This window comes from Toxorhynchites rutilus, chromosome 2 (genome assembly GCF_029784135.1).
Source record: "Toxorhynchites rutilus septentrionalis strain SRP chromosome 2, ASM2978413v1, whole genome shotgun sequence".
Taxonomy (NCBI): Eukaryota; Metazoa; Arthropoda; class Insecta; order Diptera; family Culicidae; genus Toxorhynchites; species Toxorhynchites rutilus.
In genome coordinates this window covers 70,495,334-70,567,422 of record NC_073745.1, presented here as the reverse complement: position 1 = coordinate 70,567,422, position 72,089 = coordinate 70,495,334, and the positions used below count along the sequence as shown (strand labels likewise).

The 72,089-nt window shown below is 38.5% G+C and overlaps 1 non-coding gene across 1 annotated transcript; it reads right to left on the bottom strand.

The window, feature by feature from the left end:
* Nucleotides 1-37,224: 37,224 nt before the first annotated feature.
* Nucleotides 37,225-37,296, bottom strand: Trnae-uuc (transfer RNA glutamic acid (anticodon UUC)). Its single transcript has one exon. It is a non-coding gene; the product is annotated as a tRNA-Glu (tRNA).
* Nucleotides 37,297-72,089: the final 34,793 nt, after the last annotated feature.

The window sequence follows — 72,089 nt, the reverse complement described above, 5'->3', positions numbered from 1 at the left end:
CCTACGTCACCCTTGCGGTTATACCATAGATATAACCCACTTCCTGTTTTTTCATTTGAATTTGAACTGAATTTTTTTTGGGCTATACTAACTGAACTTTGTATGAGGTAAAACGTTTGTTACTTTAATGTTTTTTTAAAATCAATGTTTGTATGGCAAAATAAGCTTTGCAGTATAATTTTTTTAATCTATTGGGAAAAACGAGGGATACTGGGAGGGAAATATAAGTTTTGTTTCAAATTTTGTTAGTTCCAAGATTTTTGAACAGATGGCGCCAATTAAAATGAACAAGATTTATTTCAAGAGGTTCATCTGTTAATAGCTTATGTGTGAATTATGATATTTCGAATGGCGAAGATTGCAGTTCGTTGTGTTTTGTGTCTAAGAAAAATAACGTTTTTGTGTGTGAAATCCTGTTCGAATTTGTGATCCGTTGTAACCAGTTGAAGGCGCAATTGATATTGCAAGAGATAAGTATAAGTTGCTACCTCAACTGATATTTATTTTTAGCGTTATCCACAAAAACAGCAGCAAGTGGCATCACCGCAAACTGCTGTTAATAGAATTCCGGTTTTGGTATCACAGATCTGCTATTGTGTTAATATTTCGCTACACATAAAGTGCTTAGGCGAATGGATGAATGTGGTGTGTGTGAGGAAGGTATTGTGATCAGCGATGATCCGGTTGCGTGTGTTGGAAGTTGCGGCGCTCGTATACACAGGCGCTGCACAAATGTAACCAAAGCAGCTTCTAAGCTGATCAATGATAATGCGAACATACTATTTAAGTGTAATGAGTGTTTGTCTGCAAGCAAACGTGAATCACCGAATGATTTGGTAGTTGACATATCATTGTTGAAAGAGGAGATGAAAAAGCTCACTTTCATATCTGAGACAATAACCAATATTCGTGATACGGTTGCTTCGCAGATAAACAGTGCATTGGAAACAGCTAAACAAGTTTTGGAAACGAGCCTTAATACTGCTCTTCAAGAACATATGGTAAAGCTTGAGAGTAGTGTGGCTAGAATTATGGAAACAAATATGTTGAACAACAAGAATGAATGTGAAAATCAAAATATATTTGCAATGAACAGAAAAAGAAATGTTGAAAGGGATACTCGATCGGAATCCGATTTTAATCCAAGGCGGAAAATGAAAGTGATGTCAAACAGTAATGATAAACCAATTCTGATTGAAAGCAAAAACGACGAGGTTTTTCATGCTACTGAAACATTATCTTTTGCGAACGTTGTTGCGAGAAATCCCAAGATATTCGAAAAACGTAAGGCTGGTCCAGTTATTGTTGTAAAACCTGTAGATTCGATTAAATGTAATGACAGTACCCGAAAAGAAATTAAGAATAAACTCGATCCAAAAATGCATAATGTCCGCAACTTTCGAAACGGGAAAGAAGGCTCGATTATCATAGAGTGTGCAACTGTAGAAAATTGTAATTCAATAAAAAATTACATTGAATGCAAATTAGGTGAAAAATACAAAGCTATCCAAAAGTGAAAATTTTGGAAATGTCTGATCAGTATTCCTCTGATGTTTTTATTGACTTGTTGAAAAGTCAAAATGAAAGCATCGGGATAGGTGAAGTTAATGTGGTTACAACTTATAAGAATCCACGCTTCAAGTACAACAAATATAATGTAGTACTTGAAGTTGACAGTAAGTCTTTCAAAAATTTAATGAGCGCTAAAAAGTAAAAAAAGTAAATATTGGATGGGATCGGTGTCCCGTAGTAGAAACATTTAACGTTCTTAGGTGCTTCAAATGTGGAGAGTTCGGTCACAAAAGTAAATAGTGTCCAAAATGAAGAAACATGTTCTAAATGTAGTAAACAACATTCTACATCTGAATGCTCATCGATATCGGCTGGATGCATTAATTGTCAAAAAATGAATAGAGAACGTAAGCTAAATTTGGACGTCGGTCATCCAGCATACAGTACAGACTGCCCAGTTTATAGAAATATTATTGAAAAAAGAAAATCTATCATTCGGTACGAAGAATAGCAAACAACGACAAGTGCTCGAAATAAAAACTAAAATATTTTGTATTTTAATATTGCTGGGTTGCCTACACACTTCAGTGAATTGAAGCTAATTGTAGGTAACGAACGTCCATTGTTAATATTTATAACAGAAACTCATATAGTAGAGGCTGATGCTTTCGACCAGTGCTATATTTTGGGTTATAGAGTCGCTTTTTGCTTGTCGCACTCCAAACATACTGGAGGGGTTGCCATGTATATCCAGGAATCAATATGTTTCAACATTCGGTTCAACGAAGCGATAGATAACAATTGGTTTTTGGGTATTACTATCGAAAAAGGCATTCAGATTGGAGATTACGGACTAAATATTATACCAGTCTCCCAGTTGTAGTGACCAGCGTTTTGTTGTACTTTTAGATAACCGGTTAGAGCATTTTCTAAATTTCAGTGCAATTAATATCATAGCTAGTGATTTCAATATTAATTTGTTTGATGAACAAAATTCTTCCCAATTGAAGTGCCTAATGGATTATTTTGGTATTTTGGATTAAAGCAAACTGTTTGTGAAGCTACTCGAATAACCCAGTACAGCAGAACATTGATTGACCATGTGTATACAAATTTTGACACGATTAAATCATCTATCGTTGATAAACTGAAAATAACAGATCACGAAACTATATTTATTAGTTTCAATAACAATGAGTGTGAATTAAATGATAGAGTCTTGATAAAGTGCTGGAGAAATCATTCGAAGAATGCATTGTGTGAGCTTGTTACTAGTAGCTTGAATTCTTATCCGGTATCGGGTGATTTAGAAACAAGAGCATCTTTTCTTACGGATTCTCTGCGAACATGTACCAAAAAATTAGTTGAACAAAATTTGTTGAGCCAAAAAACAAGAACTTTTGGTATTCTCTTGACCTGGTGCGAATGAAACGTACTAGGGATAGATGTTTTAAAAAGTTCCGTAACACTAATAGTGCGGTCGACTGGTGTTCTTACACAGTTGCTCGCAATGGTTATTCGAGATCGTTGAAAAAAGCCAGAACGGATCATATCCAGAATAAGATTGATCAGAACAAAAATAATAGCAAACAGTTGTGGAAAATTTTAAAAAGATTGATGAAAGCTAAAAACAGTTGTCCGCGATCCATAACTTTCGGAAATTCAGTCATAACATCAGAAAATCTAATTGCTAATAAGTTTAACTCTTATTTCATTGACAGTATTTCACTTATCAATGATAGTATTGATTTGGTCAGTGAACCTGACGATATAGTACAGCCGACGGCCAGCAGATGTAAACTGGAATTTTTTCACCCAATAACTTTTGCGGACCTAAAAATAATTTGTTTTGCACTAGAAAAGTCGGCTGATATTGATGACGTCAATGCAAAAGTTGTTCAAGATTGCTTTCATGTCATTGGATCTTCCCTGCTGGACCTGATAAATGATTCATTAAGAACTGGGCACGTGCCCAAAGTTTGGAAGGAATCGTTAGTGGTTCCAATACAGAAAATTGCTGGGACGATTAAATCCGAAGAGTTTCGTCCTATCAATACGTTGCACACAATAGAGAAACTGCTAGAATGCAGAAGATGCTATGGGATAGCTTGACGGGACAGCAAGCGTTTCTTCTTGTGACTTGGCTAAACTTTTTACAAGCATGTCCAAAGAAACTTCTGAATAGACGAAGCTTAGTGAAATATCGGTATCACAAAGAGGTGATATCATATCTGTAAGTTGAATCAGTTCGTTTTTTTTTGTTTTGTAAAACTGGTTATGTATTAATTTATTATCAATTAGATAATCGACCAACTCAAACCTATGTAGGGGAATGAGGCGGGACCTTCATTATTATAATTTGTTATTATTTGAAGTTTCATGACATTCCGTTTATTTGTTCACAAACTACAGTTATTTAAGAGTCACTACCTGTGCATCGCATCAAGCTGTGAATAGCGTAATAATCATTATACGTACACTCCAAAAATGGAGAATTCATCTTCAAATATACCTTACACAATAATCAAAATACCCGAACACTTCAATTTATTCCTAACATACGAAAAAAAATCACGAAAATTCATTATTTTTCGACCTTCCAGACAGGGGTCCCCCCTTAAATAAGTTATATCTCGAGAACGGTTAGTCCTGAGGTAAAACGTTATACAGAGCGCACTCGATTATATACAGACTCGATTATATGTGATTCGATTATACAGTCTGAAAAAAAGGTTTTTTTTTCATTTCAAAAATGACTTGTTTCAAGAAAAAATTTGAACCTTTGAACGTTGAGGTGGAATTTAAATGGCTATGATATGGGGTAAAAGTCGTGATTTTTGAAGATTTTGCTTGAATTTTCACCAGGAATTGTTTATATCGATATTACAGCGGAATTAAGAAAAATGGAAGTAGTAAAGTAAGTTTGAGGCAACAAAGTCCGAAACAAAGAAAAAAAGTTCTATAACTCTGTCATTGTTGAAATTCGAACATATGCGTAGAAGGATTTTTTTCATCGAATATGGTCAATAGTGTGGCAGCGAAAATGGACATGTCAAATTTCAAAAACCGACCATGTATATTTTGTTTATTGGCCCAAAAAAATTATCTGTGCCAAGTTTCAGCTCAATCGGACATGATTTAGGGGTGCCTCAAAGCGCTCACAGTTTTGATTTTTTCATCCTCGAAAATCTTCCGAGGGGGCAGTAAAGGAAATTTAGAAAATCGAAAATTTTTTTCGATGCCGAATGACTTAAAAATGCATAAAACGTCGAGATCTGGTGTTATATCGAAAAAAAAATTTGCCGAAAATCGAGTTTTTGGGACTTAGCCTGTGTCTTGAGGCACTCCTCATTTTTTTGAACCAATAAACAAAATGTACATGGTCGGTTCCTGAAATTCGATGATTATTTCTCTTCCATATCTTCATTGCCTCTCAGGCTGAGTCCCAAAAGGTGGATTTTCGGCCAAATTTTTTTTTTCGAGATGACACCAGATCTCGTTTCATGCATTTTTAAGTCATTTGGCGTCGGAAAAAAAAATCGATTTCCCCTTGGAAGATTTTCAAGGATGAAAAAATCAAAACGCGCTTTGAGGCACCCCTAAATCATGTACGATTGATCTGAAACTTGGCACATATATTTTTTTTGGGCCAATAAACAAAATGTACATGGTCGGTTTTTGAAATTCGATGGTGGAATTTTTCCCATACATCCATTGCCACCCTTATGATCATCTATCACCTCGTGGGAAATTTTGGAAAAAAAAATTGGAAAAAAAAATCTTGTGAGAAAGGTATTTTCTGGCTTTGAGGGGATGAATCAAAAACGGCTGTCAATTGTGTGCAGAATCCAGAAGAGTTCATCCGTCGTGACAACTTTGATGAACATGGTGTTATTATGAATATCACGATACTGTCATGTCACGGAGAAAAACAGGTATATTTGTCACTTGTGTATTAGATGGTGAAAGCTAGTCACGCGGAATGGAGTAAGTTTAATTTCGTATTTATTTAGCTTTTTTGCTAACATTTCGGATCTTGTCTTGTCTTGTTTAAGAAACAAAAGATAAACAAACAGTAATTTACACGCCTGGTGGCATTTTTAGAACGAAATTCTGACGTATCCAGAGGACGTAAATTCGTTTATTTGGATTCAGTAAATGTGCTCTGGGATGTAATTAATGATTAAAAATGTAGTTCCCGTAGGCCCATTGAAACATGGTGGAGGTCTACTTCCGATTGTCCTGAATGAACAGAATTTTTTGTTTTTATTTTTAGGATTAGACTAAGAGAGAATTGCAACACCATAAAATGGCTATGGAGACCACTGGCCCAAATACGATCATGATTGATTATATATAATATTGATTTGTTGATATTTTGAATATAAAATAATAACTGTAAAGTTTTTCCAACATTGCAGAGCTATTTTTTTTTGTAATTCAAACATTCACAACTGGCGGACCAGACCAGAATCAGGACGATAGTTATAACTTTTTACGTTATAGATATTTTCAACGGTATTGTTTCGAAGGCATACTTTGAATGAAAGAATATTAAAAAAGTGATAATAAGTTTCAAACAAGGAAAAAATTGTTCTATCATTGCAAGGCATTCACAAATACTGTTTTCAAATTCTTCTCTAGTTATTTTTCCATAATTTTGATATCCGTCCAAAGAAAATCTGAATCACTTTCCGCTTTTGTCAAATTCCTTGAAACCTTAATGTTTTCTATGAGGATTATGCTCCTGACAGACGCTGCTGACCAGTTTCTGTTTAAATAATTAAATCAAACCTCATGTTCCGTATATCAAATTACACGAGAATGGGAAGGATAAGATGATTAAACTTCAGAATCCCATATGGCAGTAGCTCAGATTATACTGATCGTGAGGTGGATAAATTCGAGTTTGTTCTGAGATATAGAAGACATTATTATTCATCAAAATTGTAGAAACGGTTCATAAAAAATGATTCTAAATATTTCTCACTATTAAAACGAGTAAGACACAGCTAAGTACAAGAGTATGCGAGATTTCAATTATCAAACATAATAGTCATGTTTTATCTCTAGCGTAGAATTACATTCTCATATGTTCAACAACTACATTATTCCCGAGCAACCAAGTATTCCACCTCATCTTTGAGCCAGCATTTGATTCAGCAAACTAATCATCGAGGTATAATCGCAAACTTGGCATTATCATACGCGTTCAAACGTCCGAAATTTTGCAACCGACACAACGTTCAAACACCCGACATTATGCAACCAACATGTCTCATATAAACGGGACTGAACACTTTTACTTCACGGAGTTCATTTTTACGCGTAACTGTCCGTGACAATGATGATAGACACAAAAAGATTAAGTGAAGTGTAAGTGACGTGAAAGCGTACGTGGCAGTGATGTTCGTGATCAGGCCCTATATCTCCATTTTTGGGAGTTTGAAACGGCACCACTGTACGTCAGCCGTGACAATAAAAATTCCATTAAAAATATACAAAAAAATATCGAAGGGGAGTTTTTTGAGATATAAAAGTTTTCAATATTAAATTCAATTTTTGGGTAAGAATTTTTAACAGCAAATGTTATTTTTCCTAAAAAAATCGTCAAAATTGCTCTATATTGCCTTTCACGAACTTGCGCCTATATTATTGACAGTTTACAACTGAACGCAGGAGTGTATAACGCGTAATAAATCACATTCCTGTCACCGGATCCAGCTTTGAGGCATAACGATGACTTGTTTGTTTTTCTGACTAATCGTTCGCGGGTGCGAAAGCAAACATCTCATTGTGTCATAGACAATTGGCATTATTTCAGTAGAAAAAATGAATGTTTTCAGATTAAATTTCGTCGAATTTGAGCTTAACAACCGCTTTCCGATTTTTTTTTCGGAGGTGCATCAACACACTCATGGGTTATGTATGGGACAACAGAAGAGAATGATAATTTTAGAGCTTCAATCGTTTCGGATAAACAATCAATCCCCCCGGTGAAACCTCTTCCCCGAAACGATAACAATATCTCCACTGATCGTGCTAAAACGAGGGTCAACGCCGAAATTATGACAGCATTGGAAACAAAATTATGTGGAAATTACAACCGATGAAGGCAGGATTTTGTATTTTCCCCCGAGAAATGTTCAGATTTCGTCAGCGACGCTTTCGAATCCCAACCTTTAGGCGAAATCTCATCTGTTTTTTCCTCTTCTATTCTCCCAGCTTCCAGCGGATGGCGCTTGTCCTTCCAGGAGGGACGAAAAGGCACACGGAGGTCAGCAATAATATTATCCTATTTTGCAGGCTCCGATAGTAGTTGGGCTTGATTTATTCTGTCCGTTCTGTGTGATTAGTAATGCGAGATATAAGGGCTCAATTTCGTCTCCATTGTTGCCGAATGGCGTTGTTATTATATTCGACTATCACAACATTATCTTTAAATCGAACACGTGTAATCAAATGAAGATTGAATGTTCTGAACAGAATCTCTCCCTCTGAAGAGTCTGTAAAGGTTGGAGTGTCTTTTGTATAACCGCATGAAAAAATGCCTGCGGAAAATTCTACATATCAACCTAGATTTAATTTCACAAACGATTTACGATCTGTCAAATTACTTTCAACACAAGAACAAAAACTATGCTTCATCTGGCACACTCTGGAAATGGCTTACAGCAAGCAAAAAAAAGAAAATGGAAACCAACGAACGATAGTCTTCAGTAGAATTGGTCGTTCAGTCGAGAACCGAATCGCCTTTCATTCAATATGTCCATTCGGATAATGTTCGTAGCAAACCACATTTTCCTCCACCCTCCCTCCTGGAGGACCAGAGGGATGATTTTCTAGTCAGCTTGAATTCGACGCATAAATGTCTCAAGTGGAGGCGACGGGTTGATTCTCCTGGGACACTTTTCCGGCCAAACCAACGGACGCGTTCAAGTTTTACCCCATCACGAGGATTGTAATTGCAATAATGTAACAAAACACGAATGGAATCGAGGCAAACGCAGAGAAAAGGCAAACTTCCTGTCATGTGAGATGCAACTTTCCCACACGGCACTCGTTCCATTCGGCCAACAATCCGTTTGAGCCATTTTCCCTCTCTCCGCCACTCCTAGGATCGAAGCTAACTATTTCTCAACTATCACGTTTTATTGCACCGGCATAGCGCAAATCTCCAATTTATACACAATTTTTTCTCTGTTTGTTCTGCAGCATTTTCCCCCTCCCCCCCCCACACTTTCCGTCTCAGGGCCCTGGACGAGTTTCTTGGCAGGCGATAGACCGAGAAACTAGAAATCAATTTAGACATCCTGATGGTATCCCTTTCAATCTGATCCTGCGGAAAATAGCTTTTGCCGTCGTCCCACTGCTTAGGGGAAGATGAGATTCACATTTAGCAGCCATATGTATAAAGAGTGTGTTGTGCCAGATGAAAGTATCTTTTATTTTCTCTTCATCAGTTGTCCACTTACGCTGAGTGCATATTGCATATGGGGAGCTGGCTGTGTCCGTTTGCTGATAATGATTCCGATGATGGTCACACTTTTGATACGAGCTACGAGTTACGTTCCAAGAGTTGGCCCGAATTCTATAATTTCAATATCCATTTGTGCGCTTTAGTGAAATCAAGCTCGACATATTTGTTGGAAAACGACGCGAATAACTTCAAATCAGTGGTGCTGGATATTTACAGTTCCATTTGATCTTGTTATCAACGACTTGGTACTGAAATGGAATATAATTGAATCAACTAAGTATGACACCACCACCAGCGATCTGTTCCAATTTGGCACTGACAGTGATTCTCAATTTATTTGCCTGGCTGTTTTCTTCGGAAGAAACTGCCGTTCTACGCACGTTGTCCCATGTTCCAAAATCAGCAACTGAGAAAAATGCAATCAAAGTTTTCTGGCATATTTGTCTACTAGAAGCTATAAGCATTTTAGTTTAGCAATACACAGGGTTTATTCTTATAAGCAGTAAACTATTGTTTAAAAACTCATGGTGGGACAGTTATGCCTAGAATATAAACATGGGACAATTGAACTTGATGTTGTTTTTTGAAATATTGGAAATAAACAATATGTTTTGACGTAGAACTACGTCTTTCATTAAGGGTGCCAAGTCAGAAAACAAGTCACGTTTTTGTGAAATAAAGTTAACGTTAATAACTATTTTTGCCGTGAACGGATTTTGGCGATTTACATACTAAACGAATCAGAAATTTCCTAAGATTTGTTTAATATGCGATACATTAGAATCCCCTGATTTGTAAATGGTTATAATTCATGAAAACTAAGCGTTTCCATTTTCCCATGGAAAGCTGCTTTCCCGAACAAAGCTGTCAATAACGAGCAACTTATCGACGAGCAACGAAGGGGAAATCGTAGGATTTGAAGTCTCCGTGAACAAAGGAAAAGAAAGAAGAATGAAGGGAAACACTTGCCTAGAATATCATCAGTGGATATCGCTGAGGCAAACTTTCAGTCTCGTTTTGTATTCAAACCAATGAACATCGCTTGTTCGTCTTGTTTTGTGTCATCACATGTCTTCGTTTCGGATTAAGCTGTGGACGTCACCAAATTATTCACTCGCTGATGTCTCTGGCATTGCAATCATTGCATCAAATTAACGCCATTGCATTAAGGTTCTGAGCTACATAAGCTAGGCTATCGTCGGCTCAGCAAGAAAATACATGTTCTGGAATTTTTCCTGTGATTTGGTTTTACATGACGGGAGCAAAACTGATGACAGCTACGCTAATCGAAACCAGCAATATTAACAGAAAGGGCTTCTGTTGAGAAGAGCGCAAAATGGAGATAAGTGTGTGTATGTTTAGTTGCTTGAAGCCATCGGTATATGGAGATTTGTGTGTGTACGTGCGTGCTTTATAACCCGTACGTAAAACTAGTGTATCTTCTCTATGCTGAAATCCCATTTGTATCTGCTCCCATGTACATTGGCCCTGTCACGATGCAACAATCGCCTTATTTTTGATGCTGTGATTTTTGGTGGTACAAATTATGCAGCCGTAATGATAAATATAAATATGGAGAGGATATAGCGGAAATGAAATATTTGCGCTAGATATATTGATGTTGTTATGAGATGTGGAGTGATGATGCTGGTGCAACATGTATATAATCGACTGTAGCCGAGTGTATGTCAATTGCGAAAAAGGCCACGGGAATAGCGTTCGAGGTAAATTTTCAATGCATTGACATGGAATAAATTGCGACACACACACACACTAGTGTATTGTTCTGCGAGGTCAAGAATGAATCATCAATCAATTATCGTCAACTGATTCGACAATGAAAAAACCATTTCAGAGATTTGTCTACTAAGCAGAAGCAGATGCTTCTAAAATTTCACTGCATTATAGAATAATATCCGAAGTTATAAACAAGCGACTTATATAAAATAACAGCGTAGTTCTACGTGAAAAATGCGGTAGTATCTTGGACACAACCTCCTTTTTTCTTATTTGTTTGAGAATTAGTTCCGAAAACAGAAATGAATGCATTAGCTTTGCTGAAAGCGTGACATAACATTCTTGTGCTTGAATCGATTTATTTATTATGGATCAATAAAAAAGCCTAGAATATAAACATGGGATAATTGAGCTTGATGTTGTTTTTTGAAAAACTGGGAACAATTAATAATTTTTTTTTTGACGTAGAACTACGTCTTTCATTCTTCTTCTTCTTCTTCTTATATGGCACTAACGTTCCTAGAGGAACTCTGCCGTCTCAACGTAGTATTACTTGCGTCATTTTCATTAGTACTTAGTTGAGATTTCTATGCCAAATAACACGCATTGAATGCATTCTGAGTGGCAAGCTCTAGAATACGCGTGACCACAGTGCAAGTCAGAGGAAATTTCTTTGAAGAAAAATTTCCCCGACCAGAACGGGAATCGAACCCGAACCCCCGGCATGTTAGGTTTGACGCTAACCACTCGGCCACGGAAGCACAACGTCTTTCATTAAGGGTGCCAAATCAGAAAACAGGTCACGTTTTTATGAAATAAAGTTAACGTTAATAACTATTTTTGACGCGAACGAATTTTGGCGATTTACATACCAACAGAAACGGAAATTCCTTAAGATTTGTATACTACTACTATATATTATATATATTATATACATTATAATCCCATAGTCTGTATATGGCTTAAATTAATGAAAATTGGAAGCATTACCATTTCCTCTTACATTTGTTCTGTCTATTTGTGTGATTTCCCGAACAGAGCTGTCAATAACGAGCAACTTATCGACGAGCAACGAAGGGGAAATCGTAAGATGTAAAGTCTCCGTGAACAAAGGAAACGAAGAAGAACGAAGGGGAATATTTGCCTAAAGTATAAACAGTGGATCTCGCTGAGGCAAACTTTCATTCTTCGAAAGGAAATCTACTGAACAACATCGTTGCTGGGCGAGCTGGACGGCGAGGGATCGAATGCCTTTCTAAAGGTAATGAGGGTGGAGGAGTAATATGATGGATAAAGTAAAGTTTTCCAAGGGCCCTTTTGAAGGTTACAGACGAATAAACTGAAGAAGTTTAAAGTATCAAGCAAGGAAGGAAGGCAAACTTTTAGTATCGTTCTGTACTCAAAGCAATGAGTATCGCTTGTTTTTCCTTGTTTTGCGTCATCACATGTCTTCGTTTCGGAACGAGCTGCGGATGCGACCAATTGCTCACTCGCTGATGTCTCTGGCATTGCAATCATTACATCAAACTGACGCCATTGCATTAAAGTTCTGAGCTACACAATTGTGTGGGTAATCATCAAGCTAGGCTTTCGTCAGCTCACCAAGAAAATAAATGTTCAGGAATTGATTTGTGATTTGGTTTCGCATAACGGTAAGAATAATCTCTCCACTAAAGAGGACAGCTAAGCTAATCTAGACTGGCCATATTAACGGAAAGGGCTTCAGTTGAAAAGACCGCAAAACGGAGATAAGTGTGGGTATATTTAGTGCTTCAAGCAATCGTATATGGATATGTGTATGCGTGCGTGCGTGCTTCATAACCCGTACGTAAAATAGTGCATCTTCGTTACGCTGAAACCCCATTTGTATCTGCTCCCGTGTGCATTGGTCCTGTAACGATGCAACAATCGCGTAATTTTTTTATGCTATGATTGATGATTGTTTGATGTTGCAAATTATGCAGTCGTAACGATAAATATACACAAGGAAGGGGGATGTAGCGAGAGGGAAATATTTACGCTAGGGTATTGGTAATGAATCTCTGCTGAGGCAAATATTCAGCCTTTTCCAAGCAGTTAATATTGTTTTTTTCTGTCATCAATGCATTGAACTGACGCTACGATGAAGCAGGTGTTAAGGTTGTGCACCAGAAAATTATTTGGAGAATACCAAGTTATTCAATATGTATATTAAGTTACTAATTTATTTGGGCTTGCGTGCCAGTCGCAAGACTGCTTTCAACTAGGATTGCAGTTGAGCTAATTCTGATCATAATGAAGCAGTGCTACTTTTTTCGAGTTGTTGAGATTAACATATATTAATTTAGCCACCAAGAAAGTAAATGTCGTTCTGAAATGTTGTATGTGGTTGGTTTCGCTAGCCAGTAGCAAAACTTTCTCCACTAAGGATGACAGCTGCGCTTATCTCGAGCATGTATTGTTCTGCGAGCACAAGAATGAATCATCAAACAAATATCGTCAAATGAATCAACAATAAAAAAAACATTTCAGGGCGACCAAACTGGTAGAATGGTTATTTCAAAATTTTCGTAGCATTATAAAATTATACGCAGTTATAAACAAGCGACTTGAATTAAACTACAGTGTAGTTCTACGTCCATAATGCGGTCGTGGTTTGAACACAACCTCCTATATATTTTTTTGGTTTTCTGGAAGATTAGACATCAAAACTTCGTTTTATGAAGAAAAGTGAAAATTGTCAAAAAGTAACATGGGACAACTATGCGTAGAACGGCAGGAAATCTGGCTGAAGAATATTCCTCGAAAGAATGTATGTCTTTGCCAGAATGCCTTTTGACTGAATAAATATCTGAATAAATGAATAGATATCAGTGAGTGCTTCTGTGGGGAACGTTTAAGGTTTAAGGTTTAAGGTGAGTACTTGGAGGGGATCTGGCGTAATGGTAACATCCGTACCTCTCACGCTAAATGTCATGAGTTCAATTCTCACTCCCGACATTCTCCCAAAAATGGAAGCAAAAGTGACGAACTAGCCAAAAGTATTGAAAGTCACTATAATACAGAAAATGAAGAAAAAACTTTGAATACCACATGTAGGGGAAGACGGGGTTAGACCATCCCCCAAAGAAAACCAATTTTCAGTTGAATGTTGAAAGATTTCCCTCATTTGTTGTGCTACATATTATTGAGTATATAATAATCTACCACTAAAAATGTGTAGCTCTCGATTGTATAACTTTTCTGGGCGTTTTTTCATGAATTTTTGCCATTGATTTGTTGGTGGTTCTAGGAATTCCAAAACGAACTGATGCTAACTTTCTTATGCACTTTCGAGGCATTTGTGTGCAAAGAGACGAGCAAAAAGATGGTATTTTATTTGATATGAAAATCATTAGATATCACAACGTGAGACGCCTTTACCCCGTCGAAAATGGTCCGTCTTCCCCCCCAGAGCACCTTTTGCATTATTTTGCATTTTACACGCATTTTATATTATATTTTACATTCCTTTTCAGACAGGTAGAACCGGAACAATCTACTGAAGGACTGGAATACTGGCGACTAACGGAATATACAGTTTTTGCTGGAGGAATCCAATTCGCAATGAACGAAAATTTTGTTTTGTTTACAATTTTGATATTTCGTGCACTCAAGTTTCTGTTGTTTAGTTCTAGAACAAAGTCATTTATACGGATGAGACGAAAATAAATCTCTTTGAATCGGATGGAGGACAGATAGTGTGAAGGAAACCAAGATCAGTGCTCCAGATTCAGCATTTGGTTCCCACAGTAAAACAATAAACGGCGATGGACAAGATGGCTTCATTGAACATCTTGAAACGTAACTTTCAGTGTCCAGTGCAGACATTGGCTCTCCCGCGTGATTACTACTTCCAACAGAATGATGACCCGAAGCAAACTGACCTCGTTATGCGGGAATACCTGAATAACACCTCCGAATTCACCGGACTTCAACACTATTGAGTATCTTTGGTGGGAAATCAAGAACCATCTGAAGAATAAAAATCCAAGGAACAAAGCGGAACTCGAAACGACGATTACGGAGATCTGGGAGGGACTTCCGTCTACAGTGACCAGAAATCTCGCCTCGTCGCTTGCAGGAAGTGCTGGACGTCAAAGGGGGGCCGTACCAAATATGAGGGGATTGATTTTTGTTATCTGTTAACATTTCCGTACTGATTTCGATTTTCTTTTTAAGAAAACTTGAACTGTACACTCAATTTTGCAACGTCTGAATCGAAGATTTTTTGTTTGTTTTTTAAACATGAAGTAGATTTTTTTTCTTATCACTACATGAGAGTGAAAAGGATCAATTTTACGATGAACCAACATGGGGTGCATATTTAATTTTGCAATTGACTGTGCATCATGTATTTATTTGCTCCAGACTTTCTCCATCTCACTCAAATGTCGATTATTTACAAACTATAAACAACAGTGAGGTATTCCTATTGGGATTTGAAAGCATACTTCCATGAAAGATACGTTGTATCTTATATAATTTTTTTTGTCCATGTTCCAAAATTCTCCTCTCTGTACCTTCGCTTCGACTAGGACTTCTTCAGCATTCGCCGTCAACAGAAAGTGAATTGACTAGAACATTGGCAAGCGTTGAGAGCGAGGATGTCTCATTAACTATGCTAGTCAATAATTTTATTTTATTTTGACGTGGGACTACGTCTAACCGGAATATATGGGGGGTAAAATGAAAACATAAACACTGAACATGCAGCGAAAAATGCAAGATTTCGAATACTTATAACTCAGACATTTTCTACTCGATTGGAAAGATGTTTGCATCAATTGATAGGGGATATTTCTACGCATCTATCGCAATTAATAAAATGTTATTTTTCGTTAGATAAATAATTGAATAACTGTAAAATGTTAAGCGTTATGTAAACGCCCGAACTGCTTCGTTTTGATTGGCCCGGTTACCCCAACACATACTTCAAAACCAAGCAGCCTTGGGGAAATCGGAATTACAAATACATGAAAGTAGGGAGACTTTTGCTCTCTCCGAAATGTGTTCCTTAACACAGACTTCAAAAAAAGCAGCATTGGAGAAATCGACATTGCAAATACATGGAAGTAGGGGGAGCTTTTGTTCCCACCGAAATGTGTTTCCCTAACACCGAATTCAAATTCAAGGAGCTTAGGAAAATTGGCATTGCGAATTCATGCATGTTGGGGGTATTTTTATTTCGACTGAAATGTGTTTCCCTAACACAGACATCAAATCCATTGAGCGAGGGAAAATTGGCAGTGTAAATCATGCAAGTCGAGGGCATTTTTGTTCCGACTAAAATATGTTTCCTCAACACAGACTTCAGAACCAAGGTGTCTAGGGAAATTGAGATTGCAAATTTATGCAGGTTGGGAGTATTTTTGTTCCGACTGAAATCTGTTTACCTATGAAGACATCTAAACCAAGGTGTCTGGGGAAATGGACATTGCAAATACATGCAAACTGCGAGTACTTTTGCTCTCTTGCCTTTGTGCAGACTAGAGTACGTTTCCCTTACACAGTCTTCTAATCTTAGGTACCCGGTAAGATCGCGCAGACACTAGAGACATGGCATTTGTTCAATCTTTATACTCACAACGCAAATATATTGAATTTATTTGAATACGGAAATTGTTTCATTCAATCAAAAATTTAATATATACAAACAAATGATTACTAAGCTAATGTAATCCCACGTCAACTTTGCAGTTATATCATAGATATAACCCACTCATTTTTTTTTATTTAGTCATTTCGTCAAACAAATGTAGACTACACACTTATACACTAATGTTACAATGTTTTCTTAGGTTAAATATTATTTTTGCGGTACATGTTTCTTTTTAGCTGTTTTTTATTCATTGTTGTGTCAATTATTTCGCAGTGCTGATTGTATATACGCATCATGCGATTGATAGGGGCGTTATTTGCATAATTTGTTCTGGATGTTTTGGTTAGAAACAAATTTCGCATTCTTAGTTGACGCCCAGGTGCATAGAAATTTAGTTTTTCTAGTAATTCAGCTGACTGTACTCGTTGCGAAATTAGGTCATTAACAAAAGAAAGCATTGCAAATTCACGGCGTTCTTTTAGTGTTTGGATGTTTATGAGCATGCAACGTGCTTCATATGAAGGAAGTGGAAATGAGGTCCAGTTGAGTTTACGAAGTGCAAATAGAAGAAACTGTTTCTGGACTGACTCAATGCGTTCTTCATGTATGACCATATACGGGTTCCAAACGTTGTTACAGTATTCCAGAATAGGCATTACATATGTAATATATAAAAGCTTTATTGTGTATGGGTCCTGGAAGTTATGCGAGAAGCGTTTGACAAAACTTAACACACTATTCGCCTTATTTATTACAGAGTTGTAGTGTTCTATGAATGTGAGTTTACAGTCCAGGACGACGCCTAGATTTCTAATTATTTCACATATTTCTACATTTTGATTTCCAAGACATATTACAATATTTGGTACATGTTTTTTTCTGCTAAATGTTATAGAGTTGCACTTTTTCACATTCAGTGTTAGTAGATTTTTATCACACCAAGTATGGAATACATTTCGAAATGTTTCGATGTCGTTTTCATTTCCAATTTCCGCGAAAAGCTTCATGTCGTCGGCATACACAAGTACATTGATACGCTTGAGAACGAAGGAGATGTCATTAACGTACAGAATGAAAAGAAGAGGACCAAGATGAGAGCCTTGTGGGACTCCCGAAGTGACTTTTACTGGATTTGAAAGAGAATTTCGAAAATGAACAATTTGTTCACGGTTTGTTAGATAAGAATTGAGCCAGTTTAAGAGTCTATGTTCCATTCCTATTTTCTGCAATTTGAAGAGTAGTAATGGAATGTCGATGCGGTCAAATGCGTTACTGAAGTCAGTGTAAAAAGCTTCTACGTGTTTGCCATTTTCCATTGCATTCAAAATAAAAGTCACAAAAGCCAACAGATTAGTTGCAGTTGAACGGCCTTTGAAGAAGCCATGTTGCATACACGTAATTCTATTTTTTACTTGTTGGAAGACTTTTTCGTTGACTATTGCTTCGAATAGTTTAGGAATGCAAGAGATAATGGCAATTCCACGATAATTACGTACGTCAGATTTAGCGCCTGATTTAAAGATAGGTACCAAAAAAGATTGTTTCCATTTTTCTGGGAATATTCCAGTTTGTAGTGACATATTGAAAATGCAATGTAAGGGAAGGGTGAGTTCCTCAGCTAGGTTCTTTAGGAATATAGGTGCTATTCCGTCAGGTCCTGGTCCTTTTGTTCCGTCTAATTTGTTTAGTGCATGGCATATTTCCTGTTGTTAAAGATAGTTCACCGATATGTCATTTGGATATTCCGGTAAAAATGGAAAGTAGTTCCGATCGCAATTTTCTTCGGAAAATGTGGTATATACTCCCTGAAAGAAATTTGCAAAGAGATTACAAATTTCGTTCGAAGAATTCCTCACATCCTCATCGACATGCATCTGCGATGGGAAGTTATTGCTTTTGAGCTTAGACTTTACGTAATTAAAGAATTTCTTCGGGCATGATATGACTTCAGTTTCGACCTTTCTATTGTACTCTTCGTGTGCACTTTTAATTGCAAAATTTAATTCTTGGGAAATATTTTGATATTCAAGCAAATTTTGATGACTTTTGTCTATTTTGTATTTTTTATGTCATTTTTGTTTTTTATTCTTTATATTTCTTATTTGAACGTTAAACCAAGTAGGATATTTGCTGGTTGAATTTCTTCGTCTTCTTTTCTTCGGCACAAATTCTGATATTATGTTATTCAGAATTTCGTGAAGAACAGTTAAGTTGACATCTCGTTCGCTGTTCAATAAAGTTTGCCATTCTATTCTAATTGACGAGACTAATAAATACAAATCTGCCTCTTCATTCAGCTGACTTCAATCCACATTTCTACTTCTCCCTGAGACGAATCTCTTTACCAGCGCACGCAATCTTATTTTCACGTCCATATAAAGTGAAACGAAAACTTGATTTCTGATGCAAAAAAGTAGTTACACCATTAATGGCCGGTTTATTGCCTACCCACCGTGAACTTAAACCAACGAATTTAGACAGTTATTAGGGTTCCCTGAATAGAACGCTGCAGAACAGAAACGACCACTCAGAAAAAGTGGTGTAGGCTAGAAATATTGTGGCGCGGTATGTGGTTGAACTCGAACATCGATACATGCATACGTGATACATGAGAGAGAGAAACGAATTCATTTTGGGGAGAATCACTTCAATATGCAATGAATTCCATTTGATGGGGTAGAATGAAATGAGATAGTCGAGTCATAGAGTGAGATTGTAACTGAATGCCCGAATAACCGTTGAGTCATGTTGACGGAGAAACTGCTGGAGGAACCCAAAACTCATTTCCAATCGAATACGAAGGTGAATTTCTTCATAGTCTTCTGACTATCCACAGTTGAATATTACTTTGTCGAGCCCTGGTCAGCGTAGTGACGGCTTACTACTAAAAATTCGGTAGGTAGCGCCATTCCCGAGATCCAAGCGGCTCAGGGACACCGGTCGAATTAGGGCAACCTTCATTTATCTATTGAGAAAAAAAAAACAAAAAAAATCAAGTTTTACAAGCTTTTGACGTAGGACTACACCTTTCATTTCTATACCGGGGTGTAAAATCAAAGTTTCGAAAACGAAAGCGTTACGCCGGAGACCGAGATTTTGAGCGTTAATAGCTCTTAAACAACTGAACCAGTTGAGCTCTTAAACAACTGGGTTTACATTTTATACTTTTATGGTTTATAAAATGACGCTTCCTTTGTTTTCGTTCATTTCTTACTCTACTCTCGCACCGTGAGGACTCGTTTGTGTGGGACCAAGCACACAGCTCGTTAGTCTTTCGGTGGTAAGGCACCACGAAAGCAGCTCGGATAAGTGCACCAGCCGCGAGGAGTGTGACCACATCGCTATCGACCGGGAACTTTGCGTGAAATTCGTCGCTATCAGAAGTCGACCGAATTGTTGATCCGCAAGCTACCTTTGCAGCATTTGGTTCGTGGAATTGCTCAGGACTTCAAAACCGACTTGCGCTTCCAAAGTTCCGCGGTTATGATGCTGCAGGAGGCCTATTCGAAAATAACAATTTGTGTGCTGTCCATGCAAAACACGTCACATGCCCAAGGACATCCAGCTGGCCCATTGTATCCGAGGAGAGCGTGCTATTAGCTTAGCATAAAATCAACTGCCCTTTTCAGGGCTCCAAATTTGATGGATAAGAGTTCAGAAAAGTTTTTTACAGACCAAACTGAAAGGAATATTTTCGTTTGGATGCCATTCAGCATCGAGAAAATTCCGGAAAGATCTAATCGTTGCTGAAAAATAATCTGCCAGTTCCCTGGGAATTGAAAAATACATTCATGCGAAAGAGTTTATTTTAATGTTTTCTAACCATATAACACAGCGACCAAATATTTTTCAATCAAGTGCTATTAACAGGTGGTTATCGAGTTAGCAATAACCACTGGAGGGCTGGAAAGAACTAATCATTGCTGAAAAATAATCTGCCAGTTCCCCTGGGAATTGAAGAATACATTCATGTGAAAGAGTTTATTTTAATGTTTTCTATCCGTGTAACACTGCGACCAAATATTTTTCAATCAAATGCTACTAACAGGTGGTTATCGAGTTAGTATTAACCACTGGTGGGTTTCGAGTATCGAGGAAAATCTGAAAAGAATTAATTGTTGCTGAAAAATACTCTGCCAGTTCCCCTGGGAATTGAAAAATACATTGAAGCGAAATAGTTTATTCTAATGTTTTCTATCCATATAACACTGCAATCAAATACATTTGGTTTTGTGATTTTTCAATCAATCGCAATTAACAGGAAAGCTTCTGAAAATTATTCTTTCCCATCAGTAGAAAATTTTCGTATCCAATATTGGATGCATAACATGAAAAACCTTGAGCCTCCAACGTAACGCTCTCGTTTTTGAAGTCACCCAAATATTTATTTATCCATTCATTCAGGATGATCTCTAAATCAAACAAATGATCTCTAAATCAACGCTAGTCCTACGTCACCCTTGCGGTTATACCATAGATATAACCCACTTCCTGTTTTTTGAGGAGTATTTTTCACCAGAAAAATTGTTCAGATTCACCAGGTTGTAATTACTTGTTGCTAGGTCCGAACTGTAAGAATGATTAGCTCGACCAAACTTTCGGACTTTCTGCCGAGTCGCGATATACGTGGTTTGGTGCTGTCCTGATGAAGTACAATTCCTTTTTCATTGCCCAAGGTTGACCGCTTTTGGGCAATCGCTTCCTTCATATGGTCCAATTGTTAACAGTATACACCATGGGTAATAATTTTGACCGTTCCTTGCCTGTTGCAGAGTGCAACAAACGAATCAATTAACGAAATGATAACTTGTGAACTTTATTACAGAGTTAAAATTTTCTCGTAAATAACATTTGTTCTTAGTACATAGTTTTAGGTTGTTTCATTTATGGCTACGTTTGTGGATTCCGTGGAATTCGTTGCATTCGTTCCCTGAACTATATTGAATAGAACCTGAATAGGTGCATATATCAACAATTAGTAGGGTATTGAGCCATTGATTATATTAAATACCTCAAATTCGAGTATCTCGCACGACCTCACGGAATATAAGTGGAGACAATCGATCAACCTACATCTGAGCGATTAATTTACTAATTATTTTATTAATCTTTTATTATCATTGTTTTATTAATTATTCGAATTTGAAACGCACATATAATTTTTTGATCTTTTTATTTTGTTTTTTTTAAGGCTCATTCGCATTTTAGCTGTAACAGAGCCGAATTTTAATCGTGTACATGTAACATGTTTATCATATCTATAATTAGCACATTGCACAAGTTGCCATTTTTCGGCGTTGGAGCATTCCCTTCAATACCATTGCATATGGTACACATTTACACAGTAGCCATCTAGACGTAAGAGTTTTCCTACTGTTCTTCCATTATCCAGTTAGACCGGACAGCGGAGACAGTTGATTGATCATTGTTGAGTTATTTATAGAACAGCAGCCCGATGTGTCTTGCAGAGCAGAGCTAGTTGTATGGATGAATCGATCTTATTTCGACCGTGGATTGATCTCCATCGCTGACGATTGTTGCGTGGACGTAGTTATTCTATAACATCACAAAGATGGTTAATAAGGGCCCTGGATTTTGAACTCACGATCGATCGCTTACTAAGCGAACGCGCAACCAACGTGGCTACGGGGACCCCCGAATTTATAACGTTTCTCATTGATTTATGACTTACGATGCTTCAAGCTTCAAACGAAATAGGATAAAACATTTGCATTAAAATGGACAGAAATTGCCGATTTTTCATGGATTTACCTTACAACACACTGACGAAACTACCCATGCAGCATCAATCATAGTAGCCCATGAGTCCGCAGAAAAAATTTGACAGCTCTATCAATGAAAATCTAACCGAAATGGCGAAAACAGTGAAGCTACTCAGTTCAGAAGTTTGCGCGTTCGTATTTTACTTTCCGAAGAAGTGAGTTCCGAAGTGAAGTTTATTTCACACGCCAAGTTCCCCAAGAAGGTGTTGCTGTGGCTGACAATCAGCGAGAAGGAGATATCAAAACCGCTTTTCATTAGCTCCAGACTGGCCGTGAACGGGGAAATTCACGAAGTGGCTGCCGGAAGTTGCATCGTTTATCGAGAAATACCATAAGGGCGAAGACAAGGTGTTCTGGTTGGATCTGGCATCGGCCCACTACTCGAAGTGATCGTTAGAGGATATGGAGCGGCTGAGTATCGATGTGGTACCCAAGTCGGTGAACCCGCCCAATGTCCCCCAGCTGCGTCCCATCGAGAATTTCTGGGCAAACCTAAAGCGTAAGATCTACTCCAACAATTTTGTCGCGAAAACTGAGAAGGGATTGATAAACAAAACGAAGAAAAACTCAAAAACATGCCTACACGCATGTTTTCGTCCGACATGGCAAATGTTCCGGTTAACTGCCGGAAGGCCGCTCGCAAGGGCGTAGAATTATTTGTTGCAAGTAAGCTAATATAATTACCTTTCATGGGAAAGGGCCTGGCCGGGTAAGGGAGTAAAAAGTTACCCCAAACCAAATCACAAATATTGGCAAATATTTTATAGGATATTAAATAAGAAATTTTGGCGTTTTATTGAACCCTATGTGGTTTAACATAGGATGTATAATGAATTCATATTTAAATGTGTTCCTACGACTTCTCTAGATATGTGTGATTTTTGTCAGATTTTATTCAGTGTTACGCGGTACAAAAAAAATGTTTTTTTCAATTTCGATTCGATTTCATCGATTTCAAGAAAATAAAAATCATAATGCAGATAATGAAGAAAATTATGTTTGTGTCTCGTAATGCACTTAAAAAATCAGGAAAAAATTGCACCACATGTAGAAAAAATGATACAAATGAACGCATTTAAATAAAAATTAGAGCAGAAGTGGGTCTCAAAGTTATATTTTTTTTCAAAATTTCGAAATGCCAGAAAATATATAATTTTGTTTTGTACCGCATATTTAAATTGTTTTATTACATTTTTTGATGAACAAATTGTTAGTAAAATGTACTTTCAGTATTTTTTCCATATTTTTGACTCAAAGCTATTGAGAATGGCGTGAAGAAAACGAGAAGGTGCATTTTTCACCGTAGATCCTATGGTGTACCATATAAGGACTCAAATATATGGTACTACTGCCAAAATGTTTTATTTACTACCGGATACAATATTTTCCATACAGCTGGTGATTTGGTTTGGGGGCGCTTTTTACTCCCTTACCCAGCCAGACCCGTTGGAAATATTAAAAAAAAAATTTTTTTGTACCGCGCAACACTGAAAAAAAATCTGAAAAAATCACACATATCTAGAAAAGCCGTAGGAACACATTTAAATATGAATAAGAGTAGTACTGAATCTCTAAATAAAAAAAATAATCAAAATTTCATTATTTGTTTTAGTACTTAAATTTTTGATAATTTTTTTTTTGATTATTTTTCTCGATACACCGTAGTAAGATACACATTCAGTATTTTTTTCAAATTTTTATCTCGAAGTTTGTGAGGATGGCGTGAAATAAACGAAAAAGTACGTTTTTCACTATAGATCCTATGTTAAACCACATAAGGGTTCAAAAAAACCGCTAAAATTTCTTATTTAATATGCAATACAATATTTACCATACAGCTGGTGATTTGGTTTGGGGGCGCTTTTTATTCTCTTACCCGGCCAGGCCCTTTACCAAACTCAATTGTTTGTCTCAGTTTTTTTTATCACCATCCGAAAAAAGTCTATATTTTAATGCAAACGTTTGATGAGATTTTAGTGAATCTCAGATTTTTTTCCAATTTTTAAGTAGTATTGGTATGGTTTTCAGGTTTCTAAGATGGGGATTTAAAAGTACTGGAAAACGGAATCCGTCCGAATTCCGTTCCGTGACAACCTTCCGGAGCGAAATCCCTGTTAAAGAAAACTGCAAGATTGGTGTACAGAAATCGGATACCTGAAAGGAGTTGACGGTTTGTGAAGCTTTGATTCCACGTTTTTAATAGGTTTTTTTTATGGTGAACGTTATCTTGAGATCCAAAAATTTGATAAAACTGTGTGGTATACGTCATTAAGGAAGTGTGAAATGAGCTTATTGATTTGATAGTGTCAATCGAACTGAACTCGACCACATCACAGGCGTCGATGTTTTGGTTAACACGTACAATCATGACTCGTCCTCTTTTCCTCTTCGGCATTCGTACTGGTAAGACGTGCTCTAACATTGGGGAATTTCCCTTCAGAGCGAGAATTGCACAAAAACTAATGATAGTCAGCTTTGAAAACTTGGATAAATGTTCCTGTTAGTTGACTAAGAATTCTTCTAGCTTCTAGCATCAAGAGAATAATGCCAGGACTGCACTGAGAATATTTTAGGCGCCGTGCTCAAAGAACGTAACGCGAGAAGGGAGGGGGGGGGATAGGGAGGTTGAGGTTGCGTACTTACTGTGTATTAGAGATAGCAAACTGCGTAACGTAAGGGGCGGGAGCGGGTTCAAAATCCGGATTTTTAGCGTTACGTAATTTGGGCACGACGCCTTAGTCATAAAACGAAAACTTTAGAACAATCGAAATCTAAGCACAATACTGATCCTATATGGATCTAAATTTGTTTCAATTAACACAAATTGTACATTCGAATATTGCAGCTCTTTTTCCCCAGACTCAGCCACCAGTCACCACTCACAGTTTTGCGTATGATCGGCGATTTTCGGTGCGGTGTTTAAATTCGCGCTGAACGCTGTATTTTCTATGAGCAAAAACAATCGCGCGAATCGATTAAGCCGCCACTTATCTACTACTTCATGAAAGTTGAACGAGTCCGGGGGTGGAGAAATCCAATATCGTAGCAATGTGGCACCATTTGCAGCTTTTTGGTGGATGAGTGGGTGAGCTTTCAAATCGTGGGCAGCATCGGTGGCGGCGGCGGCGGCGGAGCTGATTCCCCGACTACATCAGCAGAAGTGTGAACAAACATAAATTTAGTTATCATATAGCATCGGTTTTTGTATTGAAGCCGGTTTGGTATCCTGGCTGGGATCAGGGACCATCGCTATTAATTTGAGCTTGACATGATACAAATTGCTCGAGTTTCGGAGTGAGAGAGCGTTCGGCTGGTTTAGGTTTATACACGCCATATTTTCTGTGATTTGCATAACCTCGCTCGAGGGGGAATAGAGGGTGCAAAAACATGGGTCAACATAGTGACAAGTGGTCCCCGAACGTGGACGGCGGTTGCGTGTGCGGGTAAATGTGTATCGAGCAACGCGAAGTCCACTTTGGAAGAAGTGGTGTCGTGAGCGGATGCAGCGAACTGAAACTGGTGATCATCCGGTGCAGTTTTGGGGCTGAGGGGTGTTCTTTGGTCAAATTCGTTGACATTGGCTGCGGTGATTAATGGAATTGGCGACCGTCCGGTTATCGATTTCGATTCGATGATCGCATTATAAAATTGTTGCTTTGTTTCCTTTAAATACTGTTTAGTTGATTTAATCACGGCATGTTGGGGGTCAACCACAGGCTGAATGCTTCATGACAAATTTTAAATTTCGCCTGGGGGTCAATCGGAATGCTCCTAAAGTCCGTTTCGATCGGTTCAGACAAGCGTGTCGATCGTCACAGATTCAGATTTCAAACCTCGTAGGACTTCGTTGGAGATGGTGAATAATTCATCGTCATAATTTTTCCACCTTCATTCGGGTGCGCGAAAACTTTGTATGTGTCGTAGCCAAATATTGCACTCTGCTGTTTCACGAACATGCACCACCTATTACAGTGCGGTTGCAGTTATGTTTAATCACAGGACACATTCCGAATGCAGGGGGCTGGGACGTTTCGCAGCAGCTACTCAACAAACGTTTATTTATTAGTTCGCTCAAATATTTGCGCATTTGTGGTCAGTTGCGGTGTTTGACAGTCGCATATTCTATTTAATTAGCTGCAGCGCGGGGGTCAGCTGTATTGATTCGTAGAAAATAATCCGCATCAGGTTGTAAATGGGTATAATGGCTGAGAGCAAGCTATGTCAAGTAAATATAGTTTATCGGAAGTTATTTAACCATTGCATGGTACACAGTTTATCTTCATGTTCATATTCATGTTCTGATCAACTTTGCTCCAGGGCAATCAGGAATATTAGCTGTGTTGGGAATTAATTTTATTTTTAAGCATGACGATTTTTTTGGGAATCGTTTCTGACGATGGGAAATTAATATACGAAGTTAGTTTATTTAGATCACCCTTATTCCGCAACCGAATTTCACAACCCGATCAAATTCAAATATTTTGCATTCCGTTGCCCGTTCGTTTCAAATCCAAACAGAATACATTTGAGTTAAAGGTAAAACTATGTGAAATGATACAGGGTACGACTCATAAGAACTCATAACTGAACTAACTCAGAACTCATAAGAATAACAATATTATCGAATTTTAGAGTGGCAAGCGGTTGCAGGAGGTTACGGATACTGAACTAGACAAAATTAAACACAAGCAATTAACTGTTAGAGCCTCCTCAGATTGCAGATTGAAACATGTAGGGAAAAAAGAAAAATTTCGAATGCTTATAACTCGAACATTTCTCAAGGAAGACGTTTGCATTGGTTTATAAGAAATATTTCTACGCATCTATCACAATGAATAAATTTTATTTTTGTCGGGATAATCAATTGAATAATTGTGAAATGTCAAGCATTATCTAAACGCACTAACTCTCACGATTTGAATGGCCCGATTTGTGTGCCGACCAAAAGGAGCAACCAGAGCCGTAGCGAAGTACGGTTTCCCCAACACAGACTCCAAAACAAAGGAGCCTAGGGAAATCGGCCTTGCGATTACTTATGTGACGCTTGCATTTGTGCAGACCAGGATGTGTTTCCTCAACACGGACTACAAAACCAAGGAGTCTAGGAAAATCGTCATTACAGGTCCTAGAGGTGAATGATAATTCAAGTTTGAAGCCTCTATAGTGTGAAAAGTTGAAGTTGAGGAAAATGATCCAGGCAAGCCGGGGTACTTGTTTACCCGCATGCATTTTTGCACTCAGGAATGTGTTTTTCCTAACACGGACTACAAAAGCCAACACGAACACAACGCTCATTCAATCAAAACCTTGGCACCCATTTTAACGTAGGACTACGTCTTTCATTTCTATACTGGGGTGTAAGTTCGAAGTTTCGAAAACGAAAGCGTTACACCGCTGCAACGAGATTTTGAGCGTTAATACCTCCTAAATAACTGAAAGAAATGGTATGATAAATACTTCATTCGAAAGATAAAATGTCTACGCGTTATATGCTTGTTACTTTTTGATCCAAGAACTTGTTTCAATAGCCCTAAAATTGCTTTCAAAACAGGCTATTGAAATCACACCAATCGGTATATAAGCGAGTGCCCCTCGGAAATCCACTCAGTTATGATTGCGCAACGATTGAGGTATGATCGCCGAAATGAATGGATGTTTCTCTAACACAGACTTCAAATCGATCGAGCCTAGGGAAATCGGCATTGCAAAATTGATGCAAGCTGCGGGTACTTTTGTACTCGCTTGCGTTTCTGCAAGTTGGAATTTTTCCCTAACACGGATTTCAAAACCATGGAGCCTGGGCAAATCGGCAGTGCAAAATTGATCATGCTGCGGGTAATTTTGTACTCGCTTGCGTTTCTGCAAATTGGAATGTTTCACTAATAAAGACTTCAAAACCATGGAGCCTGGGGAAATTGGCATTGCAGATACATGCAAGACGGTAGTACTTCATGCATTTTTACACTCCGGAATTCGTTTTGCTAACACGGTCGATATCTTACCCAATAAGGAACATCCGAGGTGCGAATATTGCTAATTGAAGAAACACAAATGATTACTAAGCCAACGGCAGTCCTACGTCAACCTTGCGGTTATATCTTAGGTATAACCCATCTATAATTTTTTTTCCATTTCTTTGTTGTATCTAATGATTACATTGAGCTTGCGGTTTCTAAGTTCTTTTATGATAAGCAAGGTCTTCGAAATATCATGGCCGTAGTGAACAAAATATACTTTATTATCATTATTCCTTTAAGCCTGCTTCATAGAATCAAAGAAAAGCGTGTTGAAGCAGGTTGATGTCACGGATGAATCTGTGCGAAGCTGCTAACGATGAACCGGAGGAAGAATTCGGACGGTGATAAAATCATTCCGGAAAACCTTGAGGAAAAACTACCACATAATTACAATGAAACTTTTTATTCCGTATAAACTGTTGACTCTCGCGTTTATCTCATTTGGTGGCTACGAGATAACTGGTCTCATCGGATTTGGTCAATCTCCTTATCGCATCACAGTCTACAAAGCAATTTTACCAACTACAAACAAAGCGTTTGTTCAGCTATGTGGAGCTCTAATAAATTTTGCAATGGCTTTTGTTTTCTTTTCTTGGTGAGAGAAGGCATGGCAGAAGTTCTGACGCCACATTCTGAATCATTTTCATTAGGATTAACAATAGATGGCTGTCCCGACAAGTTTTCATCACTCTGAAATCCCAAAGAAAAATTTCTTGAAATTCTATCGACCGCAGTCCAGTCAATTCGAATACTTGCTCTACAATTGCGGTTATTGTGTGTAGCCTATTATTTCCTCCACCTGCAGGGAAGTACTCCGCTTAATTACAAGCAAGCTTTCTTTTCAAGGTAGAATTATAATCAGCCCAAACCTGTGACACCATAACTATTATGATTGGTGCAGAATTACTCTTTATAAATCATAATTAGAATCCATTAGAAAACTGAACTCATTATGCGGATGTTACTGATGTTTTTTAATTGATTCAAATCTTGCCTTATGTCAATCAAGATCTTTCGGCGAACCTTCCGGTTTTGATTTCCCGAGGCATGAGAATTGTTGGCCTTTCTGACAGTAGGAACAACTAAAAATAAACTGTTTTGTGTATTAATTGTACAAAATGGATTTTGTAAAATTTACCTGTGGATATCTGCTTTCGACGATATTGTTCTTCCAAGCCATCGAAACAATCACGGACCATCTGAACTGAAGTGAAGCGAGCAAATGTACATGTTTTTGTTATTGCTGTTTAGGTCCTGTCCGAAGAATCGAAGCCATTTCTTCCGAATGGTCATATCCATCGGGATTCGATGAAATGGTAATTTGTGGGATATGTTTTCATAATTCGAGTTGGACTCGTGTCGAATTGAAATATTAATAATCTTCATGACTCGTATTCATAATTCTCAATGACTCAATTCCTTCTATGATATATTGAGCAGTAGAACCAATACGACATGATTGTAATTGTCTGCAAACGAACATTATTTCACCGAAAAAGCTACTACTCTCGATGCCTAATAATAAGATTAAGACAATGGAAAGAAATCACAATGACATAGCTATTCATTAACAATAAAGCAACTTCATGATTTCATGTATATTTTACCTCAAAATATCACGAAATCGAGAGTATTTTCAACTAGTTTTTTCGTTTCTTCTCCATAAATTTCATATTCAATGTAATCGATGACAATATAATTTTTTTGTTTACCCATTCACATATACTTTATCTACCATAGTTAGACAGTTGAACTTCCTGCCAGAAGTTTATTGTCTTTTTTTGTTCGTTACAAACCGTTTGAAGCTTATGAGTGCATACACCAAACGGCCCTTTTCAGGGCTACTATTAAGAGATTCAAAAGAGTGATGATGACAGAAGGATGGTGATTAGTCGTTGAATGGTGCGTATCTCGATGGAAGTGGCCGAAGTAAAATGAGATATGATGAAAGCCGTCCTCTTTGTCCTTGGAAGAATTGGCTCGTGTGTTATGTATGGATGAAATAAGGAAAAAAACTCACCAATTTAATATGAGATAATTAATATTTTTCTCACCATAAAAACATGTTTCTCTATTATAGAGAAACTATATTCGGGAAAAGGGAATTTTATTTTATACTAGCTAACCCGGCAAACTTCGTCCAGCTCAAAATTTATTTTTTGTTATCACATCCACGTTTTCTTACTAAGCGCTGTTCATGGGCCCAATCGCAGAATTATTCATTGCTTGATCTTCTAATCTACCCTTTAAAATTACCTTTTACTATAAAATTCCATTTTCAGACACAATTCTCGTTCAAGATATGTCAACCACTTGCAAATAACATGTTTCTCCGTTACGTTACATCCCAAAACTTGTACATGCAAAAGACAGACATCACTCCATTTTTATATATATATATATAGATTTTTTACTTTCTGAGAGTGTTTATTCAACCCATTCGCATTTACGCCTCAAACTCAATGGAACACGATTCTAATTTTTTGAATAGACAAATTTCATACGATCATTTTTTCCAATTATTGCACCAGAGTTCCCTCTTGAGTTGGCAAACCGATTGAACACTGGAAGCCTTGGACGGTGGTTATATTCAATTATTCCAAATGTTTCTTCGAGAGCGTGGTTCAAAGATTTGGACGTAAGTCGTGACTTCATTCGTGTAATGAGTAGACTTATGCCCAACCACTACTGGCTAGATGTGCATCTCTACAAAATAAGTGTTGTTCAAAACAATGTATGTCGGTGTGGAAACGGTTACGATGACATTGATCACGCAGTTTAGCAGTGTACGGATAATTACGCAGCCAGAGAGTACCTTTTGAATACCCTTGAGCAAGGATGGAAAACAAGGGAGCATGATGTGATTTACGATTAATCGCAAACTGCACAGATCGCAATCTGTGCAAACTGCGACTAAATACTCATACAACTCAAATGGATAATGATTCTCTGCTAACACAAAGCTGAGAAAATTTTTGACGTTTTGTTTTACTATTGATTCATTCAGAAAAAAAAAGCTTTATTTTTAAATGATTTCTTATCCTGAGACTGGCTCACCATATTGCACTGCTACTAAAACCGTAGGCTAACTTCAAGGATATTTTTTATTCATTTTCGGCGAATAATCAATAGAGTGCCGTGTTATGAAACATCAGAATAAAGGGTGTGTCACATCAAATTGCATCACGGAAAAAACGCTGTAGAAATTTAATTTTTAGGAATTATATCTTCAGCTTTCGCTTATAATCAGATAAGAGTGTATAGATCACGTGGGTCATGCTTCACTGTCAATTTTTCGTAAATTTGGAAAAATGTCGTCGAACGAAAAAGAGCGTCGTGAATTAATCCTGTGCACTCATTTCGAGAATCCGGAGTTGTCACATCGGGACATCGGTAAGATGCTGGGAATCGTCCAATCCACGGTCAGCAGAGTACTAAAACGATACTTCGAGAACCTAACCATCGACCGGAAGGTGAAGAACGGCAAAAATGGATGCTCCGTCAGTGAAAAAGATCACAAGCGCGTAGTTAAGCAGTTTAGACGCGATCCGAGAAGTTCGGTCCGGGATGTCGCCAATAAGCTGAATTTGTCAAGTTCATTCGTCCAGCGGACCAAGCAGCGGGAGGGCCTGCGTACATATAAGGTTCAGAAGGCTCCTAACCGCGACGAAAGGCAAAACATGGTGGGGAAGACGCGAGCCCGGAAGCTGTACACCGAAATGCTGACGAAGCCGCATTGCCTGGTAATGGGCGACGAAACCTACGTCAAAGTGGACTTTCGTCAGCTGCCGGGCCTGTTGTTCTTCTCCGCAGAGGACAAATTCAGCGTTCCGGAGGAGATTCGCAAGTAGAAACTATCCAAGTTTGCCAAAAAGTACATGGTGTGGCAAGCGATCTGCTCTTGCGGAAAGCGGAGCGCCCCCTTCGTGATGACCGCACGGTAAACGGGCAGGTTTACCTTAAGGAGTGCCTACAGAAGCGCTTACTACCACTATTGAAGCAGCACGAGGGCCCGACCATCTTCTGGCCGGATCTCGCTTCGTTCCACTATTCAAAGGACGTGTTGGAGTGGTACGAAGCCAAAGGGGTCACCTTCGTGCCAAAGGAAATGAACCCGCCCAACGCGCCGGAGCTTCGCCCAATAGACAAATATTGGGCGATTATGAAGCAGGCCCTCCGGAAGAACCCAAAAGTTGTCAAATCGGAGGCGGACTTCAAGAGAAAATGGATTTCTGTTCAAAAAAAACCACAACCTGATGTTGTACATAACCTTATGGACGGGGTAAAGAGGAAGGTGCGATCATACGGGCTTAGGCTCGAAGTATGAATAAAAAGAAAATGCCAAAAGTTGTTTAATAGTTTTTATTTTACTGTCTAAAATTTTCAAAAGGATCGGTCTACTGGGCGAATTTCTACAGCGTTTTTTCCGTGATGCAATTTGATGTGACACACCCTTTACTATTGGAAAAATTATTTGGAGAGAACTGTGAATGTTCAGAATTATTGGTATCTAAAACGATTTTGGGCGGGATGAGATTCGCCCAAATCTGCTGGTAATAAAATTAATCAATTGCATCCATTACCCGTCTGCTGTTTATCGAGCGAGAGACGACAGTAAAATAAAATCGACACGAGACTGAGTCAGCCACTCACTGCGGTCTGTGCAATAGAGAATTAAAAATCCCTCGATGAGTGTCGTAAGATTTCAGTTGATCGTCTCTTGTTACACTTTCCGATCAAGAACTCATCATCCGCTCTATGGAATGGGATTAACCGTTTGTGGTTTGCACTCACGATAAAACTTGAGTAGTAGAAGTAATGCTTCAAGAGTGCAAGCAGTGGGGATTCCGCTTTAATATTGCTTTTTTGAGATCTTGGTAGCTCACCGTTCCAAGTATTCTCTATGTGTACATATGAAGAATAAAAGAGCATCGCCTGCTGGGGGTGATCTAAAAACATCCGACTAGAGGGATATACTTATTCATTGATCGTTGAATGTGATTTTTTACCATCCCTGCCCTTGAGGCTCAAGGAAGACAACCATATGTTCCTATCAGAGATGTGTAGGGAACTCGCGATATCTGCTATATGCTGTCGAATTTAATGCGTTTGTGTTCTTCTTTTTCGTTATTAGTTTGTTTGTCTTGTTCCCTCATCTCACCGTCGCCCACATTCGATAGCCAGTCGAACACCAGATGCCGTCCCTGGTCCTAATTCACAACGCTATAGTGCGTGTGGCAACTCTCGGTTGAAAAAACGTTACACAATTCCCATATCCCAAACCTGACCAGTCTCACAAAATTGTTGCATCCTTAACCTCGAGTAAATCACGATTAATCGGTCGAATCTTTCTGACCGTAGATTAAAAATTGAATAATGTAAACTAAACTGAATTAGCGGCTCCGCAAAGCTCCTGCGATTGAGCCTTACAAATAAACGATTTAAAAAAAATCACTGGCATGAAAAGTCCAATGTCGGAAAATTTTTAATAAAATGTTTAGACCAGGAAATCGCAATTTTTGCATGTATATTAAAGTGACCAGATGGTCAGAGGTCTAACGCGGGACACTCAAAAAAACTTTATGTATATACGTCATTTGAACATAACATTTATTCATGAAATTCTTAACATGTGTCCTTGTAATTAAACCTGTTCTGTATTATTTCTTTCATCTCATCGGCACAATGTTGTAATTTTTCTGTGGCCGGCCAAACGGTGGAGAAGTATCTGGCCAGAATGCACATTTTTATGCGGAAGCGTCAGACGAGGTCAGATGAAGTAGCTGGAGGTGCTGGTGAAAAACTTCTTTCCAGCGAATTGCTATATCGTGCTCATAAGGAATGACGAAACCTAGTTGACGCTAGAATTCAACGAATGTCAGGGGACCGGGTACCCCACAAATGAGGTAAGCATTGACGTCTCTGGCTGACGATCGGCGCTAAGGGAATGTCCAAGCTGCTCTTCTTTCGAGTCTTGCGGTGAACGCAGAGATATACACGAAGTGCCTGCTGGATGTTGCCGCCTTCATAAAGAGGTATCACGCAACGGAGAGATCAATGGAGGAGATAAATCGGTTGAAAATAAACGTCGTAGCGAAGACCGCCAACCTTACCAACATCAGCTGCGAAGGATAGAAAAAAAATGGGTGAACTTCAAACGGAAGATTTCCTTCAGTTACTTCATGGACAAAATGGAGAAACAGCTGACCGCTAAAGCCACGTAAAGGTTAAAGATCATGCCGACATTTATCTTTTCATCATTCTTTGTGTGGACACCGACTGGACAACATCGTAGCTGGACGGGCTGGACGGCGAGGGATCGAGTGCCTTTCTCAAGGCAAGAGGACGGAGGTGGTAGCGCTGGAGTAAAGTAGAGTAGAGTTTTCAAAGGGCCTTTCTTAAGGCTAGAGACGAATGAACTGCAAAAGTTTAAAGTCTCTATAATACAATACCGATACCGATCTTTTCATCGGCCATGGTTGAGGTTCCGGCCTGGCACTTCATTTACGATACTTCATCAAACATCTCTGCCTCTTCCTGTCCAGCATCCACTAGTTTTTCCGGATTATCTAACACGTTGAGCCCCGACGGAGCTGTAGGACCAAGAACGAAATTTTCGTCTGACTCCCGTCGGTCCCTGCGGATCAATAGGACACTTTTATAAAAAACATTTTCAATTTTATTGCTGTCGTTCCCACTTGACACTTTTTAAATAAAAAGTACACGCTCGGTGCGATGAAACCAGCTCAATGAGTTAACCTCGGATTCATTGGAAGTGCTCTTGAACAGTCTGCCAAATAAATGTTTTTTTGAGGTTCATCCATTTAAGAAAATCAACATGATCAAATTCTAATATTGAAACATATTGATATCGCGGGACATTTTCGCTTCTCTTGCCAAATGCGGGACGTTTCGCGGGACGTAATCTAACGTGGGACATTTTGGCGAAATGCGGGACTGTCCCGCGTAACGAGGGACGTCTGGTCAGTTTAATGTATATAGAGCAATTACAAACATTTATGATTGTCTACCGTAAAATTGAACTAATCGACAGTTACAGTTCGAGAGTCACATAAACGTTTAATATGAGTGAATGTAGTACTGCGAAAAATTTAATTATATGCTGTGGAAAATCGTTCAACAGTACATCATATTAGATCGTAATTGAGGCCATATTAAATCATATTAGAAATTCGACATATCAAGATCCGCGATGTCGTATGAATAGTGTCAACGTCTGGTGGTGTGATCAGTAGACCCGAAAGAAGTTTCAAATTGGTAAAAAAAGTCACAGGAGGGTTGTGTCCGAGATACGACCGCATAGTTGACGTAAGATTCCGTTAGGCGATCTGTTGATTTTGGATATGTTTGAAGAATTACATCGTTAAGCTCTTTGATAATGGTTTGGGATTTGGTGGTCTATTTGCGTTATAAAAATGCCCCCGACTTGTATATATTTACAATGCCGATTTCCTTCGGACATCCTGGTTTTGATGTCTCTGTTAGGGAACATATTTCGGTAGGAACGAAAGTTCCCCCTACTTTCATGTATTTGAAATGACGATTTCCCTCAGGCAGTTTGGTTATGATGTCTCTGTTAGGGAACCGCCGCATGTGTCATCCATTTCGACCAATTAGAAGTGGATATTTCCTTTAGAATAGGGGTTGAGATTTTTGAATTGTTCGATTGTTAGTTTCATGACTTATATTATTTTATTCAATACTAGCTAACCCGGCAAACTTCGTCCCGCCCATTTACTTGATTAATTCTCGAGTAATGCAGAAATTTGTGTTTTATTTGTATGGCAGCCACCCCTAAGAGAGGGGGGAGGGGTATCTAACCACCATAGAAACATTCATTGCACCCTAAAGTTTCCATATGCCTAATTTGGTTTAATTTGCTTGATTAATTCTCGGGTAATGCAAAAATTTGTGTTTCATTTGTACGGCAGCCCCCTCTAAGAGAGGGGGAAGGAGTATCTTAACACCATAGAAATATTTATTGCATCCTAAAACCTCCACATGCCAAATTTGGTTTCGTTTGCTTGATTAATTCTCGAGTAATGCAGAAATTTGTGTTTCATTTGTATGGCAGCCCCCCCTTTGAGTGGGGGAAGGACTGTCTAACCATCATAGAAACATTTATTGCACCCTAAAACTTTCACATGCCAACTTTGGTTTCGTTTGCTTGGTTAATTTCCGAGTAATGCAGAAATTTGTGTTTCATTTGTATGGCAGCCCCCCCTTAGAGAGGGGGGAGGGGTCTCAAAATATCACGAAAACCTTCCTCGGCCCCAAAAACCCCTACATACCAATTTTCATGTCGATCGGTTCAGTAGTTTCCGAGTCTATAAGAATCAGACATACAGACAGACATCACTCCATTTATATATATATATATATATATATATATATATATATATATATATATATATATATATATATAATATATATATATATATATATATATATATATATATATATATATATATATATTTATATATATATATATATATATATATATATATATATATATATATATATATATATATACATATAGATAAAAAAAAATCTCTTACCAATTTTTGTTCAAATTTAAAGATGCGCTTAACTCCAGTTTCGTTAATAACTTTTATTCATTTAACTAAATCGTACGATAATTCATGTATAATTATAAACATTCCAACCTTTCAGCCGTTCATTATACACCTCATAGTAGAAATCTGGCAGTTATTCATACACTCTCCTACGGAACATTGTGGAAAAAGTATATTCGTCGATGTAAACGAACGGAGAAAAAGGAGTGTCTGTTTCGACGAGAGATTTTAGTTGGAGTTCCACTGCCGTGATATAATTTTTTTTCGAACACAATAGTCTTATTAGAAGTACTAATTTACGTTTCTCACCTTTATTCATTGTCTTACAGAAAGCAGAAACAATCGGAAGAGATGGCAGTCGGGAGCAGAAGTGAACAACCTTTCTATCGATCGATATCGCAGCGAAATCCAACTTCTGTCAGGAGCTCATATGGATATAATAATTTTACAGCTCAGAATTCAATCCAAAAAAAAACATTTCCCATACCGGGAATCGAACCCGGGCCTTCTGGGTGAAAGCCAGATATCCTAGCCACTAGACCATATGGGATGGATGGTTTTTGCATTACGGAAACTTTATTTGTTCATTATGTTTGCGCTGCGATATTAATCTTACCAAAACTAATTGGAACATACAGTTTAAATAGTTCATTTTACATGGCTCCTCGTTTTTAAAAAGAATTCAAAACAGTAAATTGCAGCGCTAACAAACACCCACCTTGTTTCCAGATAACTGCACTCATTCATAATTTTCCTTTTTTACATTTGGTTGAAAGCATTACCGAAGACGTCGTATTCGTATCATACAAACGAAGGACTGTCCTCCGACCGAACCACGCGCTCGTAAACGACTCGTAACTTCGCGCCTGCACAATGTGAATCGACACCAGCAGAGCCCTATCGTAATATATTGTCACTGCAAACGAAAACATCCACACTAACCAAAACACCTGTCCACTTGAAACCAACTTCCAGCGCAAACACCATCGCCTCGCGTTCCCTCTCTCTGCAGCTTGGTGCACAGTTGAGCCACCATCGGACGAATTGGTTCTGAATAATGGCATCAGCGGTGGTACGGACCAAAAAGCCTTTCTTCTAAATAATTGTAAACCGCCACAACCCGAGCCATTACCTGGGTGGCGCTGTCCACTTCCAGTCACAGTCACACTCGCCCAGCGTGAGGTTCATCGTAAAAGTCACTTAAAAGTCCAACCCCGATGGTGCGCCTGAAACAGTGCCGATAAAGGTGTCATGCAGCGTGTCCTGTGTTCCAGATCTGATGCAGGATGCAGCACCGTGGAAGGGCAATCGCACCGACCCATAATCCTTGGCAACTGACTTTTCCCCCCTACACTTCCTGCTGTTGCTTTGTCACCATCGTCGTCATCCTGTATGCGTTATAGTCATGGTAATTTGTGGTTTAGGCAAGTCTCTTCCCCACGGTGGTGGCATAGAGAGCAGATCCAGTCCGCCTAGTCTTACGCGATTCCGTCGGTTTGCAGAACGACGATAAAGTCAACTGATGCTGCTACCGCCTGTCGTTATTAAAATTCGAGATGAGCACAATGTGACCCGGGAGAGATATATCGCCATCCTGTCGGGGCCACATCCCAGGATGCATATATCCGTACATTCTGCCCAATTAAAATGATGTGACCGCTGATGTTAAATGATGTGATACATTCATTCTGCTGTAGCGTGTTGGGATTGATAGGGGGCGGTGGTGGTGGGTCGGTCGTTCATGGGTCGGCTCACCGATGTACGTGATTGTGGCTAACATTGCCACTCTCGCTCGATCAGCTGTCGTCCGACCAGCATCACAATCGTCGCTCTGTCGTTCGTTTGGAGTCCTATCGGAAAAGCGGGACGAATTTCAAGAAGATGTGCGTAACTGCTAGATAGTTCTGTCGACAATATATTAAACAGACTGCCCGTTTCTTCAAGTGCGTGTGTATATTCACAACAATAAAATGACTAACATATGTTGAATAGAAATATAGGTTCTGTCGAATATTTACGGAATCTACGTTGAGTGACCTTTATCACACATATGAAATATGATGCAATGACTACATTGGCGATTCTAAGATTCTATTTTGAGATATAGCTTGAAGTACAGATCATTTTCAATTCATAGGTATTCCTAGGCTTATGATACTTAACAAGAGTATATTTTTGACCATTCAGGTAGGGTTCAAATTTATTTCCCGCCCATATTATGGTTAATGCTTCTTTCCTAGCAAACGTTAAATCGTATAAATAAATTTTATTTATTTTTTTTAATAGTATTTATTTTTTTATTTTTTTATTTATTTATTTACAATGATTCTACATCCTATTGAGAGATTAGATCTGAATCACAACTTTTCGCCAATGAACACGATTCTTGGCTGCAGTTCTCCAACTCCCGGCTACACCGATTCTTGCCAAGTTCTGCTCCACCTGGTCCAACCACCTCGCTCGCTGGGCTCCTCTTCTTCTTCCTACCGGATTCGATGCGAACACCATCTTTGCAGGGCTGCTTTCCGGCAATCTTGCAACATGCCCTGCCCATCGCACTCGTCCAGCTTTGGCGACTTTCTGGATGCTGGGTTCGTCGTAGAGTTGTGCCAGATCGTGGTTCATTCTCCTTCTCCATACTTCGTTTTCCTGTACACCACCTTATATTGTTCCGAGCACTCGGCGTTCGAAAACACCAAGTGCTTGTGAGTTCTTTGTCCTTTGAAAATCGTTCGTGCTTCGTACGGGGCCGGAGTTTGTTGAACCTTAAGGATTTGCGGAGCCCATAGTAAGCACGACTTCCATTGACTATGCGTCTTCGAATTTCACGACTGTTGTTGTAGTCGGTTGTTATCAACGAGCCAAGGTAAACAAATTCCTCTACCACCTCGAGCTAGTCGCCGTCGATCACAACGCTACTACCAAGAAGAACTTTATTGCGATCAGTCCCACCTGCCAGCATGTATTTAGTCTCAGACGCATTGATCCCAAGCCCAATCAGTCCTGCTTCGTGTTTCAGTCGGGTATACAAGTCGGTTACAATCGCATGTGTTCTTTAGATTATGTCCACGTCGTCGGCGAAGCAGATAAACTGACTAGACTAGACTTGTGAATCGTGCCCCGCATGTTGAAGCCCGGCCTCCGCATGACACCTTCCAGCGCCACGTTGAAGAGCAGACAGGAGAGTCCATCGCCTTGTCGAATCCCCAGTGAGTCTCAAATGATTCCGACAGTTCACCTGAGATCCGCGCACTGCACCGCACACCGTTCATCGTTACCTGAATCAGTCTTGTCAGCTTTCGGGGAAAACCGTGTTCGTCCATGACCCTCCATAGCTGTCGTCGGTCGATTGTATCATATGCGGCCTTGAATTCAACGAAGATGTGGTGCGTAGGGAACTGATACTCGCGTCACTTTTGGAGGATCTGCCACAGTGTAAGAATCTGGTCCGTCGTCGAGCAACCGGGCATGAATCCGGCCTGATAATTCCCCACAAATATACTTACTATTGGTGATAGACGGCGGAAGAGGAATTGAGACAGAATTTTGTAAGCACCATTCAGGATTGTGATGGCACGATAGTTACCACAATCCAGTTTGTCACCTTTTTTACATATGGGGCAGATTACCCCGTCCTTCCACTCCTCCGGTACCTGTTCTGTGTCCCAGATTCTGGCTATCAACCGGTACATACACTCTACAAGTTTTCCCGGACCTCCCTTGAAGAGCTCCGCTACGAGGCCATCCTTACCAGCTGCTTTGTGGTTCGTTAGCTGATTAATGGCCCCCTTGACTTCACCCATCGTCTGGGGTGATATTTCGTCGTTGTTCATTGTGTGATATTCCGTGAAACACCGGTATATCTCTTATATAAAATTCCTAACAATCGTAACACATCTATATTTATTGACGCTTCAATCCGAACTTCCTTTGTTTACATATCTCATCAGAGCTACACTCTAATTCAAGATACAACATCCTCCCCTGACAGTAACAATAATAGGAAAAGAACGTACCCCTTACTTTCGAAGGAGTATTTGCGATTCCAGTTTACTTATTATCTATGTTATCTATTGTTAATCTAATATTACGCTCCACGTATAGAAGAATGAGTTTCCGCAGAACCTTGTTGAATTAAACCTGATTTATTCTGGTCAACGAGATCCCACATTCTCCGGAGGCACTAAAAACGAGAAATAAACGAAGTAAGTGATTCTAGAAAAAAAAATGTATGTTTATCTCTTTTTTCATCATTCGTATTATGTTTACGTACTCTTTAAAACTAATAGTGTTCTGACTACATGATTCATCGGTGATAGATTCTATGACGGTAACTTTAAAAGTTTCCTGCATCTTTATTCTATCTTGACGAATGTTTTCGCAAGGTGTGTCGACCTTATCCTATTTTTGTGTATTATTAATCATTAACTTCAAAATTTATTTTCTTCATTAATAATTCTTTGTTTTTTTTAGTTTTTTTTCAAATTTTAATATTCATAGGATAGAGATCTATCGATATATTTTATCGTTCTAATTTTGGGAAGACCGAAAAATAATTCGTGTTGTTTTTCTACAGTTACTTATCACAAAACCTGTGTATTATCTTGCTTAAACACGCAGTGTAAATATAAATGTTTTATCAACGATGTACAATGGGTTGAATCCGACTCAAAATGATGAATAAATCAAATAAATCAAATCCTAATATGACTTAAAGTTGGCCTTGGGCTTCACTTACAACCAAAACTCAAACAAATATTGGCCTTGGGCTGAACCCGATTCAATATGGCGAATCAATAGAATTTAATATAATTACAAACTGGCCTTGGGTTTTACCCGACTCAACTAATTCACATGCAACCAAAACTCAACCAAATATTGGTCTTGGGCTTTACCCGACTCAATATGGCGAATAAATAGAATTTAATACAATTACAAGCTGGCCTTGGGCTATACCCGACTCAACTGTTTCACATTTAACTATTCTGGCCTTGAGCTGAACTCGGAGCAAGCCCAATTAAATATTGGTCTTGGGCTTCACTCGACTCAACTAATTCTTCTCATTACTATGAGCTGAACTAACCGCAACTCCAACGAAATAATGATCTTGGGCTGAACCCGACTCAATATTACAACTTGAAAAGAAAATCTGACATTATATCCAACTCATCTGTTCAGTTCATGAAATTCTTTTTAATAATAAACTTTTATATTTCATTTCTCGTTCTAACTTCAATGAGATGTCAACTTAACCACAACATATAGATTGAGCAATTTGAAATCCACGTTTTCTGTCTTACTAGCAACACTTCCGAGAATATCAAATGTCCTCTTGTCACCGCTATGTTAGCTGTTTTCAAACAGCATATTGGACGCAAAAAATAACGCAACAAACCAAATCACTTTTCAAAAACACCACTTCCTTCCTACGCTATTCCATTATGGCAAGATCGCCAATGTGATATTCCGTGAAACACCGGTATATCTCTTATATAAAATACCTAACAATCGTAACACATCTATATTTATTGACGCTTCAATCCGAACTCCCTTTGTTTACATATCTCTTCAGAGCTACACTCTAATTCAAGATACCACACATTGCACCGGTGTAGTCCTCCTCAAAGCCGTCTTGGTCTCCTGTCTGCGCGCTGTTCAGGTGTTCATCGTAATGCTGCCTCCACCTTTCGATCATCTCGCGTTCGTTCGTCAAAATGCCTCTTTCCTTGTTCCTGCACATTTCAGCCCGCAGCACAAAGCCTTTGTGCGAGTCGTTTAGTTTCTTGAAGAACTTCCACGATTCTTGGAAACGTGTTCGTTCCATGTTTCGTCGAGTCGTTCGTTGCAGCATGGTTGCGCGTGCTGCATCCTTATTGCTCATAAGCGCTCTGTACTCGTTGTCGAACCATTATCCTCGTTGTTCATACCCGATGACGGTTTCTGATGTGCTGCTTATTACTGCTTTCAATGTGTTCCAGCTTTCATCGAGGGGAGCAGCATCCAGTTCGTCTACCCCAGTAACGCATCTTCAAGACGCTGCGAGTATGTTGCAACAACGCTTCTGTAGTCATCGATGGTGGTACCGTGCTGAGCGCTGCTGTCTTGTGTTATTGACGACTGACAGTTTAGAACGCTTGACTATCACCAGGTAGTGGTCTGAATCGATTTTAGTGCAGCTTATACTCACACCTTTTACCCGAAGCTCCAGATAAAATGTAGGTAATGTGATGTGATGGTTCATCTGAACGCTGTAGCGAACTGAATAGAGTGTAAAAGTTAAAATGAAAAAAAATTGTTACAAGCAAGTCTACCTCCGGATTTCGCTCCTGGTGTCTATTTTTTTGCTTGCGTAGGACTATGTCTTTTACTTACGATGCCAAATCAGAGGATATGAACCATTATGAAATTATGTTAGCGTTAGTAACTATAAATTACTCAATGATGCCATTTCGAATAAATTACTCAATGACGCCATTTCGGCGTAAGATTATTCCTATTGTTCACAGCGGGACAACTGATATGAGGCTTCGATTGTTGTGTTATTAATAGCACCAATTACCGATACAGCAGATCGTATGTGAAATGAGAGGATGGGATCAACATCACATGATGATTGTTGCGTGGACGTAGTAGCTAGTATAACACACAAAGATTTTTTTTATCCAAAATATATATTTTTATCAAGGCTCACATGGCGTCAGCCTAACGGGGCCGGGAGTTCAATATTTTGACAATGTTTGCCTACAAATATGTTAGTAATATGTAACCGATTACTCGCGGTTGGCTCGAGGTTAGTATTACAAGTGTTCTCATAATTGGGATGTTGCAGTCTTCAGTGTTCTGTACGTGTGCCCGACACGGGATACTTCCTATTGGGATGCAGCTGACCGTTAATCAGCAACGCCCCCCTAGTCTGCACCCCATATCTAGCGTGGTGCGTCTTTCTCGACTCGAGGAATCCAGGATAGAATGATCACTAGCCGGTGCAATCATCAGCTCGTGTAGAGTTGTCATGAGCGGTACAACCTTTGGCTCTTGTTGAATGATCAGTGGACTGCACAACCTTCGGCCCGTGTATCTGTAAAGAGTGTGTGTAAAGAGTATATATTGCCGCGACTAAGTACAAGTTTCTAGATCGGATAGGAGGGATACGAAACAGGGACACAACGAAGGAAACATCATTAAACGTTGACATCGGCGTTTCTTAGGAACAGGTATAGATGGAGCAGAAGATCAGGATCACGGAAGATCAAGATGGTCAATTGAGGGCCCTGAGTTTTGAGCTCATGATTTTTCGCTTAGTAGCGGACAAGCAACCAATTAGGCCACGAATACCCCCTTATTTTTAGCGGTGTGCATGGTGGTGATAGAACAAATATAGCACCGACTGTGGCTGAAGTGTCTGTCAGGTGAATGTCTAGAAGAAGAGATGCGTACTGAGTGCATTGCATGCATTGACAAATATTTCGACATATGGTCCGTTAGTGTATTGTTCTCGTGAGAACGAAAATTAATCATGCATCAACGAAAATTTCCTACTCAAATATTATTTCAAAAATTTCAATGCATTCTACAGTAATAAAAAAGCGAATTGATTCTAATATTCTTTGCCGGGAAAGAACTCGTGTAAAGTTATGAGTTTGTATGAACCGTTCCCAATCGATCTTTAATTTCAGTGAATTCGTGCATTGTTTCCGTGTTAAAAGTGACGTCTGGTAGCGAAGGTTTTTCCAGCGGTAAGTCTGGTCGCCGTCACCACACAACCGATTCGGATCTTCTGTTGTCGTTCTGTGAAAGATACTGCATGGTAGAATTTGAGGATTTTTTTCGGGAAATTGTGGTTTTGGAAGTGTTGGAGATGTTATTTTGCTGAGTGATGCTTAAGAACTACTTGGATATTCTTCAAGTTCCAGTGTTTCAGAGTCACTCTACATAACGAGCAATCAACAGTTCATGTTGTTGCTGAGACCTAATTTGACAATCTGCTCAAATTGTCTTTTTATTTGCGAATCGTTCGTGCCTCTCATAGTAAACATTCATTCATAGGCCATTGACAGTGCTTCCAAGTGTTTGTACTGAAGAGGTTTTTGACTACGTCTTTCATTAAGGGTGCCAAATCAGAAAACAGGTCACGTTTTTATGAAATAAAGTTAACGTTAATAACTATTTTTACCGCGAACGGATTTTGACGAATTATATACTAAACGAATCGAAAATTCAGATTTGTTTGATATGGTATACATTTTGAAATTGTAATAATGTTTAAATTGATGAAAATTGGAAGCATTCCCATTTCCTCATACATTTGTTCTGTCCATTTTTGTGCTTTCCCGAACAGAGCTGTCAATAACGAGCAACGAAAGGGAAATCGTATGATGTAAAGTCTCCGTGAACAAAGGAAACGAAGAAGAACGAAGGGGAATATTTGCCTAGAGTATAAACAGTGGATCTCGCTGAGGCAAACTTTCATTCTTCGTGAGGAAATCGACTGAACAACATCGTTGCTGGGCGAACTGGACGGCGAGGGATCGAATGCCTTTCTCAAGGCAATGGGGGTGGATGAGTAATAAGATGGATAAAGTAAAGCTTTCCAAGGGCCTTTTTGAAGGTTAGAGACGAATGAACTGAAGAAGTTTGAAGTCTCAAGCAAGGAAGGCAAACTTTCAGTATCGTTCTGTATTCAAAGCAATGACAATCGCTTGTTCTTCCTTGTTTTGTGTCATCACATGTCTTCGTTTCGGATTGAGTTGTGAACGCGACCAAATTACTCACTCGCCGATGTCTCCAGCATTGCAATCATTGCATCAAACTGACGCCATTGCATTAAGGTTCTGAGCTACACAATTGTGTGGGGAATCATCAAGCTAGGCTATCGTCAGCTCACCAAGAAAATAAATGTTCTGGAATTTTGTCAGTGATTTGGTTTCGCATGACGGTAGGAAAACTCTCTCCACGAAGTATGATAGCTAAGCTAATGTAGACTGGCAATATTAACAGAAAGGGCTTCTGTTGAGCAAAGCGCAGAACGGAGATAAGTGTGTGTATATTTAGTTGCTTCAACCCATCGATATATGGATATCTGTGTGCGTACGTACGTGCTTCATAATCCGTACGTAAAAATAGTGCATCTTCACTACGCTGAAATCCCAATTGTATCTGCTCCCGTGTGCATTGGTCCTGTAGCGATGCAACAATCGCCTAATTCTCTATGCTATGTTTGACGATTGTTTGGTGTTGCAAATTATGCAGTCGTAATGATAAATATAAACGAGGAGGGGAAATAACGGTAGGGAAATATTTACGCTAGGGTATTAGTAATGAATCTCTCCTGAGACAAATATTCAGCCTTTTTCCAAGCAGTTAACATTGTTTGTTTTCTGTCATCAAAGCATTGAACTGACGCTATGGTGAAGCAGGTGTTAAGGTTGTGCACCAAAAAATTATTTGGGGAATTCCAAGTTATTCAATAAGTTATATTAAGTTATGAATTTATTTGGGCTCGCGTGCCAGGCGCAAAACTGCTTTCAACTAGGATTGCATTTGCGCCAATCTTGATCATAATGAAGCAGTGCTACTCTTTTCAAGGTTGTTGAGATTAACAGATACAAATGTCGTTCTGGAATTTTGTATGTGATTTGGTTTCGCTTGCCAGTAGCAAAACTTTCTCCACTAAGAATGACAGCTGCGCTTATCTCGAGTATTGTTCTGCTAGCACAAGAATGACAAGTATCATCAAATGATTCTACAATAAACAAAAACATTTCAGAGCGACCAAACTGGTAGAATGGTTATTTCAAAATTTTCGTTGCATTATAAAATAATATCCGCAATTATAAATAAGCGACTTGAATTAAACCACAGCGTAGTTCTACCTCAACAATGCGATCGTGTCTTGAACACAACCTTCTATAATTGTTTTTTCATGAAGTTCTATCATGTTTATTCTTGCCGGAAATAATTTCGTAGTTCGCGGTCGTATCTCATACTTTACCCATTTTATTTTATAATCATTAGACTTTTTTTTATAAACACAAATATTGATAGTCATATACAAATGTAGAAAATTCTAGAACAAACTTGTTTTATTTACTTATCTGTTGTTCGAAATAACGAATAAATTGCAGAAAAACTCGCACAGTGGCATCTGAAGATGACTCTAATAAAAGTGAACTATTTTTCACACAGACCACGTATGGATTTATGCTTAAATACCTTATTTATATATTATTCTACGAAATTTTCAAAATATAATGAAGATCACGCAAAATTCCAATCGCAGATGGACGGAACTACATTCCAACACCTACTACCTAAAATCGAATGGGGCGAACAAACGCAACCCGTTGAAATCCTTTATCTGCTGCCTATTCTGTATTATTCCTTACATTCCGCGAACATGTTCTGTGCTTCGCCGGGGTCGCTATTCGACGGTTTGATGTAGCTTCTTGGACTGGGACCAGGGTTTAACAGCACCCTGCTCTCAAACCCGCACATTCTTCGCCATTAACCCTAACCTTACCAAACTTAAAGACACTTAAACTGGTAAAAAATTATCAACCACTTTCCTCTGGCCCCGAGGTTTGGAACTAGGGCAGAATCCACCAGCGGCTAAACAAAAACAACCAAGAGTGAAAAAAAAACCAAGAAAGGTCATAAATTTTCCGCTACTAGTGCTGCTGTTGCGACTGCCGACTTAGGACAGAAATTTCATCCCTTTTTTTCTTGGCAAACAATACCAAGAATCTGGCCGAATGAAGCGATTCTCCGTTTTCTCCAGCAGCCGGCATCTATTTTCGGTGCGCGCTTAGAGGAAGGAGGTGTTTGCAGAGCCCCTCACCGGAAAAGGCAGTCTAAAAAGCGAGTGAAGAAAACTCCGCAACGGCTTTAAGAGTGCTTGAAACAGCGAAAAACTTTGTGATTGGAATCGGCGTATTTCGCTGCTGCCGAAGTCGCATTGCCCTTTGATGAGGATTTACTCGATGCAAGTTTGCCAGTTGCCATCGGATGTGGGCAGAGTAGATTCGATTTTTTTCTACATCTTCGCTTCGTTGAACCATCCGATACTGGCAATTATCCAAATGCAGAGCATACGGAAGTTTGTCTTCTGTGCCGTGTACTCTTGCCATAACGACATCGCGCGAAGATCGTGAAGGTCTCGTCGAGGAGCAGGAAAAGTTTTTCGGCTGGGAAATGGTGAAGGTTTTTGATAGCGGAGTTTCCGACACCGTTAGCGTAATTTTTTTTTTACGCTGCCAGTGGAAAATCGAAATGACGTCACAAATATTGCTATGTAAAGAATTATTTTTCCCGTGGAAGTAGCTAAGCTAGCGTGAAATGCTCGTAAATGATGATTTCATTGCTTTTTTATAGGCTCATCAACTTGATTTAACGAAGTGGTACACCAAGACACGCTAGATTAGGCCTGACGCGCCTTATGGCTTATGGCATTGCTCATTTGGTCTACAAAAACTGCGATTTAGGTTATTTTATTGGGGTCTTATACATGGTTTACAGGGATTTACCGGTCGATTCGGTCACATGAAAATGTGATGAGAGTTAAGGTCAATCGGTCACTGCAAAGATGCGATTGAATTTTATATTCAACTTATTTAGATTACCCAAACCTCTATTCAAATTCCATGTTCCACATTATACGAGAATGTTCTATTTGAGTCATATGATAAACATTAAGACACATTCCATAATTTCAGCTGTGACTTCCATCATGGGAGTACAATCCAGAAATTCGATCCTTTTCCTAGAAAGGATGACGTGATGATCTTTGATTCTATTAGCAATAACAATCGATTTTTAATTCAATACTAATTCAATACTGCGCAGTCTACACCGCCATATATAATCAATTTTCCGGATTTTCTTCTGAGCATGCCCTCACGCACCGCGACCGTAAAATGAGTATGTGTTTCTAGCGTACTACTGAACTGCACAATTCCGTCCCTAAAACAGAACCATTTTCTCCAGCCAGTCAAAGTCAGACCATAAAACTAGACCGATGCGATGGAACGGATTGCCGCCGAATTGGCACTTTCACGACGCGCGGTTCATGATGAAGCGGTATGTCTCTTGCAAGCCATAAACCAAATTGAGCACAATTTAATAAACGCCACAAAAACAATCCGCCTTTTGGAACGCGGCCACTCTTCACCCCGACCCCACTTCCCTATAGTCGTTGATCCTTCGGTAATGAGAGTGAACAAAAACGTGATGTCCAATAAAGTCAAATTAGCCTATTACATTTAATCTGGCGGAGCGTTTTTGTGGTGAGATCATGAACTCATGAAAATAAAAGTAGGTATGGCCGCAGCTTAACGATCGATGAATGCAGGCTGCTTGAAGAGCTCTCTTTACACTTCGAACAAACATCGTATCTGTCATCTTTTTATTTTGTTATCCCGAGTGGCGAACCGCGGAAACGTGTCGAGAAGAGTTATAATCATTTTACAAAAACCAAACTAATAGCCGCACAACCCGGAGTTGTGTGGCATTCTCTCACTATGTGTGTTATTTCCGCGAGGGAAGACGAGAAAATATATAAATCTCTGTTCATCTCCAGTAGAATGTAGATAATGAAATTTTAATACTCGTACTCCTGCTTTCGCCAAGGCGTATTCAGCACGCGAGAGTGTGATTGTGATTACATTCGCTGCTTCTGTCACTGGGAGTGATTTTATGGCATTGTTGGGATTCTAGTTTATGGCGAGCATCAGATTTGAGTGTAAAGAATTAAACTATAACTAAGCGACATTTCTAGGAAAAAATATGAATTGTTCACTTCATGAGTTCATGCACTTGAATAAGGAGACACACATGGTTCTAATGTTGGGAATCCCAGACAAAAATATTTGTGTTCCACATCAAATTGCATCACGGAAGAAACGCTGTAGAAAATTATTCATAGGATATTTTCTCTTGAAAAGTTGGATAGAAGTGGTTCAGAGTGTATTGTTTGTAATGTATTTTTATCGCTGTCAGTTTTTCGTAAAATGTCAAAAAATTGCGTCACCCGAAAAACAACGTCGCGAATTGATTTTGCGCAAGCACCTGGAAAATCCTTAACTCTCTCTAATCGGGACATCAGAAAACAACTCGAAATCTTGCAGTCAACGGTGAGTCGTGTGGTTAAACGTTAAAACTCTGAGTGTCGAACGGAAGAAGAAATGTGGTCATAATGGATGTACTATTAGTGATCGGGATCACAAGCGTGTCTTGAAAGCTTGAAGGCTCCAAATCGTTACGAACGAAAAAATACGGTGGGAAAGTCACGGGCCCGAAAACTACACACAGATGCTTACGAAGCCTCGTTGCCTCATCATGGACGATGAAACTTGCGTCAAGGCGGACTTCCGGGGCTACTGTTCTTCACCGTCCAGTACATGTTTGATGTTCCAGAGCAAGGTAGGAAGCAGGAACTTTTAAAGTGTTCCAAGAGATACATGATTTGGTAAGCAATCTGCTCATGTGGCAAACAGAGTGCGCCGTTAGTGACTACCAGGACTGTACACGGGCAGATTTACCTCAAGAAGTGTCTACAGAAAAGTCTGCTTCCTCTGTTGAAGCAACACGAGGGCCATACGATCTTCTGGTCAGATCTAGCTTCGTGCCACTATTCAATAGATGCCCTGGAATGTTACACAGCCAACATGTTCGTGGGTCACTTTCGTACCCACGAACATGAACCTCCCAGAACCTTATGAGTGAAGTTAAGCGTAAGGTGCGAATACGGTTATGGTCAACTGAATGAAATAAATCTGCCTAACGCTCACTAATGGGTTAAATTTTGTTGTCTGAAGGTTCGAAAAGGGTTGGTCAACTAAGTAATTTTACAGCGTTTTTTCAGTAATGCAATTTAATGTGGGACCCCTTTTAGTATAACTTCAGAGGTGATTTTTTGGTCGAACGTTAGAACCATCTAAGAACAAGACGAAGCCATATGAGACCAAGCGTTGTCATGATGGTCGTTGTTGTCATGCCTAATCATGTCATGTCATGGTTAAAAATTCATGGTGGTCAGTTATGAATAGAAATCAACATGGGACAATTGAGCTTGATGTTGTTTTTTTAAAAGCTGGGAACAAACTAGATCTTTTTTTGTATTTTTCTGAAAGATTGGTTTCGATGCCCAATCGTTTTATCGTTTTATCGTTTTATGAAGAAAAGTGAAAATTGTCAAAAAGTAACATGGGACAACTATGCGTAGAACGGCAGTATAGATTTACTATGAAACTCTCTTCGTATGATTCGCACTGCGGATCATACGTTCGCGGATAATCGAGGTTCTGCTATATTTTTTCCGGATATCAGCATAGACGCAACGGAAGATCCTCTAATAATTTTCGCTTATCACCTATCCCCTATCACCTATCACCTATCACCTATCACCTATCACCTATCACCTATCACCTATCACCTATCACCTATCACCTATCACCTATCACCTATCACCTATCACCTATCACCTATCACCTATCACCTATCACTTCTCACTTCTCACTTCTCACTTCTCACTTCTCACTTCTCACTTCTCACTTCTCACTTCTCACTTCTCACTTCTCACTTCTCACTTCTCACTTCTCACTTCTCACTTCTCACTTCTCACTTCTCACTTCTCACTTCTCACTTCTCACTTCTCACTTCTCACTTCTCACTTCTCACTTCTCACTTCTCACTTCTCACTTCTCACTTCTCACTTCTCACTTCTCACTTCTCACTTCTCACTTCTCACTTCTCACTTATAAGACGAAACACTTCACGCATCCCAAAAGACTGAACCGCAACCAAGCTTGTTTACCATGAAACAATATCCAAGAAATGTTTGTAGATCATTGATAAAGGCAATATGCATCTGTATCGAATATCTTGCGAACATGACCAGGATTTATAGGGAAAATCAGGGTAAAACCGACACCCCTTTATTTTTCCAGTTGGAAGCAAATGTTTGCAAATTTTCCGATATCCCCCGTACACACTTGTCATCTCTTTCGTTTCGAGTCACCCTACAGCTGCGAAAGTCGCTTCGCTGCCAAAACAAACAACAAAACAGAACCGGTGTTTTAGTCGAAAAATTACAGGGTAAACTCGACTATATACAGTCTCGGATTTCTTTTCACGGTATTTATCAAAAAAAAAAATTTTTATTCGTTTTTTTATGCAAATATGCTTCGTTTCTTGAATAAAAAAAAAGATTTTAATCTTTGATTCATCCCCTTCAATTCTGTTGATTCTGTTGTTTCAATTTGAAAGATGAGAAAATTCAGTACAAGATATAGTACTAAAAATATAAATTTGTGGATTTAAATAACATTTTGGAAGCGAAACACTTAAAAGTTTTTACTTAAAAATGTTTAATGTATAATTATTAATTTTATCATAAAAATTCATATTAAACTTGATTGTTTCTATCAATCGAATTAAAACTCTCTTACTACAATTTGTTTTTTGATACCAAACTTCTACCATTCTTAGATTTGCTTCAATATCGATATAAACAGATGAAAATTGGAGCAAAATCTTCAAAAATCACGTTATTCATCCCAAATACAATAGCCACTTAAATTTCACTTTAACGTTGAAAGATTACATTTTCGCTTGAAATAGGCCATATTTGAAAAGTGAAAAAAAAAAATTTTTTTTCAAACTGTATATAATCGATTCCGACCTATAATACAAAAAAAAAATAATCGGGTTGGGACATAACCAAAGAGAATAGGACTACACCAAGAGCTGTCAATTTAAATATACTGTTCAATTCTCATTTGTTTGAATTTTTGACGCAGGACTACGTCTTCCATTAAGGGTGCCAAATCAGAAAACAGGTAACGTTTTTATGAAATAAAGATAGCGTTAATAATTATTTTTGCTGTGGACGGAATTTGACTATTTACATACCAATCGAATCGAAAATACTCTAAGATTTGTTTGCTATGTTTGGTTACAAACTTCTGGTGTGTAAAGTCTTTAAATTGAAGCATATGGCCGAGTGTGTGTGTGTCGAATGCGGAAAACATCGCTGGGAGTGCGATGAATACTCAGTGCAATGTGTGAATTAACATGAAGAAACAAATTGCGATATATGAACACTTCGTGTATTGTTCTCGCAAAGGTAAGAGAGAATCGCTGCTTCTAGAACTGCTTTTACAAAGGCAAGAGTTAATGATCTTCTCAGGCTCACCGGAACTAATCTAATAAATAGTGATTTATGAAATATCTTTGCATTCATGAAATTTGGAATGATGAACAAGCAAATTAAATAAGACGAATGCGTAGTCCAACATCCTAAGCGGTCTTTTCTTGGACACAGCCCCCTACATTTTTTTTTTAAATTGATAATGTGATTTGTGTGTTGAGTAATTTACCAGGTAGATGAATTGGTTGACTGAAATAATTAGGTCTTCAATGAACTCTTTAAAATTTTGATGATTTGGCAACGTGATTTTTGAAAGATCGACTCACAAATCAGAAGAGAGAAACATCAAATACATATTTAATTATACAGGCAAACGGGGGATAGTGCGGGGGATATGGACCGCACAAAAAAGTCGCATAAAAATCGTGCAAAACTTCACCAGCAGCTTTAAAACATCGTGTTCGGTACACTTTTGAAAAAAACTTTTTTTTTGTGCGGTAGATAGGGACCGCATAAAAAAAGTTTTCCCCAAGAAAATAACTCAAATCCACGCCATTCACCGTTCAATTTCCTTTTGTTTCTCTGCTTTGTGAAGGGAAACTTTGCCTTTTCGGTTACGCGTGGCTGTTTTGTGCTTTTAGTTGCATCTCGAAACGTGTTGCTGTTAGAAATCATGTCATGCAAAAACTTAGAAAAACTTAGAGCATTTGATGAGAGGAGGGGAATAATTTAAGTAGTGGATAATTAAGACGCAAATATGCTTTCTTCGCACTGATATGCATATAAACCATCAAAAAGAACTAAATGGACGTAACTTCGTCAAATATGCTTCTTTTCATACACCGCACAGAAAAAAAATCGCACATAAAAAACCGCCCAAAAACAGGTTTTACTGTACAGAATACTGCGTTGCGTGAGCAATCGGCACAACACTAATATTAACATGTTAACTCGCAGCTTCAACACATGGTGTTAGCTGATCGCTGTCTAGAGTATAACTAACTTCGAATTGATGGACCAGCCATTTATGTCCCTCTCTCTGACATCGAAAAAAGATACCATAAAATGTAAATTAACGCCCGAATTGCATGGAATAATGCTATTCGTTGCATTATGACAGTATGTGAGCGAATAAAATCGGAAAAACCTATCTATTATATTCGTTACATTGTTTATATTATTTCCACTATTTATGTCTTAGGCAAAAGCATAGCTAATTTTTTGTGCATTTGGGATTAAATTCCATTTCCAATTCCATTAATTGGAGAGATGTAAACGTTCTAAATCTTCCTTTTTTTCACTCGAATCATTCAAATGAGTCCTTATAAAGGGTGTGTCACATCAAATTGCATCACGGAGAAAACGGTGTAGAAATTTAATTTTTAGGAATTATATCTTCAGCTTTCGCTTATAATCAGATAAGAGTGTATAGATCACGTTGGCCATGCTTCACTGTCAATTTTTCGTAAATTTGGAAAAATGCCGTCGAACGAAAAAGAGCGTCGTGAATTAATCCTGCGCACTCATTTTGAGAATCCGGAGTTGTCACATCGGGACATCGATAAGATGCTGGGAATCGTCCAATCCACGGTCAGCAGAGTACTAAAACGATACTTCGAGAACCTAACCATCGACCGGAAGGTTAAGAACGGCAAAAATGGATGCTCCGTCAGTGAAAAAGATCACAAGCGCGTAGTTAAGCAGTTTAGACGTGATCTGAGAAGTTCGGTTTGGGATGTCGCCAATAAGCTGAATTTGTCAAGTTCATTCGTCCAGCGGACCAAGCAGCGGGAGGGCCTGCGTACATACAAGGTTCAGAAGGCTCCTAACCGCGACGAAAGGCAAAACATGGTGGGTAAGACGCGAGCCCGGAAGCTGTACACCGAAATGCTGACGAAGCCGCATTGCCTGGTAATGGACGACGAAACCTACGTCAAAGCGGACTTTCGTCAGCTGCCGGGCCTGTTGTTCTTCTCCGCAGAGGACAAATTCAGCGTTCCGGAGGAGATTCGCAAGCAGAAACTATACAAGTTTGCCAAAAAGTACATGGTGAGGCAAGCGATCTGCTCTTGCGGAAAGCGGAGCGCCCCCTTCGTGATGACCGGCACGGTAAACGGGCAGGTTTACCTTAAGGAGTGCCTACAGAAGCGCTTACTACCACTATTGAAGCAGCACGAGGACCCGACCATCTTCTGGCCGGATCTCGCTTCGTGCCACTATTCAAAGGACGTGTTGGAGTGGTACGAAGCCAACGGGGTCACCTTCGTGCCAAAGGAAATGAACCCGCCCAACGCGCCGGAGCTTCGCCCAATAGAGAAATATTGGGCGATTATGAAGCAGGCCCTCCGGAAGAACCCAAAAGTTGTCAAATCGGAGGCGGACTTCAAGAGAAAATGGATTTCTGTTCAAAAAAAACTACAACCAGACGTTGTACAGAACCTTATGGACGGGGTAAAGAGGAAGGTGCGAGCATACGGGCTTGGGCTCGAAGTATGAATAAAAAGAAAATGCCAAAAGTTGTTTAATAGTTTTTATTTTACTGTCTAAAATTTTCAAAAGGATCGGTCTACTGGGCGAATTTCTACAGCGTTTTTTCCGTGATGCAATTTGATGTGACACACCCTTTATTGAAAAGTATTGACGTAGTTTTACGTCAAAAAAAAAAAACTACATTTATGTGCATGTATGTTCACATATGCTTTCGACATACAATCCTGCATGTGAAGCTTCATAGTCATTTAAATAAGAAGGAAAGTTTCGAAGGGAGCTTTTTTCCAGCCGTTTCTCTAATCTATTATCAACTACACGTTACACAATAGAACTACTATCTGAATTCATTTCCCTCAACACAGTGTTCGAATAAATTTCACGTTTATTCTCATATCGTCACACATTCACGTGAACAACCAAATTCAACACAATGAAAAGATAATAATTACAAACAAATTCATATTTAGAATTCTCCATCTTCGTTCGTGATGAAAGTTTTTATTATTCGTTTTCGTTCGGTGGAAAACTAATACGTGTGACGATGCGAAAACGAATGACAAAATGCTAACGACAACCCATCAGCGATCTAATGGATGCTCGAAAGCTTTCAACCTGTCATAAAATAACCGATGTTCAGTATCGGCGAGTGAAAGCGTAACTGTTTTTACACTAGAATTGACACATTTTTCCCATCTACGATATGAAAATTGGTGGGGTTTCCCCGGCGTAAAATTGAAAATAGTGGGTGGGATGGAGGTATGCAACATACATACCACTAACATACAGTTATTGAGCTTGACCGATACTTCCGAATGGCTTGTCTCATGTACTTTCGTCATCAATGAAAGGGGACGAAATTTTCGGAACACTCTGAAGGTAAATGGGACAATTCGGAAAAGTGAAAATTGTATAGAATTTTTTTAAAATTACATCGTGATAAACGGTGTAAATCGAAAATCCATATTTTTTCCAAATTGTTTGTTTTTTTTGTGTAGTTTGTTTTGTATGTGTAGAGAGTAACATCCGAGTTTCATTCCGAGTTCTCAATTCACCCCGTTTTTGTGTTTTGTCTCGATATTCTAAGTTGATTTTAAAATGTCCAAACGGAAGTATCATTTCACCGATGATTTGTGTCGGAAGTACCTTTGTCTCAATAAAAGACGTAATGAGTAGGGGGTCTCCGTAGCCACATTGGTTTCGCGTTCGCTTAGTAAGCGATCGATCGTGAGTTCATAACTCAGGGCCCTCATTGACCATCTTTGTGTTGTTACAGAATAGCAACAATCATCAGCGATGGAGATCGATCCACGGTCGAAATAAGATCGATTCATCCATACAACTGCTCTGCTCTGCCAGACACATCGGGCTACTGTTCTATAAATAACTCAACAATGATCAATCAACTGTCTCCGCTGTCCGGTGGATAATGGAAGAACAGAAAGGATAACTCTTACGCCTAAATGACTACTGTTTGAATGTACCATATGTAATGGTATAGAAGGAATACTGGCGAATGGCAACTGTGTAATGTGCTAATTATAGATATGATAACCATGTGACATGTACACGATTAAAATTCGGCTCTGTTACAGCTAAAAAAATGCTAATGAGCCTTAAATAAAATAAATGGGATAAAAAAAAAAAGACGTAATGATTATGAGACTAAGTGCTGCGTATGTGATTTAAAAGTGTTAGTGGCCAATAGCGGTTTGTGCATTTTGTCATTTTGTCACTATTCTAGGTAAATTTGATTTGGAAAAGCATATCCAAACACCGAAACATTACAAGAATAATGAATTTCAATCCACTTCCAAATCCACGCTCAATTATGTGGTGTAAAAATTACATCGCTCAGAAGATTTGAGCTGCAGAGCTCTTGTGTTTCATAGATGTAAAAAAATGGATCGCCAAATGTGTTGCTAAGCGTGAAACCCGAGGAATGAATCGTCTAATTTCAGCCGTCTTCAATTTGTTGCATTCGTCTCTGCTTGTACATCAATGATATGAAGCGAAAAATCGAGAAATTTTCGGAAAACTCTGAAGGAAAGTCATAAATTCGGAAAATTGACTTTTTTTTTATCCCATTTATTTATTTATTAGGCTCATTGGCATTTTAACTGTAACAGAGCCGGGTTTTAATCGTGTACATGTACATATGTTTATGTTTCTATAATCTGTAAATTACACAGTAGTTAGTAGTAGCCATTTAGGCGTTAAGTTTTCTGTTCCATTACATTATGGTAAATTACACAGTAGTAGCCATTTCGGCGTAAGGGTATTCTTTCTGTTCTTCCATTGTTCAGCAGACCGGACCGCGGAGACAGTTGATATTGATCATTGTTGGGTTATTTATAGAACAGCAGCCCGATGTTTCTTGCAGAGTAGAGCAGTTGTATGGATGAATCGATCTAATTTCGACCGTGGATCGATCTCCATCGCTGATGATGTTTGGGTGGACGTAGTTATTCTATAACAACACAAAGATGGTCAATTGAGGGTCCTGAGTTTGAACTCACGACCGATCGCTTAGTAAGCGAACGCGTAACCAAGTGGCTACGAAGACCCCCAGAAAAAAAAATTGACTTTTATTTATTTTATTTTATTGTCGTCAATCTAAATAAAACCGATACATTCTTAATACTACTTAAAACTACTTACTTAAAACTAAGAATCTAAAGAGAGCTGGCTGGATAATTTATCCGTTTAATTTAAAAGACGATTTTAACAAGTTACAGAATAAATTTTTTTTATTTTTTTATTTATTTCGTCAAATCAGCGTAGCTTAAATATGCTGCCCAAATATTACAGTGAAATTTAACGATATCTTATTCTATTCAGATAGTCTTTGAGCATTGACCTTGACATGGTTACATCAATTGTTTCACTGTGTTCGTTACAGAGGCTCATCATACGATTAATAGTACTATATTTGGCATAATTCGTTCTTCGATAATCTATGTAAAAAATGTTAGGGTTTCTCAGGTTCCTAATCGGTGCGTAAAAATTTAGGTTTCCTAATATTTCTTCTGAGTCCACTCGTTGTGATATGATATCAATAATAAATAGAATCATGGCAGAGTTCCGACGTTCTTTTAGGCTTTTAATATTGATTAGCATACAGCGTGCTTCATATGGAGGTAGATGATATGAAGACCAGCCTAGTTTACGAAGTGCAAATAACAAAAATTGTTTTTGTACAGATTCAATTCTGTCTTCGTGTGAAGTTATGTAGGGGGACCATACAAGTATTCGAGAATTGATCTGACGTATGTAATATACAATGTTTTTATTGTGTACGGATCGTGGAAATGGTAACTAAAGCGTTTAATGAAGCTCAACATATTGTTTGCTCTATGGATGATTGTATTTAATGATCCACGAAGGTTAGTTTCGAATCTAAGATCACACCTAAATCTCTTACTCGTTGACATCTACTGATGGGTTGATTACCCAGTATAACACCGTTGTTCAATGGTGTTCTTCTTCTTGTAAAAGTAATCAAAGTGCATTTCCTAACATTGAGCTGTAATAAACTCTTAGTGCACCAATTATAAACTATGTCAACTTCATTTTCGAATGTTTGAGAGTCTTCTTCATTCTTTATTTTCATATACAGTTTCATATCATCTGCGTAGATAAGTGCCTTAACACTGTTAAGAAAAACGCAAACGTCATTAACAAATAAAATGAATAAAAGTGGCCCCAAATGAGAGCCTTGAATAACTCCGGATGTAACAAATATTGGTTTTGAAATATTCCCATTTGGGTGCGGTCAGTCAAATATGATTCTAGCCATTTCAATAGCTTGACTTCTATCCCTATTTTTTGAAGTTTAAGAAGGAGTAAGGGTATATCAACACAATCGAAAGCCTTACTAAAGTCAGTGTATAGAGCTTCAACTTGATTACCATTATCCATTGCATTCAAAGTGAATGTGACAAATTCCAGCAAATTTGTTGTTGTTGATCGTCCTTTGAAAAAACCGTGTTGCTTATTCGTAATTCGTGTCTTTAGTTGTTGAAAAAGTTTTTGGTTTATTATGGCTTCAAAGAGTTTTGGAATGCAAGAAATAATTGCAACTCCACGATAATTTCTTACATCGGATCTATTACTGGATTTGAATATTGGTACATGAAAAGAGTTTTTCCATATTTTTGGGAACCTTTCTAATTCCAATGACGTATTGAAAAGCCATAAAAGTGGATGAGTTAATTCAGATGCCATTTTTTTTATAAAAATCGGTGGAATTCCGTCAGGACCTGGCCTTTTCGAGACATCGAGCTTATTTAATGCGTCAAAAATTTCAATGTAAGTTAGTTTTCTGACTCCAACATCACATGGAAATTCTGGAAGAAATGCAAAGAAGTCACGATCTCGGTCCTCCTCAGCTGTTACAATATAAAATTCTTGAAAAAATGTTGCAAAGAGGTTGCAAATTTTTTCTGGGTCATTCCCCACGGTATCGTCAAGGTGCATGCGTGATGGAAAACCATTGCTTTTTAATTTTGTTTTTATGTAATTAAAGAAACTTTTCGGGTTAGATTTTATGTCCGACTCTGTTTTTAAGCTGTAATCTTCAAAAGCGCTTTTAACAGTTGAGTTGAGCTGTTCGCAAATGTTCAGATATTTTTGGAGATTAGCGTCAGATTTGTATTTCTTATAAAATTTATGTGCCTTCTGTTTTTTATTTTTTAGATTCTTTATGCGTTGATTAAACCAAATCGGATATTTTGTGTTCATATTTCTTCTTTTTCGTCTTGTTGGTATCTCCTGCTCTATAATTTCATTGATCACCGAGTAAAAAGTCGTCACTGCTACTTCAATGTTTTCCACACTTCTAAATAAATCCTGCCAGTTGATATAGTTAAGCTTACACCTAATTGATTGGTAATTTGCTTTAGTGCAATCAGAGACTTCCTCAAATTCATAATCAAATGGTTTTTGAGTGTTATCTATAAATATAGAATATTCGATAGCTGTGTGGAAAGCTTCATTTTTCCAAAGTGGAGTTAATGATTCGGTCACACTAAAATCTTCGGTCATATTTGTCAACAAGAAATCCAAGAAGCGTTTCTGTCGATTCTGAACATTGTTTATTTGATTCAACCCAAGACCGGCTATTTTATCAAAAATAAATTGCAGAGTCTTATTATCACCAACAACTGGAAGCAAGATAAATTCATTTTCAAAATCAGTGATAAAGTCCGCATTTCGTTGATTGAAATCTCCGTATATATGGATTTTTGATTCTGGTGCAAAGGAAGATAAAATATTTTCAGCAACTTCAAAGAATTTCTCATAACAACTAAGTTGAGCACGATCAGGGGGGAAGTAAACAGATGCAAATATATGTATCTCTCCCGCAATAAGTGCTTTGACCCACACTTGCTCAAACTCGTCGAATTCTGTTGTTGGAATATGTTCTGAATTTATTAATGAATTAATAGCAATAAGGACGCCGCCTCCCGATTTTTTATGGGATTTGTGAAGATTACGGTCATCTCTGAAGACATTAAACCAATTCCGAATACTTCCTGGCTTCTAACACTATCATCCCAACTTGTCTCTGTGGCCATAATTATCGTAATATTCAAATGTCAAACGCCCTATTGTCTACAATTACATAGTGATAAGCCATGTCAGTATATGCAATGTTTCCGCCAACGAAATTGATCTTTTGTTCGGAAGTGGAAATTAATTTTCAGGTGAAATAACGCATTCCTATATCTTCTATCTATCTATCTATATAAATAAAAATGGATCGCCAAATGTGTTGCTAAGCGCGAAGCCCGAGGTAGGTATTAAGCTTCGTGTTCCCTTAGTGTGAAACGAATTGGATTAAATCATAACGTAGTTCTACGTCAATAATGTCGTTGTCGTCTTGGACGCAACCCTCTATCCTTCAAAACCATCGGGATCCATCTCGAAGTAGAGACTAAATCTAGCTTTATCTTAGTCAACAGATTGGGCACTTCATCCAATTTAAACTAGAAATGAAAATCCGCACAAATGGTTCTCTTGAAGCACTTTGATTACGTAAATAATGTTCTAAAGCTACAAGTATTAAACTTTTCAACCAAGTGTTCGTCCAGCACCACCACAATCAGATGCAATGTCAGACGAGAAGCTGTCTCTAAATTAAATCATCCATAACCCTGGCAAAATTCCAGCGGGATAACATTACACCGGCCGCCAGTCATTCCAAATCGCCACCGCCACGAACTGATTTATGCAAATTGAATCACACATTCAGTGCCCTGCACCAGACTTGATTGATTCATCCCTAATGCTAATTGGCAACGGCATAGCAAAAGGCCGTCTCTGTCTCTTTCCCACTCTCACTCGCCCAGTAAGGGCCAATCATTGCTGATTGCCCTGCGATGCCTCTATGCCACAAATTGGGTGTTGTAATTGAAATGATTATTCCAGCAAACCGAGGCTGACTTAGTTCATCACTCCCAAAGTGGGTTGTATAGTGGATGGGACTCCCCAGCTGCGTGTGACGTAATTGCTATAGCATCCTGCGGCTAGAGTAATGAATTTGAACGTGGCAAACAATCAATTTGGGGAAGTGATGGACCGAGCCAATAGTGTGTGGTGGTCGATGAGAGGCCTCAACAGCTTAGCCGGAGTATATCTTAAGATAGCATGAAGAGAATTGATTCGATTTTCATGGAACCCAAAACTAGAACCTTTGAAGTTCTGCCGAATAACTACTTCAAACGGAGCTCGGTCACATTTTAATACTCCCACAATGCAATATGTATTCGCTTAGCTGGAACCAAAATGCGCAGACAGTTGGTGGAATGATAAAACAAAAAAACTGAAATGAAAGGAGAATCCATTTGCCAGCCAACAGTTTATGAGTTTACAATTCGACCATTTTACCGAAGCACATTCCCCGACTACCCGGAGGAAATTAATGAACCAACCGCACAACTGCTGCTGGAATGATAAACTTTTCATCTATGTGACTATACCGGACCAGTGGATGCCAGTGTTTCCAAACGGAAACGAGAGGGTAAATGGAAAATAATTTGTGGAAATATTTGCTATTTGGAGCCGCCCGGAGTCGTTTATTATTAATGCAGATTGTGACAGTTTGGAACTTTTGGAAATTACCAAAATTGAGCACGTTACCATTGGATGGGACAAGACGAGGATTACCAGTTCTGGTTAATGGGTAAATTATCGAAAAAGTCACTTCCCCAACCATTGATGGTGGAATTTACCTCATCGGAATAGAAAGTAAATGAAGTATTTTTGTGCTAAATAATTGGAGTTGGCTCCAAATAAGCAATAATGTCAAACTAAAATAAGAACATTTTATCTACCATGAGGAATCAATAGATCCCTATATACGCTCGGGGGCAGATCGATATGCAAATGAACATCCTTTCACCAAATTCGAGTCGTATTTCAGAGAATCGAACCAAGAGGCGAGAATGAATCGAGGATGGTAACAGCAGCCGCAGAAAAAAAAGGGAAAAGCATTCAGACCCGGATAGGTAATGAACGAAAGTGCCATTCCACATCCGTAAACGATTCATTCCTGCACTGCATTTATTTCTCATCCGACAGAGATAAATCGTACTCCGTATGCTAGGTCGTGCAAGGTCGGATTGACTAGTTTTGCTGTGGCGAAAGTGAACATAAACGTACACTACATGGGCTTACTCAATAATCAATTGACGCCCCCCTCTCGGTCGATGATAATGATGTTGCGTTGGTGCGAAAGGCACTAGACCAATTGTCTGAATTTTTAGCAGTTCGTTGAAGGGCCTGGCCGGGTAAGGGAGTAAAAAGTGTCCCCAAACAAGCTGTATGGTATAATATTGTATAGGATATCAAATAAGTAATTATGGTGGTTTTTTTAACCCCTATGTGGCTTGACATAGGATCTATAGTGAAAAACGTACTTTTTCGTTTATTTCACGCCATCCTCAAAAGCTTCGAGATAAAAATTTGAAAAAAATCTGAATGCGCATCTTACTACGGATTATCAAGAAAAATTATCAATTTTTTTTTCAAAAGTACTAAAAAAAATTGAAATTTTGAATTTTTTTTTTGGGATTTAGAGATTCAGTACTTCTCCTATTCATATTTAAATGTGTTCCTACGGCTTTTCTAGATATGTGTGTTTTTTTTCAGTGTTGCGCGATACAAAACAATATTTTTGTTAATTTTTCAAAGGGGCCTGGCTGGGTAAGGGAGTAAAAAGTGCCCCCAGACCAAATCACCAGCTGTATGGAAAATATTGTATAGGGTACTAAATAAAACATTTGGGCACTAGTAGTGGAAAGGGGATCAGTTTCGGACGGGGGCAGCTTCGGACAACGCTTGTAAAAATTAAGTGGTACAATTTTCAACCAAATTAAAAATATAAGTAAGTTAACAGCCCTTCCACCAACAGCTGTCATATGGTTTGACATCTCCTGATCGTTTATCACTTACGAAAACAACACAGTGCCCTTTTTCATACATGTTTCGAAACTTTTGAGCTGGAAGTTTAAGCATTTCCCTAATTCCTTTGTGAACGATTTAGAAATTGAGGTACACTACCTCAGTTAGTAACTAACATGAAATGAAAAAAAAAGTGCATACAACGGGGAAATAAAGGTATATTTATTAGATAAAATGATGATTTGTCTTCGGATGGTGGTGAGGCACATTCGGACATCGTTCACGGGGCACATTCAGACACTGTTTAATACCTCATAAAATTTGTGTCTGATTGTTGTTTACTAACAAACATCATTCGTCTGATTTTCAGACCTAACGATGGTTCGAAACTACAAAAAGAAAACCATTAAAACAAGTATCAACGAAAATGAGATGGAAAGAGCTATCAAACTAGTTTCGAATAAAAGTTTTCATGATTCTAGCTCACAGGTGGTCCAACTGGGTCCATTGTCTTTGCTAATTTCTCAACTAACGGTTGCATAACGGGAAAACTGTTTCTCAATGTTCTGGAGCATTTGAAAAAGGTAGCAAAAAGCAACGTAAACGAATCAATTTCAAAATATCAAAAATCAATCAAAATTCATTGCACTTTGGAAACAATTATATATTGCCGAGAAAATTGCACAATTCATGTATCTTCTCCACCTTATGTCACAAATCGCTTACAACCGCTGGATGTTTCAGTTATGGGCCCTTTCAAGCAAAAGCTCTCAGTTTCCCAGAACGATTGGCTACTCAACCATCCTGGAAAAAACTATTTCAATACACGACTATTCAGGTATAGTTGTATTGGCTTATAATGCTTCTTTCAATCTGAGTAATATCCTAGCTGGATTCAAAATGACAGGTGGCTATTCATTCTCAAGAAAGGTTTTTTCGGACAAGGATTTTGAATGCTCAAATAATTTCACATACTAGAGCAGAGGTAGCAACTGACTCATCGGGTAATACAACAATGCTGTAAAACATTGCGTCTACAGCATAGATAGATTTTACTTTGGCAACTTTGTCCCCGGAAAATGTTGAACCTTTTCCAAAAACTTCACCGCGGAAAACCACCACTCGAAAACGGAAGAAAGCAGAATCACGAATTATTACTGACTCTCATAGCAAACGGTTTCCTTCCATTCAAATACTGATAAACAGAAAAATGCAGAATATGCTGGAAATAAGAGGAAATGGAATTAATTGCTGATAGATATAGAATTTTAATTTTTTTTTCGTTGTCCGAAAGTGCCGCAGTACTGTCTGAAACTGCCCCACACATGGGACACATTCGGACAGAAAGGCAATTTTCAAAAATTCGAATAAACCATTCGTAATCGCATCAACGCTCACGTTTAACACGCTCATATGATACATTGATGTCCAAATGACAACCAGGGTGAATTCAGGTTTTTTTTAAGTTTACAGAAAATATTAAAAATCAAGAAAAAAAAGGGTCCGAATGTGCCCCCCTCTCCCCTACCATATATTTGAGTCCTTATATGGTACACCATAGGATCTATGGTTAAAAATGCACCTTTTTCGTTTTTTTCATGCCATTCAAAATAGCTTTGAGACAAATAAAAAGAAAAAAAATTAAAGTATATCTTACTAACATGTATCGAATATCTTCAAACATTTTTTTCATAAAAAAATCTAATAGTAAAAAAAATTGAAATACGCGATACAAACATTTTTTATATATTTTCTGGCATTTCTAAATTTAAAAAAAAGTTCTTTGAGACCCTCTTCTGCTCTAATTTTTACGAACGCATTTATCGCATGTGTCTACATGTGGCGTAATTTTTTTTTCTGAATTTTTAAGAGCATTGCGAGACACAAAAATAATTTATTCATCGTCTGTATTATTATTTTTATTTTCTCGGAATCGATTATTTTGTTGCCGTGGTCAATTATTAAATAAGAATAAAAAATAATAATAATTTGGATTTTTTAAAGTGTTCTTCTCATTAATTCGTTTGATCTTTCCCCGAGGACTTTATTTTTTCTCACGGAGCTCTATCGTACTGCTGACTCCTATGAAACCATCTAAATCCAAAGTAAAGATAATCTCATATATTTCAAGATATGAGAAAAAAAAATTGTTCGGCACAATGCACTAAATATACCGACAAAATTTAGACTTATAAAAACAAAATTTAAACAAAAAAAATAAATATAAATGGTTCTCTAAATTCAAAATGAATTAAAAATGAATTAAAAAGGCCAAAAAAAATAACTTTTTTTTCGCGCAATCCTCTTAAAAATTCAAGAAAAAATAACACAAACGAACTTATTTAAATAAAAATTAGAGTAAAAGTGGGTCTCTAAGTAATATATTTTTTTTTAAATTTCGAAATGCTTGAAAATATAAATATTTTTTTTGTACCGCGAAAAACACTCTAAAAATTCTTAAAAATATCACATATACCGTTCTGAATCATATTTCGGACAACATCATATTTTGGACACTTTGTTCGAATATCTTGAAATGCTTAATGCACTGATGATATAACTAAAAAATTTATATCACAATTGCTTCTTTAGAGAAATCCCTTGGTTTCACTATCATTCCATATGAGAACTACATTTGAATTATAACATAATCGGCAAAAATATATCAACACTACTCTCTATCGTTTGTGTTTGACGTTTGCTTAGCATGAACACGTAGAATTTACCCGTTCATCAATATTTAAATTTTTCCCGTGTTTCATCAGTTCTCATCACTGTTAACAGTTTACTGTGATTGCTTGGCAAGTGTTTCGCAGTTGACTATAAAATATAATCAAGTGTAATGTAATTTTCGTTCAAAAAATTACACAATAAAGTGTCCGAAATTTGATTTAGTGTCCGAAGTTTGATTCTTATTCGCTTCATTCGCTAATTTATTAAAAATATCAACCAAATAATACCTGTGCATAAATTTTAGACCTGTTTTCTGCATCATATGTCTTAAGCGTCCGAAATATGATTCATAACGGTACCTAAATTAGACGTAGGAAGAAATTTGAATACAAACTAGAGTAGTACTGAATCTCAAAATAAAAAATATAAATTAAATTTTACATTCAAATAAAAATCAATTTCAATGTTTTTAGTATTTGATTTTTTTAAGATAAAAATGTTTGAAAATATTGATGGATACACCTTAGCAAGATGTACCTTCAGTATTGGCGTGAAAAAAACGAACATTTTTCATTTGAATTTTTCACCATAGATCCTATGTTGTACCATATGAGAACTCAAATATATGGTACTACTGTCAAAATTTCATATTTAGTACCATATACAATATTTTTCATACAGCTGGTGATTTGTTTTGGGGACACTTTTTGCTCCCGTACCCAACCAGACCCTTTGAAAATATAAAAAAATATTTTTTTTGTATCGCGCAACACTGAAAAAAATCAGAAAAAAATCACACATATCTAGAAAAGCCGTAGGAACGCATTTAAATATGAATTAGAGTAGTACTGAATCTCTAAATCACAAAAAAATATTTAGCAAAATTTCAATATTTTTTTAGTATCTCAACTTTTGATGAAATTTTTTTTTGATAATTTTTCTTCATACACGCTAGTAAGATGCACATTCAGTATTTTTTTCAAATTTTTATCTCGAAGCTTTTGAGGATGACGTGAAATAAACGAAGAAGTACGTTTTTCACTATAGATCCTATGTTAAACCACATAGGGCTTCAAAAAAACCGCCAAAATTTCTTATTCAATATCCTCTACAATATTTACCATACAGCTAGTGATTTAGTTTGGGGCACTTTTTACTCCCTTACCCGGCCAGGCCCTTTGTGTCATCGAATGAAGCAGCAGCAGCAGCAGTTGATCACAGGTTCTTGTTGATATTGTGCGAACTTTATGATAGAAGCATCTCAGTCGGTTCTTTCCGAGCGGCAAGAGATTGTACACAGGACCGATTCACATGTGTGTTTCTAGCTCTGCCGAGAAACAGTCTTTTCGTATACTCAGTATATTTAGTATATTTTTATTGATGATAAGAGTAAAAAAAAGTAAAACTTTTTGAGATAAACTGTTTCATTGTGATAAAAATTCAATGGGTTGTATCCGAGACACGACCGCTCAGAACGTAGGACTATACAAACTTTTTGACGTAGGACTACGTCTTTCATTTCTATACCGGGGTGTAAAATCAAAGTTTCAAAAACGAAAGCGTTACGCCGGACACCGAGATTTTGGGCGTTAATAGCTCTTAAACAACTGAACGAAATGGTATGATACACACTTCATTCGAAAGATAAAATGTCTATGCGTTATATACTTGTTACTTTTTCATCCAAAAACTTGTTTCAATAGCCTTAAAATTGCTTTAGAAACAGGCTATTGAAATCACCAATCGGTATATAAGCGAGTGCCGCTCGTAAACCCACTCAGTTATAATTGAACAGCGATTGGAGCATGTTGTCGCTGTTGTGGTGAAGCTCTTCGTTTATCATGAAAGCGCGGATGAACGGTGTCACCAAGAGCCTGTTTGTGCACCTTAGGCCAGAAGAGAATCCATCAGGAGGAGAGTGATGCCACAAACGGTTCCCCGGGAAGAGATCGGAGCAGCCGCCACACACACACACACATACACGCGCGGAACTCTTCGTTTGGGTGCCATTCAGCATCGAGAAAATTCCGGAAAGATTCGTTGCTGAAAAATAATCTGCCAGTTCCCCTGGGAACTGAAAAATACATTCATGCGAAAGAGTTTATTTCACTTGCATACTTAAGCGATATTCTGGTGGTGAAACGCATTCATTTTTGGTGAAGATATCGACAAGACAACATCGTAATTGAACGAGGTGAACGTGCTGGACGAGCTGGACGGCGAGAGATCGAGGGATTCGTTACCTAGCCTGATCTGACCTGAAAGACAAGCAGTTTGTTTGGAACTGTGAGGGAGGGCAGAAAAGCCGAGCCATCAGAAAGAGAAGAGAAGGTGACCAAGAGAGTATCAGCAAAGATATTATCGTTGCTGAAAAATAATCGCCAGTTCCCCTGGGAATTGAAAAATACATTCATGCGAGAGAGTTTTTTTTAATGTTTTCTAACATATAACGCAGCGACCAAATCTGAACATTATTCTTCCCCATCAGTAGGATATGTTCGTTTCCAATATTGGATGCGCGCGCAACGGAAAATGTTTCACATCGCGAAAAACATAATTCTCAATCGATTATTGCTCAGTCGCCGAAAGTTTCAAACTCAGAGAGTTCATTCGCCTCTAGTTTGCCTTCCAAATTGCCATCGTAAACCACACCTTCTTTCGATTCAGTCACGGACAAAAAGCATACTTAAGCGATATTCTGGTGGTGAAATGCACCATTCTTTGTGTGGACACCGACTGGACAACATCGTTGCTGGACGAGCTGTGGACGGCAAGGGATCGAGTGCCTTTCTCAAGGCAATGAGGGTGGAGGTGTAATGCAGGAGTTAGAGTAGAGTTCCAAGGGCCTTTCTCAAGGCTAGAGACGAATGAACTGAAAAGTTTAAAGTCTCTATAATACAAAACCATTCTATCCATGAAACGCATTCATTTTTCGTGAGGACATCGACAAGACAACATCGTTACTGAACGAGTTGAACGAGCTGGACGAGCTGGATGGTGAGGGATCAAGGGATTCATTACCTGGCCTGACCTAACCTGAAACGAATTCAGTTTGTTTGGGACTGTGACGGAGCGCAGAAAAGCCGATCCATCAGAAGAAGAGAAGACGACCGAGAGGATACCAGCATCGAAAATTGGTTTCGCTTGAGACATCGGAGCAACCGCCACACCCACACACACACACGCGCGCAACTCTTTACGTTTGCTGATTATCGAGAAGAATCCGGAAAGAAGTGATCGTTGCTGCAAAATAATCTGCCAGTTCCCCTTGGAATTGAAAATTACATTCAAGCGAAAGAGTTTATTTTAACGTTTTCTGTCCATATAATACTGCGACCAAATACATTTGGTTTTGTGATTTTTCAATCGAGTGCAATTAACAGGTGGTTATCGAGTTAGCATTACCCACTGGTGATGGACTTCGGGAAGAATCCGGTAAGATAACGCTGCTGCAAAATAATTTGCCAGTTTCCCTTGGCATTGAAAATAACATGCAAGCGAAAGAGTTTATTTTAATGTTTTCTAACCATATAACACAGCGACCAAATATATTTGGTTCTGTGATTTTTCAATCAAGTGTAGTTAGCAGGGAAGCTTCTAAAGATTATTCTTCCCCATCAGTAGGATATTTTCGTATCCAATATTGGATGCATAAAACCTTGTACCTCCAACGTAACGCTCTCGTTTTCGAAGTCCCCCAAATATTCATTTATTCATTCATTCAGAATGGATTCAGATTCAACAACACTAAATAAACGATAGTCCTACGTCACCATTGCGGTTATACCATAGATATAACCCACTCCCTGTTTTTGACGTAGAACTACGTCTTTCATTAAGGGTGCCAAACGAAACACAGGTCACGTTTTTATGAAATAATTAACGTTAACGTTAATAACTATTTTTGCCGTGAACGGATTCGGGCGATTTACATACCAAACGAATCGGAAATTCCCTAAGATATGCTATACATTTCAATCCTATAGTCTGTATATGGTTTAAATTGATGAAAATTGGAAGCACTCCCATTTGTCCTGTCCATTTGTGTGCTATCCCGAACAGAGCTGTCAATAACGAGCAACTTATCAACGAGCAACAAAGGGGAAATCGTAAGATGTAAAGTCTCCGAGAACGAAGGAAAAGAAGAAGAACGAAGAGGAATATTTGCCAAGAGTATGAAGAGTGGACCTTGCTAAGGCAAACTTCATTCTCCGTGGGGACACCGACTGGACAACACCGTTGCGGGGCGAGTTGGGCGGCGAGGGATCGAATGTCTTTCTCAAGGCAATGGGGGTGGAGGAATAATATGAGGAAAGAGTAGAGTTTTTCAAGGGCCTTTTCAAAGGCTAGAGACGAATGAACTGAAGAAGTTTAAAGTATCTTTAATTCAACAAGGAAAGGAAGGAACGACAAACTTTCAGTATCGTTCTAGATACGAAACAATGAACATCGCTTGTTCTATCTTGTTTTGCGCAATCGCATGTCTTCGTTTCGGACTGAGCTGTGGACGCGACCAAATTACTCACTCGCTGATGTCTCTGGTATTGCAATCATTGCATCAAACTGACGCCATTGCATTAAGGTTCTGAGCTACACAATTGTGTGGGGAATCATCAAGCTAGGCTATCGTCAGCTCACCAAGAAAAAAAATGTTCTGGAATTTTGTCAGTGATTTGGTTTTGCATAACGGTGGGAAAACTCTCTCCACAAAGGATGACAGCCAAGCTTATCTAGACTGGCAATATTAACAAAAAGGGGTTCTGTTGAGAAGAGCGCAAAACAGCGATAAGTGTGTGTATATTTAGTTGATTCAAGCCATCGATATAACGATATTTGTGTGCATACGGGCGTGCTTCATATCCCGTACGTAAAAATAGCGCATCTTCGCTACGATGAAACCCCCATTTGTAATGATAAATATAAACAAGGAGAGGAGATAGCGCGAGGGAATTATTTACGCTAGGGTATTAGTAATGAATCTCTGCTGAGGCAAATATTCAGCCTTTTTCCAAGCAGTTAACATTGTTTGTTTTCTGTCATCATAAAGGTTTCGTTGATGTCTTTGACATTGCATCAACGCCTTGAACCGACGCTATTGTGAAGCAGGTGTTAAGGTTGTGCACCAAAAAATGATTCTGGGAATAAAGGGTGTGTCACATCGAATTGCATCACGGAAAAAACGCTGTAGAAATTCGCCCAGTAGACCGATCCTTTTGAAAATTTTAGACAGTAAAATAAAAACTATTAAACAACTTTTGGCATTTTCTTTTTATTCATACTTCGAGCCCAAGCCCGTATGCTCGCACCTTCCTCTTTACCCCGTCCATAAGGTTCTGTACAACGTCAGGTTGTAGTTTTTTTTGAACAGAAATCCATTTTCTCTTGAAGTCCGCCTCCGATTTGACCACTTTTGGGTTCTTCCGGAGGGCCTACTTCATAATCGCCCAATATTTCTCTATTGGGCGAAGCTCCGGCGCGTTAGGCGGGTTCATTTCCTTTGGCACGAAGGTGACCCCGTTGGTTTCGTACCACTCCAACACGTCCTTTGAATAGTGGCACGAAACGAGATCCGGCCAGAAGATGGTCGGGCCCTCGTGCTGCTTCAATAGTGGTAGTAAGCGCTTATGTAGGCA